Raw genomic sequence first — 72,089 nt, 5'->3', positions numbered from 1 at the left:
TTACTAGTCATCCAATCAAATTAATTAAAATCAATTAGACTTGACTATAGGGCCCACGAGCTCAATAAGAGAAATTCCGCTTCAAGTTGTGCCAATTGCGTTTCTTGGTCATTTTTCTATCTAGTAAGATCTTGCCCTTTGAGGGGATAGACTCAGTCTATTCAAGAAAGGAGGTATTTAAGAGTGCCCTTGCTTATGCATTGTGCGCCTCCTCCGATCTGGAGATCCGAATGATTCAAACTTGACTTCATAGAACCGAGTTGGAAGGCTAGTTGCGCTATTTCTACTCAGTTAGGAGCTGTCTAGCTTTAGGCAACCTATCTAGGTCCAGTCTTTTCTTTTTGTGATTGTTTGATCGACTGTGTGATTTGCATGCTTGGTAGACGTTCACAAAACAACGTGTTAGAACCATTTGATCCTGAGATCGAACGTACCATCAGTAGGATACGCAAGACACCATCAGTAGTTATGATGGGTGATCGAGAGCGAACTCTCAATGAGCTCTTCGCTCCAGCTTCCGCATCTCCTCCTACATGCATTGTTTTACCATTGAACAATGCACCTCAGTTTGAAATTAGGGCTGCCACCATTAATATGCTCCCTAAGTTCCACGGTTTAGAGCGTGAACAACCTTACACCCATCTTAATCGATTCTTGACTATATGTCAAACTTTTAGAAATCAGAATCTAGATGAGGAGAGTATCAAGCTTATTCTGTTCCCGTTATCCTTGGAAGACCACGCAGCTGCGTGGTTGAACTCCCTAACACCCAATTCCATATCTACCTGGGATGTTCTATCCAAGAAATTTATGGCCAAATTCTATCCCGTGGCCAAAACTGAGAAAATGAAGGACTCTATTAGAAATTTTAGAGCCCGTCCTGATGATGAATTTTCCCAAACTTGGGAAAGATTCAATGATTTATTGGTCAAGTGCCCACACCATGGCATTGACAAAGCACAGTTGGTGCAAAGTTTTTATAGAGGATTAACAATGAATCAACGTACCTTAGTCGAGTCAATGCATAAGGGTCAGTTCATGAACCACACTCCCAACCAAGCGTACGATTTCCTCGTAGAGTTAGCCGAGAGTACTCAAAATTGGAGTACTAACCAAGAAGAATTTGATAGAGATGATCCGATTAGAAAGACAGCATGTATGAGATGAAGGCAGACCCTGATCTCAAAAATGTTATGTCTAGTCTAGTTAGTAGGATGAATAATCTCATGAAGAATTTAGATGCCTTTACCATCTCAGCATCCAAACCTCACTTAGACCCTCGTGCAACTTCACAAGTAACTGTCGAACCAAGTTCTTTGTGCGTCATATGCGACGGCAACGACCATTTGGTCGAGTGTTGTCTCACATTGTCTCAAATCAAAGTTGAACAAGCAAATGCGATTAATGGCTATAGTGCTTTTAGGAAGCCAACTCCAAACTCTTTTAGCCAAACGTATCACCCAGATAATAGGTTTCATCCTAACTTCTCATACAGACAGAACGAACCTATTCAATCTAGTGGTCCGTCAGGTTACAATAGAAGTTTTCCTTGGCAATCTGGTTCTTCCACAAACCAAGCTATTGTTCCTCAAGTCCCTTATCAACCCCAACAATCTACAGATTGCAGAGCCATCATACCAGATCCCATGACCAATTACTAGCAGCCTGCCCAACAACAGTCGTCCTTAGAATCTATGATTGCCGAGTTGATGTGACAGCAACAGCAGTTCATCCAAACTCAACAGCAAACCCATCAAAATCAAACTCAGATTAACCAGGTCACTGCGCAATCCATAGCTAAGATGGAAGTTCAGTTGGGGCAGTTAGCTCTCTCCTTGAGTGGGAGAGAGAAAGGTCAATTTCCTAGTCAGACTATCCCTAACCCTAGAGGTCAACCTTTGATTCCAAACGGATCGAAAGGTTAATACGAAGTAGGAAGCCATTCTGGAGCTCCACAAGACTCAGTCACAGCTATCCACACCTTGCGTTCGGGAAAAAAAGTGGACAACAAGGTCCAACCTATTGACATGGGAGAAAAAGTCCTAGAGAAGGACAAAGTTCAAAAAGAAGTCATAGAGTCTCCAATAGAGAAAGAGAAAGATTTGGAAAATCCTCCTATCATTTTGCCAATTTCAAAAGCTCCATTTCCCCATCGCCTTAGAGATTCTAAAAAAGGTAAGCAATTTGAGGGTGTCTTAGAAGTCTTCCAAAATGTGCATATCAATATCCCATTCCTAGATGCCATTAAGCAGATACCTTCTTATGCGAAATTCCTAAAGGATTTGACCACAGCTAAAAGGAAAACACCATTTCCTCGGGAAGCTATCATGGCAGCCCAAGCTTCGTCGCTCATCCAACAAACGATTGCACCAAAATTTAAGGATCCTGGATGTCCGACAATTTCCATTCATATTGGAAATCAAGTGGTCGAAAAATGTCTCTTAGACTTAGGGGCTAGTGTGAACCTTTTACCATATTCGGTTTATAAACAATTAGGTTTGGGGTTTTGAAACCCACCGATATCACGTTGAGTCTAGCCGATAGGTCCATAAAAATTCCAAAGGGTATAGTTGAGGACGTGATAGTTAAAGTCAAAGATTTCTATTTCCCTGTTGACTTTGTTGTCTTAGACACGGAGCCAGTCATCAATTCGAACAGTCATATTCCTATCATCTTAGGACGTCCATTCTTAGCCACGTCTGACGCAGTCATTCGTTGTAGAAACGGAATTATGACTTTAGCATTTGGGGATATGAAAGTGAAACTGAACGTCTTCCACAATTTCCAAGGAATTGATGTAGATGATGGTATGGAGGAAGTGAACATGATAGATACGCTAGTCAATCAAACGTATCAAGAGTTAGGGTACTCTGATCCCCTAACAAAATGTTTGGCTCACTTTGGCCTTGACTTGGACGTCGAAGAGTCTATAAGCGAAGTCAATGCTTTGCTTGAATCTGTTCCACTCTTAGATTCTGTGCGGTGGCACGCAAAAACTGAAAGTCTTCCTGTGCGCACATCCAATCTTGTTCCTTCTTATATCGAGCCTCCAAAATTAGAACTCAAGTCGCTTCCAGAAACCTTGAGATATGCATTTCTTGGTAAGAATCAAACCTTGCCCGTGATCATTTCCTCTCACCTTAATGAAGTTCAAGAGGGAAAGTTGTTAGGAGTATTAAAAGAACATCAAGAAGCTATTGGTTGGAGCATAACTGACATCAAGGGAATTAGTCCATCTGTGGTAATGCACCATATTCGTTTAGAGGATTTCGCTAAGCCTTCCTTAGAACCTCAGAGATGGCTAAATCCTATCATGAAAGACGTAGTTCGGATGGAAGTGATGAAATTGCTAGATGCGGGTATTATCTATCCTATCTCTGACAGTCGTTGGGTGAGTCCTATACAAGTAGTTCCTAAGAAGTCTGGTATCACTGTGGTAGTGAACCAAGACAATGAATTAATCCCCACTCGAGTCCAAAATGGATGGAGAGTGTGTATTGACTATAGGAAACTCAACTCGATGACTCCTAAGGATCATTTTCCCTTACCTTTCATTGATCAAATGTTAGAGCGTCTGGCAGGACATTCTTATTATTACTTCTTAGATGGTTATTCCGGGTACAACCAGATACCTGTTGCTCCAATCGATCAAGAGAAAACAACTTTCACCTGCCATTTCGGAACTTTCGCGTATCGTCGCATGCCTTTTGGATTGTGCAATGCACCCGCTACTTTTCAACGGTGCATGATGAGTATATTTTCCGACATGCTAGAAAAATATCTTGAAGTATTCATGGATGATTTTTCAGTTTTTGGATCAAGTTTTGAGGAATGTCTCCATCACTTGACTTTGGTCCTTGTACGTTGCAAAGAGGTCAATCTAGTCCTCAATTGGGAAAAATGCCATTTCATGGTAACATCGGGGATTGTGCTAGGGCACATTGTTTCTGCTAAGGGGATTGAGGTAGATAAGGCAAAGGTAGGTCTAATTGAAAAATTACCACCTCCTAGAACGGTCAAAGAAATTAGGTCATTCCTAGGCCATGCAGGTTTCTATCGTAGATTCATTAAAGATTTCGGAAAAATCTCGAAACCTTTATGTGAGCTATTGGGAAAGGATGTTCCTTTCAACTTTTCAGAGTCATGTCTCTCTGCGTTCATCAAGCTCAAGTCTAAGTTAATCTCAGCACCCATTATTCAACCTCCAAACTGGAGCATTCCATTCGAAGTTATGTGCGACGCTTCAGATTATGCAATAGGTGCTGTTTTGGGTCAGCGAATTGAAAAACAACCTCATGTTATCCAATATGCTAGTAAAACCCTAAACGATGCTCAGCTTAATTACTCTACAACAGAGAAGGAAATGCTAGCAGAGGTCTATGCCATTGAAAAATTCCTACCTACCTCATAGGATCTAAAGTCGTGATCTACACAGACCACACAGCATTGAAGTACCTTCTATCAAAGAAAGATGCTAAAGCAAGGTTAATCCGTTGGATTCTACTTCTACAAGAGTTTGATCTCGAGATCCGAGACAAAAAAGGGGCAGAAAATGTCGTAGCTGATCACTTGTCTAGGATAGTTAACAAGCCATCCGAGGAATCCTTACCCATCTCTGAATCCTTTTCCGATGAGCAACTTATGCAAATCTCTCAAGCCAATGCTCCATGGTATGCGGACATTGTCAACTACCTAGTTACAGGTCAATTCCCAGTCGAAATGACTAGTCAAGAGAAACTCCGTCTTCTGTCAAAAATAAAATGGTATTTCTGGGATGAGCCATACTTATTTAAGTATTGTCCTGATCAAATCATTAGACGTTGTATTCCAACCTGTGAGCAAGTCAGTATCCTAGAGTTTTGCCATAATCATGCCTGCGGAGGGCACTTCAGTGGTAAGAAGACCGCCATGAAAATCCTACAATGCGGTTTTTTCTGGCCTAGTATTTTTCGTGATGCCCACGAGTTTAGCAAATCTTGTGATAGATGTCAAAGATTAGGAAAAATCTCTAAGAGAAATGAAATGCCTCAAAATCCTATACTGATCATCGAAATTTTTGACGTGTGGGGTATAGACTTCATGGGACCCTTTCCTATCTCCCAGGGTTACCAATACATCCTAGTTGCCGTTGACTATGTGTCAAAATGGGTCGAAGCTGTGGCATGTAGAACTAACGATCACAAGGTTGTGATAAAATTCATCAAGGAGACGATTTTTTCAAGATTTGGTACTCCGCGAGCTATCATAAGTGATGGTGGCTCGCATTTTTGCAACAAGATCTTTGTGCGTTGATGAAGAAATACCTCATAACGCATAAGGTTGCCACACCTTACCACCCACAAACAAGTGGACAAGTGGAGATTTCTAACAGGGAAATAAAGACTATCTTAGAAAAAACAGTCAATCCTTCAAGGAAAGATTGGTCTTTGAGATTGAGTGATTCACTCTGGGCCTATAGGACTGTATTTAAGACACCCATAGGGATGTCTCCCTACCGGTTAGTTTTTGACAAGGCCTGCCATCTCCCTGTAGAACTAGAACATCGTGCATATTAGGCGATCAAACGCCTCAACTTTGATTTTGATAAAGTCGGTGAGAAGCGAAAGTTACAACTAGACGAGTTAGAAGAGATTAGAAATGACTCGTATGATTGTGCCAAAAGGTACAAAGAGCGTACCAAATTCTTTAACGATAGGCACATTCTTAGGAAGAATTTCATTCCTAATCAAAAAGTTTTGTTGTATGATAATAAACTCCACCTTTTTCCAGGAAAACTTAAGTCTCGATGGACTGGCCCATATATTATCCAAACAGTTTACCCCCATGGTGCTGTTGAAGTCCTTAATCCTAAGGACGGATCCACTTTCAAAGTGAATGGCCAACGTCTCAAACCGTTTCTTGAGTATGTTCCGCAGGAGGAAGTTCTTTTTCTTGATGATCCCGTCTATCAAAATTAACTATGTTTTCGTCTAGCTAAAGACGTTAAACTTAGCGCTTTTGGGAGACAATCCATGCACTTCAAGGGACATTGTGTTAAATATCAACATGACTATAGGGTCTGTCTCAGGTGCTATCTAACCCACTTCATTTCATTTTGTCAATTTCAATTTTACTTTTGCATGTATATGTTGAAATATTGAGGACAATATAATGTTTAAGTTTGGGGGTTTATGGGTCGGATTGCCACTTATTATTTTCTTCTTTCAAAAAAAAAAAATTGAAAAATATTTAGTTGGCGACTTTGTTGTATTTTACTCAAAATCTTAGCTTGTATCTTTAAGCACTTAGTTAAAAATATTTAATCAGTCTTTCATTGGAAGCTATGATCTGGAGTCCCCATTTGTGTTTCTCTTAGGTAAAAATTAGAGCAAAGTTATCTTTTCATTTATAGTCACTTCTAATAAGGTTACCAAGAGTCTAGATTGTATTAAAAGAGCTTATTACCTTCTTTCTACCTAGAGTTTAAAGAAAAACTAGGTTTGATGAACTTTGACTTCCTTGTTCAATTGGTTGGCTGATTAGAAGAAAAACAGAACTGGGTTGTATACACCTTGTATAGCAACCATTGAATTAGACTGGGTACCTTGAAAAGGGCTGCCTACTTTTTTAGAAAAATAATGAAGAAGTAATAGAAAAAAAAAGACCTTTCAAAAAAAAAAAAAAAAAATAAAAATAAAAGATCTAAAAGTTTATGTAAAGTTTTAGTAGGGTGAAAGCCATCAAGTGTAAAAATGTGAGTATACTGGAATATCACAGATAAAGACCCTTAGAGGTATTAAAGTGAATATCCACACTTCTCACTACCCCAGACAGGATGCTAAGTTTAGAATTAAACCCTAAGTTACTCCAACAATTCTTGAGTAGTTATAAGGTTGAAACTCATTTGAGGAAATCGAATCTCTTAAATTTCTGAGTTAGAATCACTATCGCTCAAAGGTCAATTTAAGTCTAAGTTTTGTCATAGAGAAATAAGGGTTGGGACTCTATACCAAGCAGTACTTCCAATTGATAAAAAAAAAAAAAAACTTGTGCTTTTTAATATAAGTTTTGATTTTGACTATTTTTACTTCAAAGTTGTTTTCAAATTTTTTGGGTATATTTTCTACAAACCCTCACGAGTCAAACTCGTCCACTAGGGGTAACCTAGAGGTTCAAGGGCTTGCTGCATTCGCTAAATGCAGTCGAGGTGCCTGCGAAAGTGGCAGTTTTATTTTCTAGGGACTAGAAAAAGGTAAGTTTGGGGGTGTGATGAGTGTTTCCAAACACTCAATTATACACACAATTTTTAGATATTTATCTTGATTTTTGTACCTATTTATCCATATTAAGATAATAATCATGATAAGCCTCAAATCATCACGTTGCATGTTAATTAGGCTTAATTATATATAAATAAATTCATTTACTAGATAAATCTAATTACGTGTGTTTCTTGTGCAGAAAATCAACAAATTAGAATCAAAATCTCAAGACAAAAGCATTTGGGCCCACTTTGGAATGCCCTAATCCTTAACTCATATTCTCCTCTTTTGTCTTTTTGTGCAAAGAAAAGTGGAGGCTACTTTTAGACTCCTCTACACACATTTTCTCTATAAATAGAGCCTTCATTTCTAGAGAAAGGGCCCCATCTTGGTTCTCTTATCCAAGACTCCTTTAATCTAAGGCTCTTAGTCTATTCTCTTATTTTTTGTATTTTCTTTTTCTAGTTATTTTCTTTTGGTTAAATAGTCTTGTAAGAAGTAGAAGAATAAGAAATTGTAATTTTCTCCATGAAATGAAGAAAAGTTCTTTCATCTCTTATCTTTCCTCCTTTGCAATGACATTAGGCTAAGTTCCCCTCCATTGGAGAGTGGAAAATCATAGAGCAAGTTCTTGTGTTATTTCTAATTTTATGCCTTTCTTTTATTTAAAATGCTTATGAATTCTCTTTAAGTTTCTTGCACCTTTTATTCTTAATATAGATACTTTATGCTTAGATTAGATCAAGATAAAGTATGCTTAAATTAGATAATTGGTAGTATGAAGTTTTCAAAGAATTCTACTTTATTTTTGTTCCCTTATTTCATTTTATTTGCAAAACTTTCCGATCTAAGGAGTTAACACCAAGTCCTTATGATTGAGTTATAAAAAGGCTAGAGACTAGGAATTGCATATTAACATGTTTTAGGTAGATCCACCTCCAATGGTGTTTTAATTCATAAGTTTACTTGCTTTTAATTTTATTTACTTTAGTTTATTTTCTAGCAATTTTACATCTTCTTATAAGTTCAAAAATAAAAAGAAAAATAGTTTTAATTCCTTTTAGTTAATTTGGATTTTATCTTCTTAGCTTAGCTCTATTCCTCTTTCTCTTGGGTTTGATCCCCTACTTGCCTCACAAGTAAGGTAAAAGTAAGATTATTATTAACTCCGGTGAGAAGAACAACGATAGTCTCATCAAGTAGCCACAACAACGTCGTTTTATTTTTCCTTCTTTCCTAGTATAGCCAACAGTCACAGCGGCTAGCACTACAATACTCACAAGTCTTTCGAGTCATATCTAAGGGAACAATCTTCAATTGTCATTCTATCATGGAGGTAAGCTTGGTTTATTTTTATTTATTTATGTAGTTTTATTTCTTCTTTCTTCTCATTTTCTCGTTGTGTATTTTGTCTATTGTCCGACATTCATTAACGTGTTCATAATTCACATGTTTTTAACTTTTAGATTAAAGAATTTTTTTAAACTTACGTGCAGATTTTTGGTTAACTGATTTGCCTCATGTTCATAAATTTTTGGATTCAAAAATCTTACATGTATATGAATTGGTGATTCACCAATTTGCCATGTGTTTCTAATTCTTTGATTTTTAAAATTTTACATACTTGTGAATTTTTAATTCACTGATTTTTCGTGTGTTCATGATGTTTTGATTCAAGAATTCATATGCATGAATTCTCGATTCACTAATTATGTGTTCATGAGGTTCCCAATTAAAAATTTGACATGTATGAATCTCCAATTTGTGGATTTGTTAACATGTTCATAATTTTTCTAATTTGATCATTTTACTTGATTTTGTTTTTTTGCTAATTTCAAGGTTCATATATATTCATAATTTCATATGTATAATTTTGTGCGATATTGAATTGTGCCGATCTATTGAATTGCCATGTGCTCATGATTTTCTAATTTGAAATATTTCATATCCATAATTGCTCTTTTGGAAAGTTTATTTTTGAAATTTTCTATTTTGGAAAATTGTAATTTTCTAGTTTGAAATTTTTATTTTTATAAGTTTCTAATTTGGTAATTCGTCATATATTCTTAAATTTTTAATTTTGAAATTTTCAAAATTTTAAGTTAGAAACTTCACATATCACCAATTTAGAAATTTTACATTCATAATTAGGGATTTTTCATAAATTTTCCCTTATTATGCGAAATTCGAGGAATAATTTAAATAATTGGAGAATTTTTGTCGTAAGATTCGTTTAGCAAATCTGATATAATTTGATAATGATTGGATCCTAGTTTGATTTTATTATTTTCCTGTTGACCATAGGATAGTTTTGGATCATAGTAGAGATCGATAATATCATCTCGATTGGGCTGGTTTAGTGTCAAACACCTTACAAAACCCGTAATCTTACCCCTTACCCATTTTTTGTATCCGTAGACCAATCTATATCCATTTGGAGTTATTTTTTGTTCTTAGACTTAAACTAAGTGACGACTCCCATTTCTCAAAAAATCTCCAATTTACCAATTGGACTTTTCTTCACTCTATAGTGAAAAAGGGTCGAGGCCATTTCAAATTGGTCACTGATCACTAATAGTTTATTATAGTTAAACGTCTTGCTACGTCGAAAAAAGACTCATTGCTTACAATCATGTCAAACAGCCAACCTGAGCCAAATTAGTGGTCCCGCAAGTATGGTAATGCATCGATCAATTATAAAATCAGAAACTAATACTTTATTATTATAACATTATGTCCCGATCAGAAGCGATCCAGTCATAGAATCCCAACTCTTTAATTATATTACTTTACCATTGTGTATTATGTATCTATTACTCTATTTTGAATTATAAAATGGAAAACATATTTACTATTTTAATGTTATCAATTAGAATTGGATAAAAAGAAAATATTATTTTATAAGTATTGCTGCTCGTTGTAATGTGAATTTTGACTGTTTAGATGCTCATCCCTAACTATATGAATTATTTAATCGTAGTTCATCTTGTAAAACTATGCATGTATTGAAATGATTGAAAATATTTACTCATTTATGATAGGAGAGGTTATTAGTGGAAATTGTTTGTTCACCTGCTGGGTAACCATTCTTACTCACCCTTTTCTTTTTGTTTTTTTTAGCTTCAAAGCCTGTAATTGGTAAGGCGAGCATAGAGCTGACGAGCAAAGATCACCTACTAGGTAACCATTATTACTCACCCTTTCTTTCTTGATTTTTTAGCTTTAGAACCTATAATTAGTAAGGCAGGCATAGAGTTAGTAAGCAATGATCATCTAGTGGGTCAGATAGAAGATCGAGTTCGTTATCAGGTGAGCACTAGGGCTATAACTACTAGAGAAGTTAGTTCATCCAAGTTGTATATAGATTTTAGGTTGAGTGTTAGAATCATGCTAGAAAGATGGTATTTTTGTTATCCTATATTTACAAGATTTGTTGTATTGATTTATCAAGTTTTTGAGTGCCTTGGAATGCTAACATAAACGAAAGAAACCATGCCGAAGTCTCGAAGTGCCACCTAGTGCCTCGAGATCTGGCATGGGGATTTGTGTTATCGTTTCGGGAGGACACTACAAAAGGGATCCTAGAATTTAATCTCTATAAATAGATAGAGAGAGGTACTAAAAGGTATGAGATTATTTTCCTCTAAACTCTATATTATTTGTTGTACTATGGTTCTGACTTGGGCATTGGAGAGAAGTTGTTGCAAGCACACCCAAAGGTATGAGGAGTGAAAATCACGAGACATCATCATAGATTCCAAGATAGTACAAATTTTTTCATCTAAAATTTGGCGTCATCCGTGAAAAACGTGATAAGGAAAAATTACCAATCTGTACAAACCATGGTAAGGTAGAATCAAGGATTTTTTATTCAAAGTTATTGAGGAACAAATTATAGCTTTTTGATCAAATCATGTGATGGCTCAATCTGGTTGTGTAAATCTATATTCAATACATCTATTGGGAGTAATGGTTATAGAACTTTGCCCGACAGAACATACAAGAATTTCTATATCGGTTAATTATTGGGATAGACAATACAAGGGTTTGAATGTCGATTTACCATGGGGTTCTAATACAACCAACCTTTGGGGGTTTTGACAGAAACACAGGTGTGAAACTGTAATTCATATATTGTGAGACATTGGATCAGAAGGAGATTAATGGTAGCATATGTGCTCAAGTTACGTAGTTATCGAAGTTAAAAGAAACAATGACGTTATCAAAGAATACGTGTATAAGCCTCCTTCTTGACAACCACTCAGTGTGCACTGGTGGTGAAATAGGGTTAGAAGGAATTGTGGAGGATTGAAATAGTTGAAGTTAGTCAAAGATAAAAGATGAGTGGGTACATCACATGTACAACAATTTGGATGTACATTAAACCTCTTTAATGATAAAGGCAACATGATGTAAAGGCATTGGTATATTGGCACGGGCTACTTAAAATACTATATTTATTAAGAGTTTGGGGGGCCCACGTGATGGATTTCAAAATTGTGACACCTTGCATTCGGTGTATGAACACTAAATTTAAAGTTCTTACCTATTGGAGGTGTAGGGCCAAGCACTTGCTTAGATGAAAGTATGAGGGTTGTTTGCACTTTGATTGGATGATAAAATGCTTCACATAGAGATAAATTGGTAAGTGATTTACTAAAGTTATGGGCTTGGTGCACGTTTCAGAGGCCAGTATCATAGATCAGATGAATGGTTAAGGGGAATAGAGATCTTGAATGTGTGGACCAAAGCTATGGTTAGGGATGTACATTTAGGTAAACCTGAATCAGACTTAACCAAATTTTTGGGTTCGGTCCGAGTAGGGTTTAAACCGAGAGCAACCCGAAATGTCAGTCTGGGTTCTAATTCAAAATGTTGAAATAGAACCCATATCAAAATGATTCTTTTGGGTAAATTTCGGGTTTGGGTTCGATCTGGGTAAACTCATTTTTTGATATATTTGTTTAAGTTTTTAAAAAGTAGGTTTAAGTAGAATTGAACCAAAGACCTCTTATACAAATGGAGAAAAATTACAATTCCCAAGAAGCTTATTGTGTTAAACTTTTTAATTATTAACGTATTATAATAACTCAGATTTATAAACATATATAAATATAAATAATAAGTTTTTATAAACATATATTATAATAATTCAGTTTTATAAACATACATTATAATAATTCACATTTATAAATAAACATACATTTATATAAATATGTGGTGTCTTGGGAACACTAACACAAATCCCCATGTCAAATCTCGAAGTATTAGGAGACATCTCGAGACTTCGTCATGATTTCCTCTATTTATGTTAGCATTCCAAGGCACACGATAACTTGATAAACCAGAGAAAAGAGAAAAGAAATCTCCCACCCTTCTTAGAAGTCAAAAAAATAAGAGAAAATACAATGAACGAAGAAGAAGAGAGCACCAAGGTAGGGTATGATATTATATTTCTATTTGGTAGTTAATTTCCACTTAGTTCATTTCTTCTATAACCCCCCTTTTTTTTATTTTATACACATTTAAATTTTAAGTAATGCAACCTTTAATATCCTTAGTTTAATAGCTTGGATGGCAGAGAGTAAACACTCTATCTGACGTAATCTTCCCCTATAAATCCATAATAAGCTCCTAGTGAGCATTTACATTTCAATCACTTGTTATTTTAGTTCCATGTATATTTCAAGTACTTTATGTTTCCTATCTTATTTTTCTTTTATTTTCATGGTTGATCAAGAAGAGAGTAATTTCTCAACATGAGGTAATATTCCTATTAATAAAGTATGTAATAAGTTTTTTTTTGGACCACCTGTGCATACACTATGTGCACACACCACAGTCTTTTCTTTCTAAAAAGATTAAGAGTCAAAGGTGGGGATCTTCCTAGATCTAACCTAGCTCTCTAAGCAAACAAAAATAATCCCAAAGTGGACATTATTTTCATGCATAAGATCTTAGATCTACTAAGGTTATGTTCAACCCATGAATATTACCTATAGACTAAACTAACAAAAAATGACTCCCAAGTGAGCACTTAAGTAAAAAAGGGTGTTTGAGGGCTCAAAAGAATAAAATCCAATTGAATTTCCATGTAAGTCCCAAGCCCGCAAAAAAATCCAACAAGCACCCATTTCTTTATTTAGCTTACTCATTACATTTATCTCTATATTTTACAAATGAAACTGTAATCGATTTTTCCTAACTTCTTATATCTCCACTAATTTCAAAAATGCCAAAAGATATTGTTCTTCTTTACTTGTGACCATATCTTTGGTAATTATTTTTCGATGGGTGGGACAAGGTGCCTAACACTTTTTTTGTCCCTCAACCGAATCTCATTTCTTAGTCTATAGGTATATCTACCCATATCCATTGAATGTAAGTCATTACAAGCCAAAAAGCTGAATTTTAAAACTCTTTTTATGGTGTCCATTCATATATAAACTCTTTGAATGTCGGCGACTCCAAACCCATTGTCCATGAGGTCAATCATCTTTTGAATCTTACGTATCTATAATCGATATTTAAACTTAGGGCCCATCTAGTACTGTAGACATGAAAATTTTGAGTCCGAAGATCTTTCCTACTTGAATATGGAGTCACCACCATTCTCTTTTTAGAAATGGTGTAAATGGTCACCTGTAAAATAGTTTTCAAAAAATTATTTTTGAGTGATTCTCGTACAGATATGGGTCATTGGTCCACCTAAGGTCTAGGTAAGAGGGTTCATGTTAGGTAATAGAAAAGGTGTTAAGTACCCTACTCCCTCCACTATTGGTGGTAACCTCAGATTAGGTCAATTTAGAATATAACTATAAAAAAAACCAATTTGTTTCCTTGAGTAGGAAGGACTTTGATTTTGATTTAAACCGTTAAGGACTTTCTAATTGAGGAAGGGGCCCTTTTACAGTCCATACCTTGAAAAATCTTTAAAAAATATAAATATTTTGGTCATGGACTCATTTTCATAAGAAAAGAACCCATGATCTTAGTATTAAAATATTTTTGTGGTGTGTGCATAAGTGTGGGAATTTTTTAAGAAATATTTTTGAAAAAGTTTTCAAACTCTATCCTTTCGACCGAGTCAGAGCCCAATCTATTAGAGGTAAATGAGGGTTTGCATCACATCTTAAGCCTAATCTAAAAGAAAAATAAAAAGAAAGAGATGAGAGAAGTAGGAGGGGGAATTATGGAGAAGAAAGCTGGGGGAATTACTTTTTATTTATTTTAGTCCTTCCTTCCTTGTTCTTTTTCCTATTTATTTTCTTCTTAATTTTCAAGTGATAAGTTTTTTTGAGTTTAGTCTTAATATGTGATATAAATATGATTGGTAATAGTAAAGGGGTATAGATATAGAGGTGACGCCCTCGATTCGTTTAGTGCGCGGATCCACTTTTGACCTTTGAGGTTTGGGAGTCGCCACCTAGTTATTACGGTCCAGGAACCGATCATTGACTCTAAAAACAAAGACAACTAATCTACGAAAGAAAATACGAGTCCGGGGATCACGTTACGGGGTTGGAAGGTGTTAGGCACCAACCCCGCCGGACAAGTGCCGGTCTCTACTTCTTCCTAAAAATCGGTTACATTGTAAAATAGACTAAAAATAACAAATAATTATAATAAAAAAATATAAAAGAAAGTTACCTTGCCGATTACAACGATTCGCTCAGCACCAACGAGGAGTATCTACGTATGTATTTCCTTGCTATTCGCCCGCTACCGGATTTAATTTCTGATCTCCAAGTTGAGGTATCTTTTTCTTAGATTTGTGAGTTTTATGATTTTTCTTATGGATTTGAAGGTGTTTTGGAAGGGTTTTTGGGTGTTTTTTTGAGCTCAAGTTGAGGTATGGATGTTATGTAAGGAGTTAGGGCTTCAAAATTAAAATTTTGAGAAGGTTGGGGAGGCTTCTTAACCTACTTTTCCTAGGGTTTATGATTTGATACGAAAATAGGGTGTGAGGACCCTTATTTGTATATTTTTTTAAGGGTTGATTTAGATAGAATTAATGTTTAATTAGAAGTATTTTAGTTAGAGTTGCATTTTAGTTAGAATTGTTTTAGGTAGAGTTGTATTTTAATTAGAATTATTTTAGGTAGAATTATTTTGGTTAGAATTCTATTAAATAGAGTTATTATTTAATTAGAACTCTATTAGGATTTTGACTTTTGGTCTTCTTTGGTTGACTTTAAGATTTTGACTTTAGTCTTAATTGATTGACTTTAATATCTTGACTTTAGTCTTACTTAATCGACTTTAACTTTGACTTTAGTCTCACTTGATTGATTTTAATACCTTGACTTTAGTCTTGCTTGATTGACTTTAATTTTTTGGAGAACTCCCCTCTTTTATATCTTTAATTCTTTGGACCCCCAAATGGAGTGGTCCTTGAATAAATATCTTGGCAACCCTCAACAATTTTGCTGAGAACCTAATTGATCGATTTTTTTGGTTCAAAATTTTAAATTAATTTTACTAATATTTCATTTTAATTATTTTATATTTATTTATGAATTCCAAAATTTTTAATTATGAAAATTGTGAAATTATCGTTTTGCCCTCGGAGAGGATTTTTCGCGTTTCAAGTCGGTTTTTGATGTTCTAGGATGTTTTAAAATCGATTTTTCGTAAAGAATTCAATGAAAATATTGGTTTGTATCATTTATAAAAAAAATTGTGTGAAATGGTCATGAACTTTATGAGGGGCATTTTCATAATTTTATCAAATTTTGTAAAAATTGGTAAAATAATTTATTTGGTTTCGATTTGTTGTTTTATGTGTTTGAAAGGATTTTTCTAAGCGTATTGTAGTTTCTAAGGATATTTTAAGGTTAGGGGTATTTTGATAATTTAGTCATCTTTTAGTGATTTTTATCGTGAAGCTTCTTTTTGTCTGCAAGATGATGATTTCTATGTTTCTAGGGTCGTATATTCATAGCGTAGCGTGGTTTCTATAGTTCTATCATTTCTATATACCTCATCCGAATTTCTGAAATATATCTGGTAACAAAATAAAGCATTGGAATAAACATCCATCATTGGGAATTGTTGCGATCAGGTTGACGCGTTGATTAATCAGGCGAGTGCAAAAATGAGATGTCTACAGATGCCCCTCTTTGATCGAGGATTGAAGCAAACTAGATAGCAAATCTATTTTGGTAGATAGGACGATATCCATATGCCAAAGCTAGTGACAATTCATTTTACAGCCTGATTTAGCAATTCGTTAGGGTGTTCGGATCCTTGAGCGTAAACTCTCACCGAACTAAAAGGTTGTAAAGTCCTTGAATTTTAAAGAATTCTCTTTGACTAAAAAGTGCGAGTGTGAGTGTGTGTATGTGTGAAGCTGAGTAAAAATGTGTCAGGGCTTAGAGATCTTCTCTCATTGACAATAATGATTCAAAATTGAAATGTGCTTATGCAACGAAAGCAATCATGGCAAGGTTGAACAATGAGGTAATTGAAGTCATAACAATGTAGGAACTTCGTTAAATCCTATTTGAAATTCTTTTTTAGAGTTCGAAAAAATTTTAGTCTCGTTTATTGGACTCGAACTTATTGTAACCACACTTCTCGGGCTAAAGAACTTAAAACAATCTTGTTAATTCAATATGATTCAAACAAAGCTGGAGTATCGTTTCTCGGACTCTGACTAAAGTTTACAGGAACTTAAACAATCCTATTAAAATTGGAGTCTCGTTTCTCGGACTCAAACTAAGGTTTATAGGCACTTCAAAAAACCTATTCATTCTATGATTTAAAAAGTTGGAGTCTCGCTTCTCGGACTCGAATCTAGGTTTGTAGGCACTTCCAAAAATCTACTCCTTTTATGATTCAAAAAGTTGGAGTCTCGTTTCTCGGACTCGTACTTAGGTTTGTAGGTACTTCAAAAAGCCTACTCATTCTATGATTCAAAAAGTTGGAGTCTCGTTTCTCGGACTCAAACTTAGGCTCGGACTCAAACTTAGGTTTATAGGCACTTCAAAAAGCCTACACATTCTATGATTCAACAAGTTGGAGTCTCGTTTCTCGGACTCAAACTTAGGTTTGTAGGCACTTCAAAAAGCCCACTCATTCTATGATTTAAAAAGTTGGAGTCTCGTTTCTCGGACTCGAACTTAGGTTTGTAGGCACTTCAAAAAGCCTACTCATTCTATGATTCAAAAAGTTAGAGTCTCGTTTCTCGGACTCGAACTTAGGTTTGTAGGTACTTCAAAAAGTCTATTCATTCTATGATTCAAAAAGTTGGAGTCTCATTTCTCGGACTCGAACTTAGGTTTATAAGCACTTCAAAAAACCTATTCATTCTATGATTCAAAAAGTTGGAGTCTCGTTTCTCGGATTCGAACTTACTAAGCCACGTTTCTCGGACTTATATTTATAGGAACTTAAACAATCCTATTAATCGAGCTCAAAGTTTGAAGGATCGGGCCTTTATTGGCTTATCATGCATCTGGATTCATAATTTTCATTGGACTTCATCAGACTTTTAAATAAGATTTTTCTTTTTATCATGTGATTAAGAACAAAACTTTGAAATTAAATGACTTTCAAAAAATGCCCCTAGTTTTAAGGTTGATTTTAATTGGAACTTGACTACGAGACTGATGGAATGAATTACACTTGAAAAATATGGACTTTGATGTATAACAGATAGAAGATCTGACATTCCCTTAAATTTAAGATTTTTAAGGTTATCATATGTGCAATAAGAGATTGATCATTTTCTTTCGAATTTCTTTTGAAAAATGCTTGAGTTGGACTTTAAAAATTTTGATAAATATTAGAATAGAAGATCTTTATCTTTAAAGTAGTTGATGGTTCTACATCTTCCATTAGCGAACACTTAAACAAGTAAACATACTTTTGAAGATCCTATAATGTTCAAGATGACTTCTGATTTTTTCAACTTCAACATTGTCTTCGTCTCGACTTCAATATTGTCGTCGTCAGATGTGAGTTTTTGACTGAAAAATGAATATTGTGGCTTAAATGGTTTTGCATTTTCTAATTTCTGTACAAGCTTCCTTCTGAATTTTTTTTCTTGATGGGGCCTTTCCTCCTATTTGATGATGCCCTAATTTTTTCCTAGATCGCCTCTTTAGGTTTTCAATCTAGTGGGCTTTATTTTTCTTTTTCTGATGATGCCTTAAGTTTTGCTTCGGTCGTCTTTTCAGATTTTCAACTTAGCAGGCTTTCTTTTTTATGAGTATGCCCTAAATTTTGCCTAAGTTGTCTTTTCGAGTTTTTGACTTAGCGGGCTTCTATTTTTTTCTTGATGATCTTGAATAACCAACTCGATAACTTTTTGGTTCCTTGCACCTTAACTGAGTCAATTATCATTTAGGAGGACTTAATAGGTGGGCTTAGGACATGGTTTAGAAAAAAAAAGATATAAGGCTCAACTTTCCAAAATGTCCCTAGTTTGATATTCTCTCTTTTCTGTCAATTATTTTAATTTTTTCTAAATGCTCCTAGTTTGGCATTCTTTTCTTTTTATCAATTCTTTTGATTCTTTTTTCTAATGCCCTTGGTTTGACATTCTTTACTTTTGAATTTTTCAATAGGGGATTTTTTTTTTAGATGACACTTTTCTTTAAGAGAATACACTTATTCTTTGCGTGACCGGGCCTGAAGTAACTTCTCAGGTTGCCTACATACCCAAAATATTTCTTTTTCTTTTGGGATCAGATCAAAACGTAGTTCATACTAAGATTCCCTCCCAAGGTTGGTTAGTGTGATTTAGAAAGAAGAGGCTATTTATTTTTATTTTTTTAAAAGGCTGCGAGGGGCTAAAGAAAGTTTTTTTTTGTTGGTAAAACAGGGAAATGATTCGACCAAAGGAGGCCTCCTTTGATGAATGTTGCTCGACTTGGTCAAAGTTTCAGGAATTTGATATTTGGATTGCTCTGTCAAGTAAGGTCTTCTTTTGAAAATAAATATTCTTCAGTCTTCTTTTGTGAAATCGAGTATGATTGAGTTTCTGACTATTCAACTCTTCTAAAACTTCGAGAAAATCTTTTATTCTCTTATCAATGAAATTCTCCTCTTTTGAGTGAGAAACATGGTAGACCCACTTGTAAGTCTTAATGTTTTTATCAATGTTTTCAGCTATATCATTTTTAACCAATAATCTTTGACTTTGAAATCACTCTTGACTTTATGTCTTGATTTATATTTTTATACGAGCCATTCATATATCCTTATGAGATCATGCAAGAAACATTGTTGAATTTCTCAAGTAAGTTTACTATTATCTCATGTTCTCTTGAGGATAATGTATCACCAATTTGTACTTCTTGAGTGTACTCTTTAATTCCAATATTTATTAAGTTTGATTAGTAAGCTCTAAGTCAATCCTTATGTTAGATATTATGCTCAAATCATTATTACACGCATGATAATCAGAAGTTTCTATATTTTATTGGAATTGAAAAACATAAATTGACAAACTCGACTACTAGATTTAAAGACTGACAAAAACTGGATTGAAACTCAAAGAAAATTCAGGGACAATTATTTACAAAGAGAGAAGGTCCTTCTAGGTGGATGGACTACTTGGACTTAACATTGGTACTTTGACTAGACGACTCTTTTAACGGACCCAAAATGACACAGATGAGGGTTAAAACATTTGGGATTAATTATCACCTGATTGGAAGTGAACCAAGATTAACCATTGACTCTAAAGGTTTGACTCTTAACCATATGATTAAAGTTTCGATATAAAATATCCCAAGTTCGATGGAAAATATCGAATCCAAATGCACTATAAGTCTATGGTGACTAAGAAAGTGAGAAATGTTAGACGCGGGTCTACCCCTGATTGGGATTGAACCTTTGATCAGACAAATTAATTTGATTCTAAGATTGAATCTTTCTATACAAAGTGGTCTGGATCTTTAAAAGTGAAACTAATTAGTCCAACTGATTTGGTATTGATCAATTTGATCCATTTGTCAATTGGGCCAACTGGTTTGAGTGGTTCAAATTAATCGGTACATTTCACCGATTGGGTCGGACCGATATTGTGGGTTTTGTTTGATTATTCTGGATCGGTCCGCCCACTTACCTGTTGGTTGGATTCAATAAAGCAACCCGGAAACACCCATAGTCAGTTCGGGTCGTGACCTATAGGAAGACTTCTAGACTCTAGGTTTACTATGTTCAATGCAATTTATCTTGCCACCCTTGCCCAAATATACCTATATACCTCTCGATACGTGGTAACTTGGTTTGATATACCGTATAGGTGATAATCTAAAATCTCAACTCACATCTCTGAAGTAAAAAATAGCCAGTTTGATCTCCAGTTGAGAGGTGGCGCACGATGCTGAGCAAGGGCCCACTTAAATACCTCTCGTCTAGAATAGACATAGTCTATCCCCCTCGTACAGTAGAATACAGTGGGGCAAGATCTCGTTTAGGCACCGGTTTTGACCAAGAAGTGCAATTGATATACTTAGATTATCTTTTACATACCTATGGGTATGGGTCAAGAGTTATAGCTTTCATAAATGATTTGGCATCCCACGAGGGGATCGACCACGTACTAGTACTACGTTGGCAATCGGGACATGTGACTGTGTGGCTCACAATAGGTCTAAGGCTCAGGTCATTCCAGCCTGGGTGCATCAATATACCTCTCAGAATCACCTGATCAGACGGTATTGATGCCCTAGTTTGATATACCCTAAGGTACATGACTGGAGTTGTGATTTTTATGAATGACATCGCATCTCCGAAGAGACTGGGCCACGCACTAGTGCCACGTTGACTATATATGACGTGTAAGTGTGCAATGCAATAAGTGCTAGTGGTGTGTGCAAAGTAGGGTGGGGTGTGCCCGGGGTATTTTTTCAAATAAATGGGCCCGTGGGCCTGATCAAACCATATAAGTAAAAACAGATATTGATCATGAAATACAAAAAATGTCCATATCATTCAATTCAAGATCAAAGCATGCACATCTCATGTGTATACCAATTTAGATCATGGCATTTCAGATAATCAATCAACAAAGATCATGGTAAAATAAAATGAAAGTGATCAATAAGATAACACACAAACATTAAGATAGGCAATTTTTTTTTTTAATTAGTTATTTATTTTTAAATATAAACAAAAGAATTTTTTTTATGGTCCAATCGAGGATCGTTTTGGGTGACCCAAAATAAATTTAGATTTTAACTAATATTGAATCGAGGATGGCACGATAGTTGTTGAGATAGAGCACGATGACCTTTTTTTTATTATAAATGTTACTCAACAAAATTTTTCAATGAGAAGTTAGGTTACTTTGATTACCACTTCAAGATTTCAAATTCTACAAAAAATTATTGGGCCCTCGTGATTAATAATCCAATGTCATGACCTTTTAGATTTGATGGAAAGGACTTGGACCAAAAGAGAAAAAATCAATTCTAAAAAGTGAGAAATTTATGTCCAAGGTTTTGAAAATTCAAATCTAAAAATCAAAGTTCGAAAGGAAAATTAATTTAAAAAAATTTCTTGAAAATTTTCCTTTAAAAATTTTCAGAATTTCATCCGCCACAAGCACGTGGGGTTTGATCATCTTTTTGAGTGCCACGTGGTGAGATCAATGACTATTAGCAAGAAAGGAATCATACTAAATAAGAATAGCCTTTTCTTATAGATATCAAAAAATTAGTGTTGTCGAAAGTATGGAATGGAGATCCATGCTAAAGTTCAAAACATGATCTAACAGCACATGGTTACAACGCACAAAATTTTGAGATTTTAGAAATATAAAAGTCAATTTTCATTCTTGAATTTCAATTTTAAATTTGGGGATCATAACCATCCTTTTTTGACACCTGTGATCAAAATCAAAAGAGTTTTTTGTTTCTGAATTTTTCTTTTAAAATGGAGATTTTCCATTAAATACAAAAAACTGTGATGTGGGATTTTTAATTTGATAATCCAAGTGGATCTAATGGCACTTAGTAAGATTTTAATCTTGCTATGCGAGTCATGATAGCATGGCTCATAAAAAGGCCAATGAAAATATAGAAGTTTTGCATAATCAAAAAGTTCTCACGTGATTCATAAACTTAGGCAAAAAAAACCAGCATCTATGTTCAACTAGTTCCAACTATTGACATTAAAGAAGGTAAGTGGAATAGCATCTAATAGTATCAGCATAAACTAACAAGCCAGTAAAGAAAAATCACAATGAGAAATAATAATGTTCCACATGCCACAATCCCCTTTTCAAGTAAAAACGTATCCATCAGACTAGCTCAACAATTTATTAGGGCCCGGCAATCCAATTAAAATCTACCAAAAACACCAAGATATCTCTCATATCAGGAGACCAAAAAAAATTAGCCGCGTGGCCTTTGCCCAAATATCATCTATGTTTATTCTGAAACAGAAAAGACTCATAAAGGACTTCTATTTTTTCTGATTGATGATAACTGCCCCTTGAGTTAAACATATCAAAATTAACCAACATGAGACGCAAAATATCATGGTTGCTGCAAATATAGTCATTTAATGATGTTTCAAAGTTTATAAGGAAAACCTGAATATGTTTACTGTGTAACAAATTTCAAAACAAGATTGTGATACATAGATAGGTTTGCCAATAAGTAAATCCATTTCTCTCTCTCTCTTTTTTTCACCATTCTTGATGTTGCTTAACAGCACACATGCACCTTTTTTTTGTTTATATATGTTGCTATCATTGTTGTTAATCTCAAGAAACCCAACAAATAAACGAGGGAGAGAAAGAGAGAGAGGGAAAGGAAGGAGAGAGAGAGAGAGAGAGACGTCTGTCTCTCTCTACTGATTTTCGTTTTTTTTTGTTGGAGAAGGAGATAAAAACAGCAGAAACGGATTTCTGCTAATGGCACACCACACGTAAAAAAAAATAAAATTTTGCAATTTTTTTTCTGATTTTTTTTTCTTGGAATTCTCTCCTCATCACGAACAACATTAAAAAAGGCACGTTTTTTTTTTCTTAGCGCATCACGCACAAATATTATTTTCACAACTTATCACCCATGCATATTAACGTGCTAAAAAAATTTCATCCAAGATTTTTTTTTTTTTTAAAATCATAACTCTCATCCCAACCACCATCATTCCATCCTTAATTTATGTCAATTTGAATCTTTCATTATTTAGGGTCATCCCAAAATGACTCTAGATTGAATCATAAAAAATGATACTCCAAAATGACCTATTCAAAATCAATCCAAATAATGCCAAGAAAAAATAATACGATCAAAAAAATATAAAATAAACCAAATAATGAGAATGGTTCAACAACCATTTTTTTCACACTATTATCCTCTTGACATCCTGCATTATTTAGGGTCATTCTGAATGATCATAGATTGAATCATGAAAATGTGTCAAAATAAAGTATTCGGAATCCAAACAAATGATTCATAATTAAGTAAAAAAGAATGATAAAAAAATCAAAATAAATAAATAAATAAATAAAAATCAAATAAAAAAAAGGTCCTACTGGCAATGCATCCCATACTTGGGGTTTTTCAAGTCTAATCCTCAATGGTCCCCAGTGAAGTCGCCACTGAAAGTGCCCTCGATCCGCGGGGTGCGCGGATCCGCTTTTAACCTTTGAGGTTTGGGAGTCACCACCTAGTTATTACGGTCCAGGAACTGATCATTGACTATAAAAATAAAGACAACTAATCTACGAAAGAAAATACAGGTCCGGGGATCACGTTACGGGATTGGAAGGTGTTAGGCACCAACCCTGCCTGACAAGTGCCGATCTCTACTTCTTCCTAAAAATCGGTTACATTGCAAAATAGACTAAAAATAACAAATAATTATAATAAAAAAATATAAAAGAAAGTTACCTTGCCGATTACAACGATTCCCTCAGCACCAGCGAAGAGTATCTATGTATGTATTTCCTTACTATTCGCCCGTCACCGTATTTGATTTCTGATCCCCAAGTTGAGATATCTTCTTCTTAGATCTGTGAGTTTTCTGATTTTTCTTATAGATTAGAAGGTGTTTTGAAAGAGTTTTTAGGTGTTTTTTGAGCTAAAGTTGAGGTATGGATGTTAGGTAAGGAGTTAGGGCTTCAAAATTAAGGTTTTGGGAAGGTTGGGGAGACTTTTTGACCTACTTTTCTTAAGATTTATGATTTGATACGAAAATAGGGTGTGAGGACCCCTATTTATAGATTTTTTTAAGGGTTGATTTAGATAGAATTAGTATTTAATTAGAATTCTTTTAGTTAGAGTTGTATTTTAATTAAAATTATTTTAGGAAGAGTTGTATTTTAATTAGAATTATTTTAGGTAGAGTTATATTTTGGTTAGAATTCTATTAAATAGAGTTATTATTTAATTAGAACTCTATTAGGATTTTGACTTTTGATCTTATTTGGTTGACTTTAAGATTTTGACTTTACTTTTAATTGATTGACTTTAATATCTTGACTTTAGTCTTACTTAATCGACTTTAATTTTGACTTTAGTCTTACTTGATTGACTTTAATACCTTGACTTTAGTCTTGCTTGATTGACTTTAATTTTTTGGAGAACCCTCCTCTCTTATATCTTTAATTCTTTGGACCCCCAAATGGAGGGATCCTTGAATAAATATCTTGGCAACCCTCAACAATTTTGCCTAAGAACTTAATTGATCGATTTTTTTGGTTCAAAATTTTAAATTAATTTTACTAATGTTTCACTTTAATTATTTTATATTTTATTTATGAATTTCAAAATTTTTAATTATGAAAATTGTGAAATTATCGTTTTGCCCTCGGAGATGACTTGTCGCGTTTCAAGTCGATTTTTGATGTTCTAAGATGTTTTAAAATTGATTTTTCGTAAGAAATTCAAAGGAAATATTGATTTGTATCATTTATGAAATTTTTTTGTGTGAAATGGTCATGAACTTTATGAGGGATATTTTCGTAATTTTATCAAATTTGTTGAAAATTGACGAAATAATTTATTTGATTTTGATTTGTTGTTTTATGTGTTCAAAAAGATTTTTCTACGCGTAATGTAGGCTCTAGAGATATTTTAAGATTATGGGTATTTTGGTAATTTGGTCATCTTTTAGTGATTTTTATCGTGAAGCTTCTTTTTATCTGGAAGATGATGATTTCTATGTTTCTAGGATCATATATTCCTAGCGTAACGTGGTTTCTACAGTTCTATCATTTCGAGATACCTTATCCAGATTTCTGAAATATATCTGGTAACAAAATAAAGAATTTGAATAAACATCCATCATTGGGAATTATTGCGATCAGGTTGACAAGTTGAATAATCAGGCGAGTGCAAAAATGGGGTGTCTACAAGAGATTATGAGAGAGGAAATTGAGAGTTGAAAGTTGAGAATGAGTTGAAAGTGAGTTGAGAGTTGAGAGAGAATGAAACTTGATAGAAAATTCAAGTCTTGGGGATTGACGCTTGATAGGAATTTCAAGATTTGGGGAAGGTTCAAGGATAAGGTGGATTGTATTGAGAATGAAAGGGATTTTATAGGATTTTGGAGGTGAGTTTTAGGGAAAGAATAGGGTGAAGTGGCGAAAAAGGGGTAGAATGGTGTGAGGTTTATAAATAGAATGTGTGTAATTTAGAGTTGGGAGAAGGGTATTTGTGGAAGAAGATGTAAGTAGGTTGCTTGTGATCCAAATGGGTTGGATATTTCAACTCATTTGAGTTGAATGTTAAGTGAGTATAATGAAGTGGATTTTGATGATTGTTGATATTTTTTAGAGGATGGAGAAGAGAGTGACATGGGTCCCAAAGGTGTAGGGGTATGTGTTAGGTGAGTTGATTAGGGAGAAGGATTATGGGGGTGACTTGTGATGAGGGATTTTGAAAGAATGATGGGGAGATTGGTTATGACATGGAGTATGGGTTAAGATGTGAGTAGGTTGTTTTTTTTAAAAGAAATATGATAGGGTTGGTAGATGAATTAGGGAAATGGGTTGAGATGATGAAATATGTCCCATTTTGATGATCATTGGTAATTGGTTATGATCATTGGACATAACGATTTTGGGTTGAGTTTTAGGTCCAACGGGCTTAGAAGTCAGGTTGGATTTGATTAGGGTAGGATTGGGTTGGGTTGAGAAGTGAGGTGGTGAGGGTGTAGATTTATGGTGGGAGGTGGTCCATTTTAGCCTATGGGCCAAGAAAAGAGGACCTAAGCCATTATTTAAAATAAAATAAGTATTTTTTTGAAGATTTGGGCCCTTAAGTTGTTTATAAAAGTACGTATTTTTGAGCCTTTTTTGAGTTGGGCAAGTTCAAATTGGGGTGTCTACAACTGCCCATTTTTGTAGGTGTTGCATGCAAAAAAAATACAAAGAATAGATTACACCCTTATTTGTACGAGCCCAAATTTTTTTATTGAAAACACGATTTTAAAATACCAAATAAATCGATGATTTTTTGAAAAGTGACTACCAAAGCACAGGGTCTGACATGGTTGACCTTGGAAGTTCTCAATTTTGTGGAACGTAACTCGTTTGAAATCTCATATTTGATAAAAGTTTGATGAATTTTGAAATTTTCGTCCTTTTAGTTGTGTTTTGACAAATTGGCATTGAATGTAACTCAGAAAGGATTTTTTAAAATTCTTGATTTTATTATTTGTAATTATTTTTAAAACAAGATTCAATAAATTAAAAAAAATTGAAGAGTCTTTCAAACTCATCGTAACATTCTCTAATTGTAATAGTTGAAAAAATAAAAGAAAACATGATCTTCCCAAACTTTGAGTCTGATTGGGATGGAATCTTTTGTAAATAAGATGATTTCCTAAGCTAGGAGTCTGACAAATATTGAACCGATTGTAAAAAAATAAAGATGAGATTTGTAATGTAAGTGTGTTTCGACAATAATGATTTGACATCTTTTATTTTAAACAACAAACCTGTGAAAATTAAAAGTGATAAAAAAAATTTCTCGATTATTTTATTTTTTATTTTTACAAATTGAGAATATCATGTAGTTTATACTCATTAGACAAGAAACAACATGTAGTTTAAGTTCTTACTAAAGAGCAAAATGTAGTTTAGGCTTGTACTGAGGAGTATCATACTATTTAGACTTTTATTGAGTAACATGCAATTTACACTCTTACTAAGGAGTAAAACATAATTTAGGCACTTGTTAAGGAGTAAAATGCAGTTTAGACTCTTATTGAGGAACAACAAATAGCTTTAAGGTCTTAATGAGTAGCAACAAGCAATTTTATACTTTTACTAAGGAGTGACGAGTAGTTTTAGACTCTTATTAAGGAACAAAATGCAGTTTGGACTCTTGTAAAGGAGCAACGAGTAATTTTAAGATTTTATTGAAGAATAATTTTTAGACACTTAATGATGAGTGACAAGTAATTTTAGGCTCTTACTGAGGAGAAACATGTAGTTTAGGCCCATACTGGGTCAGTATCATATAGTTTAGGTTCTTGTTGGGGAGTAACATGCAGTTTAGGCTCTTGTTAAGGAGTAAAATGTAGTTTAGGTTCTTACCGAGGAGTGACAAGCAATTTTAAGCTCTTATTGAGGAGCAAAATGTAGGTTGAGCTCTTGCAAAGGAGTAATATATAGTTTAGACTCTTACTAAGGAGAGACAAGCATTGTTAGGCTCTTACTAAGGAATAATAAGTAGTTTTAGGCTCTTGTTAAAAATCAATGAGCAGTTTTAGGTTCTTACTAAGGAGTAATAAGCAGTTTTAAGCTCTTACTAAAGAGCAACAAGTAGTTTTAGATTCTTACTAAGGAGCAATACATAGTTTTGTTAAGGAGTAACAAGTAGTTTTAGGCTTTTACTAAGAAACGACAAGTAGTTTTAGGTTCTTACTGAGGAATAAGATGTAGTTTAGGTTATTACTGAGGAGTAAGATGTAGTTTAGACTCTTGCAAAAAACTTTGTATTTTTTATTTTATTTTTTTCAATCATCTTTTTAGTATAAACAAAATAAATAGATCAAGATTCGACATTGTTGAATACTGACCAGGGTGTGCCTTTCAAATAAAGAGTAGATTTCCTCAATTCTATTTAAAATCTATTAGAGTCATTCCTACCATCGAATATCGACGAATGGATATAAAATGATTGGATGATGTTTGATGATGAGATAAATGATTGTGTGATAATTGGTGGTTAGTGGTTAACTTCAAGATCTGTCCAAAATATTGATAGATTGATGATTATTGAGACTTAAAACCTTTTTGAAGTAAAGAGTGGTAGTAGATAAAGATGATATTTTTTTTTTTGCCATTCATGCTTCTGGTGCTAATTATGATTTTCACCAAGACTGACTCCATAATTTTTACACATTGATGCCCTTTCAGATTTTCTTCATATCTATGGTATTTGATATTGTGATGATCTGATTTTTTTTACTCACAATGTGTTTGTAAGCTGTGTCCTTTCAAATTATGATACACTCCTTGTAAACTTCTCACGGATAGTTATTCATTCATCGCCAATGAACAATCGTGGTGGAAATATTCTTTTCAAATAATTTCTCGATCAAAAAAGACTTAATTTTAAGATGTAATGTAGATAGACTTGAGGTTAGCAAAGAAATGATATAAGCTCAAAAATGGAATTTGATATGATGGATAAATTGAACTATGGGTTTTCCTTTGTTCTCTTTTTTTTGTGAATGAGAGATTACATCTCATTTTGCGTGAGTTAGAAATAACTCTTTTACACACATTTGTGAGCACCAAGTGGGATGGTAGATTTAGAAAACAATTTCCCAAGCACAGGATCTGACAAGGTTTAGCCTCATTGAATTCATTGATTTCATGGTATAAAGCTCATTTGAAATCTTGGATTTGATGAAATTGGATAATTGATGGAAATGACTATCCAAGCATGGGGTCTGACAGGGTTTGCCTTAGTACTTCCTCAATTTCGTGGCGTGGAACTCATTAGAAATCTTAGATTTGATAAATTTTGGGATGATTGATGCATCTTCTTTTTTTCTTATTTTTTTCTTTTTTTGAAATAATATTCTCTATTTTTCTTTCATTTTTTCAAAATTGCCTCAGTATGAGGTGGCATGCCCCCGATTATAGGTTATTAAAGGATAATAAAGGCTCAAGTGGGTTGACTAGCGATAGATATGTCAAGGTAGTAAAAGGAATGTTGATTTTTCAAGAACATATTTGGATGTCACTTAATGTTTGTCGACTCAAGAGATTGAACTTTTGTAGATTTGAATCCTTGATGATGATTAGTCCTTCGGAATTGGGCTAGAATCTTCTCTTATGATCTCCTTGTACAAAGGCCAAACCATTTTGTCAGTCTTTCATTGATATTTTTTTTTTGCATTTTTTCAATGTTCTTCTTCATTTGTTGATCATTTTCAATATACTTTCCGAGAATCCATATGATTGTTCATCTAGGCATTTCCAAAATCGACACATATCTTTTTTAGTCTCTTCTTTGATAAGTCTTTTGATGAAAATCTTCAAGAAAGAACAAATTAGTACATAGTTGACATGAGCTTCTTTCCAAGTTACGAGTTCCATTTGAGAATTGGATATTGAAGTAGAAATGGTTGCTTGAAATTGGACTTGATATTTTTAAAATGAAGGTTTTTGTTGGATGAATGAGATTTTGATCGAGTTAGACAGAAAAATATGTGAAGTGCCTTAATTTAAACACAATTTTTATTATTATTTTATCAATTACAATTTATACTCATACAGGTCAGGAGTAATCAAAAAGAGTTGAAAAGGGTATGTCGATAATCTTTAAGTTTCTTAAGTCATTTTCAAAATCCTCTTATCAAATCAATTTTAACTTTTCAAAATTTAACAGAACACCCATGTCATTCATTAATTTTAAATTCAGCTTATACTCCTAATTGAAAGATGTTTTTAAAATATTTTGATTATATATATATATATTATTTTTTTGAGATGGATAATAATAATTTTTTTTTAAATGAACCTTCTAAATTAATACCCTTCTTGAAGACAAAGACCCAACAAATATTCCTAGGAAGGGAATGCATATTTTTTTTCTTTTAAAATTTAGTTGCTTTTATTTTATTTTAGATCTTTTGTTTAAGGGCCCATTTTCATAAGAAAAGGGCCCAAAGACCTTAGTCTTGAATTATTTTTGTAGTGCGTGCATAAGTGTAGGGATTTTTTAAGAAATATTTTCGAAAAGGATTTTCAACCTCTACCTTTTTTTATTGAGCCATAGCCAAATTTATCGGAGGTAGAGGAGAGGCTTGCATCACATCTTAAGCTTAATGTAAAAGAAAAATAAAAACAAAAACAAAAATATATGGAAGAAGTAGGAGGGAAAATTATAGAAGGGAGAAAAAAGAGGGAATTACTTTCTTTTTTATTTTTATTTTAGTCATTCCTACCTTGTTCGTCTTCTTTTTTGCTTTCTTCTTAATATTCAAGTGGTGATCTTCTTTGAGTTTAGTTGATGAGTGAGATATGTATGATTGGTATTAGTAGAGGGGTATAGGTGTAGAGGTTATGAAAGAGAGAGAGAGAGAGTGTGTGTGTGTGTGTGTGTGTGTCTGTGAAGCTTGATAGAGAATTCAAATCTTGGGGGTTGAAGCTTGATAAAAATTTCAAGACTTGATGAAGGTTCAAGCATGGGTGGAGATTGTATTGAGAATGAAGGGATTTTATAGGATTAAAAGTGACTTTTAGAGATAGAATTGGGTGAAGTGGTGAAAAGGGGTAGAATGGTGTGAGGTTTATGAATATGATATGTGTAATTTAAAGTTGAGAGAAGAGTATTTGTAGAAGGGGATATAAATAGGTTGCTTGTGATCCAAATGGGTTGAGTGTTAGGTGAGTTGAATGGAATGAGTTTTGATTAAAAGGATGGGAGTGTAAGAGGGTGGTTGTTGATTTTTTTGGGAAGGTGGAGGAGATGGTGACATGTGTCCCAAATGTGTAGGTGTGTTAAGTGAGTTGATTCGGGAGAAAAAGGGGTATGGGGTGACTGTGATAAGAGATTTGGAGAAAGTGTTAGGGGTAGGTTATGACATGGGTATGAGTTGTAATGACCTGAAAATTTTAATACGTATCTCGAGTAATGATGTATAGCTTTTGATGTTGATTTTAAAATTTTGATTTACTAATATTCAGAAAATCCATCATCACCAATAGATTTAGAAGGGTTGAGAAACATACGTTAGCCTATAAACACGTTTTAATCGAAAGTCAATTGAAAAAATTACAAAATCCTCGAATTTCGAGTCAACTTTTATCTAATATGTAAAAAGTTAATTTATAGACATAATTTGAAGAATCCGATCATACCGTTAGGTTCGTATGAAAAAATTACCTAAAATAAAGTATAAGAATGTCTGAATTGACATTAGAAAATAAATAATTCTTGAAATGACACTTACCTCCCCACTTAAGTATAAATAACAATACTTAGAAAAATTTTGTTTTTTTTTGCTTCTTTCTCAAACAACAAAAGTCAACCCCAAATTCTTTTCAACTTGCAACTCAGATTTATGTCAAATGAGAAAGATCCGAGTTTAAAGGTAAAAAGGAAAGACATTCACCTCGTCGAGGCTATGCGTGGACATAAATAATCTTGTAGTTCGTAGAATGAGAACTTCCGTGATCTACCAGAGGTGATCAACAACTCTGATCAACCATAAAAAATGACTAAAAGTAGGATGCCTTCTCATCTACCCTCTAGTGTATGAAATTTTTTCCATAGAAATAATATAGATCAATGATATTATTCTCGTTTTTCCATTTATTGATAAATCGATGAAATTCATGTATGTTTGATTTGATTTAAGCATAGTTCTAAGGTTGTTATTGATTAAATTATGTTTTCTCAAATTCACATGATGTTTTAGATAGACAGAGTTAAAGTAATCATGAATTTTTTGTCAAAATTTCGAACAACAAGGACATTTCAACTCACCCAGTAAAACAATAAATTCTCGATTTTTGCCTTGGTGTCGGTTCCACCGATCCAATGCAATACTCTCATCGGGTGTCACCTTTTTTTTGCAAAATTCATTAGAAATTATTTTTGAAATTTTCTTATGCTTTATCAACGTGATTACATACAAAATCACCTTCACATTTAAGTAAATGTCATCTTTAATTTTTTACTTTAAGTTTTTTAATGAAAATAAGGTTTTACTCTACATTTGAAAACTTTAAAAATGGTTTTAAGATCCAAATCTCATCGTATCAAAAATACGACTTTTGATTTAAAGAATAAAACGTAAATTTCAACGTTTTTGCCTAATTTTTAAAACTCGATATCTTTATCATTCCTTTGAATTAAGCCATAAAAATTACATCATTTTTTTTTATGTTATCGAGGGCTTTCATTTACAAAAACTCGTTTTCAATTGAAGCAATTTTGAAAAATCACTTGTTCCAACACTTTAGCCTAATTTTCAAAGTTTTTTCAATTTTCACATCTAATGGCTTTATATCATTTTTCTGAGTCTTTCTACTCAGTCAAAATCATCAAATGGAATTAGTTGATGCTCTATGGGTCTCGGATAACTTAAAAGTTAAAAATACTTTTATAAATGTGTAGGAAGTTATATGATGAATTAATCGATTGATTGATAGATCGATAAAGAGAACATATGTTCCCGACTGATTGATGAGATAGTGCCTCCAGTCTTATGCAATAATCATGCCACATAAGACATGATAGATAGATGAATGTATATATTATGTTCCCACGATCATGTAAGATATGATAAATTGATGGATAAAGAGATAGATAGATATCACTGGAAAGCATTACTGAACCTTGCTTGTATTTTGATTAAAAAAACAAAACTATAATATATTACAAATCAAAACTATTTATTTACTAGAAAAGGTTCATAAAAAAACAAATAAAAAATTATGTATTACAGTGTATGCGGAAGTGGTGAGTTAATCTAAGATAATGTTAAATGTCATATGCTCTTCAGTAGTATGGGATACCTTAAAACATATTACAGCTTATGCGATCTAGAAATTTCCTACTTCTTTCTTGGAGAACTTTGTGCGTAAAAATAGCCTTTGTATAGTATAGAGGTAGTCGAGGTTCACATGCATAGCTTCTTAATAAGCTTCGATGCGAGGAGTCTCCTAGGCTACTTAGTTGATTGATGGTAATCTAGATTGAACAAATATTAGAATAAAACTTGGGTAAGTAGGATTCGTTCCACAGGGACAATCATGATTCAAGTTTCATTTCGAATTTGAAACCAAAACAGAATTTGAAAATAAATTTTTAAAACAAAATTGAAAATTACTGCTAAGAAATAAAATTGAAGTTAGAATAGAAATTTAAAACAATGTAAAATAGTTTAAAGAGCTCAAATCAAACTTTGCAAGTCATCCTATTGCTAAATAATTCTCATTGTAACTCAATCCACGTAACAAATCATTATTCGTAGATTAGAAGATAAATCGATTAACACTAGAAGGTAATTAGAAAATATTACTTGTGAATCCTAAACTTAGATGAGATTATCTAACTTATATCTAAATTCATCACAAGACATGATTAAGCTTGAACTCATCTAATCAATAATCATCAAAGTTAGAATTGGAAATACAAAGTGGATGATCTCACCTTAAGAGGCTTCACAAAAACACAATTAAACATAAATAATGAAATTAAAACAATAATAATAAGATGAACTCGCTCCGATGTCATTGACCTCTCTAAGGAGAGTCTAGTCGATTATCACAAAGAACAAGTTGCAGCAATAGTAAAGCAAGTAAAATGTAAAAGAGAAGAAGATGAAAAACTATGTTGCAATTTGATTCCTTTTTGATAATCTTACAATAAAACTATAAATAGAACAAAAGAAGAAAGATGAAAGAAACACTCTTGATGCTCTCACTACAATCAAGAACGCTTTCTCTAAAAGAAAAACTAGAAAATTATAGAAAATTAACAAGAAAAATAAGGATAAGAGAGACAAAAGGGACAAGAGAGACCCTTTCTCTAGAGATTGAGGCTCTATTTATAGAGAAAAAAAGTATATAGAAAAATCTAAAATGAGCCTCAACTTTTATTTGCATAAGAAGAGAACATTAGTTAAGGATTAAGACATTTCAAAGTGGGCCCAAATACTTTTGCCTTGAGATTCAGATTCTAAAATGCTGATTTTAACTCGAATCTTGAGGCATGATTCCTCGAGAAGGCCGAGGCACGATAGGGTGATGCTGTGGTACCGTGGCATGGTAGATTTTGCTACTCAGTGTTGGCTGGTTGCTCTATTTTACTCGCATGTTGTAACAAAAATTGTTGGCTTCCAAATATGCCCTTTTTACCTGCAAATAGTAAGGAATCCCTATTAGCTTCATTAATTTGATAATTTAATATAATTCACTATTATTTAAAAGGAACTAACACTTATATGTTGATAATCTTTGTGGAATTATGGTCTTAAAATTGGTTTATTAGGACCTTATCACACCCCAAAACCTAGATTTTGCTAGTCCCATGTAAAAATTAATATTTACACAACTCTTCTTTCATAGGGTTTTCGACTGCATTTAGCATATGTAGTAAGCCCTTAAACCCCTAAGTTACCCCTAGTGGACGAGTTTGACTCGTGAGAGTTTGCAGAGAATATACCCACAAAATTCAAAATATTTTTAAGATATCAACTTAAAATTATTGAATATAATGCTACCACACCAATTTTTAAAATCCAGTCAATGGTCTATTTAAGCAAAAGTTCTTTTTTATTCCTCACCTTCAAAAATATTTTGAGTGTGTGCACAAATTTTTTTGATTGTAAAATAATTTTTTTGGAATAAGATTTCCCTTCTTAATTGCTAATATGGTCGAGTCTACCAAATTTCTAACTCGACATTGAGCCTCCTATCTGAGATTGTGAGAAGTGTGGATGTTCACTTTAATACCTCTAAGGGATTTTATCTGTGATATTTCAGTGTACTCAAGTTTTTACCATTGATGGCTTCCACCCTACTATACTATTTGATCTCATTGGACTCTTTTTCATTTTTACAATTCTAGCCATCTTTGACATCTTATTCGTATTTTTCTACTTTTATTTTTCAACTTTTTCACACTTCACCATTTTTTGGTGTTATTTTTCAAGAAACAAGTAGTCCTTTTCAAGGTACGCAGTCTAATCCTACGGTTGCTGTCTAAATCATGTTATCCACAATTCTACTTTTTTTTCTTCTAACCAGCTAACCAAAGGATAAGGAGGTTAAAGTTCAGTAATTTTAAGGTTTTCCTATCATTCTAGACAGTGAAGAAGATAACTCTTATTCCAAAATGACTTTTTCATTACAATCTCAAGTGACGTGAATTTTGTTTTCAAAATGTCCTATTTTGTTGAGGAATAAGAACTTATAAAACAAATTGGATATGAGCCTGATTTTAAAAATTCGTATGAAGACAATACATATAACGATTTTGACGAAGATATTCTAAAAATGTACAGATAACAAAAATTAAATGAGCTAACCCATACCCCAAAACCTAAATAAAACATTTTCCTCAATAAAAAAAGAGTAGGAAAGAGAAGGATTAGATCACACCTTAATCGGATTAGGCATTAATGTGCAAATTGATCTGAAAATATTGAAAGTTATAATAGTTATAATTTCTGAAATAGTTTTTTTTTTAAGAAAATATTTATTTCCTAACTATACTACTTATAAAAACACAAGGCTAAGTTTTTTAAGAATATTTATAAGAATCAAGGGTTTCCTCCGGAGGTAGCGCTAAGTTTAATGTCTTCAGCTAGACATGGACTTTGAATCTAATCCTGATACACAAGGATTGCTCAGAAATGAGTCTTTCTCTTAAAAATTTGAGAATTGCTGGAATAATTTTAGTTTTTGGCGATTTACTTGGAAAACGTTGCCATTGGCTAGATGGAGAACTTCAATGTTTTCATGAGGATGAATATTGTGGACCACAAAGGGTCTTGTCCAACGAGACTTCAATTTCCCTAGGAAAAGATGAAGGTGAGAGTTGTAAAGTAACACTCACTACCATACTTGGAATGACTTTCTCTGGATGTGCTTATCATGCCAGACTTTTATCCTATCTTTGTACAGTTTAATATTATTGTACGCATCATTCCGTAATTCTTCCAACTCTGTGAGTTGAAGTTTCCTAAGCTCTCCTACTTTAGATAGATAAAAATTCAAATGCTTGATTGCCCAATAAGCTCAATGCTCAAGTTCGACTAGAAGATGACAGACTTTACCGAAAATTAACCGATAAGGTGACATTCGATAGGAGTTGAAAGCTGTTCTATAGGCCCATAAGGCATTAGATAATCGTAAAGATCAATTTTTTCAAGTTGGATTAACAATTTTTCAAGAATGATTTTGATTTCACGATTAAAAATTTTGACCTACCCACTAGTTTGTGGGTGATACAGGGTGGCTACCTTATGAGTGATAGAATACTTGCGTATAAGGCTTTCAAAAACTCGATTACAGAAATATTTTCCTCCATCACTGATAATGGCACGAGGAGTTTCGAAATCAACAAACACAGTATTTTTGAGAAATTGAACAACAACCTTATAATCATTGGTTCGACAAGCTGTGGCTTCAACCCATTTCGACACGTAGTCGACTACCACTAGGATGTATTGGAATCCGTGTGAAATAGGAAAGGGACCCATGAAGTTAATGCCCCAAACGTCGAAGATTTAGATAATCAGAATAGGTTGCTAAGGCATTTCATTTCTTCAACTAACTTTTCTTAGACATTGACATCTATCACAATATTTAGCAAAGAAATGGGTGTCACAAAAATTTGTGGGCCAATAAAAACTACATTATAATATTTTACCTACTGTTTTCTTTCTTCCAAAATGCCCACCATAGGTGTGGTTGTGACAAAACTCGAGAATACTATTTTGCTCTCTCTCATAAACACACCGACAAATTATCTAGTCTAGATAGTATTTAAATAAATACAGATCATCCCAAAAGAACAATTTGGCTTGGGAAAGGAAGCACATGCGATTCTATTTATTCCATGAAGTGGTGGTTTGACTATCACCAGGTAGTTGACAATGTCAGCATACCAAGGTGTGTCAAGACTAAAAATTGCCATGATTTGCTCGTCAGGAAAATTTTTACAAATTGGGAGAGAGTGAGAAATAGTTTCAACCACGAGCCTAGATAAGTGGTCTACAACCACATTCTTGCATCCCTTCTTGTCTCGAATTTCGAGATCAAATTCTTAAAGGAGAAGGATCTATCGTATCAACCTTATTTTTGCATCCTTCTTGGCGAGAAGGAATTTTAGCGCTACGTGATTGGTGAAGATGACTACTTTGGATCTGATAAGGTAGGAGCGAAATTTGTCTAAGGTCAAAATTACTACTAGTAGTTCCTTCTCGATGGTGGAGTAATTGAGTTGAGTATCATTTAATGTCTTGTTGGCGTACTAAATGACATGAGGGAGTTTTTCAACTCACTGTCCCAAAACAACACCTATTGCGTAATTTGATGCATTACACATCACCTCAAATGAAAGGTCCTAATTGGGTGGTTGGATAATAGGTGTTGAGGTCAACTCAGTTTTCAATTTGTCAAATACTGATAAGTAAGTAGTGGAGAACTCGAAAGTAGTATCCTTGGGTAGCAAATCACACAGGGTTTTGAAAATTTTCCAAAGTCCTTGATAAATCTTCTATAAAACCCTACATATCCTAGGAACGAACGGACTTCCTTCACAGTTCTAGGAAGAGGTAGATTTGCGATAAGATCAACTATGGTTCTATCTACCTCAATTCCCTTATGGGAAATAATGTATCCTAGAACTATCTCAGATGTGACCATGAAGTGACATTTCTCCCAATTTAGAACAAAGTGTTTCTCTCAACATTTAGTTAAGACTAATTTCAAGTAGTCTAATCAGTCGTTAAAACTTGATCCGAACATAGAAAAATCATCCATGAAGACTTCAAGAAAGTCTTCGACCATATCAGAGAAAATACTCAACATGCACCTTTGAAAGGTGGCAAGAGCATTACATAACCCAAAGGGCATGTATCGATAAGCGAAGGTCCCAAATGGATAGGTAAACGTAGTATTTTCCTGGTCTTCAAGAGCAATTGGGATCTGATTATATCCTGAATATCCATCAAGAAAATAATAATAAGCATGACCGGCTAAACGTTCTAGCATCTAATCGATAAATGGGAGAGGGAAGTGATCTTTACGTGTCATCGCATTTAGTTTTCGGTAGTCTACACAAACTCTCCATCCAGTCTGGATACAAGTAGGTATGAGTTCATTATCCTGATTTGTTACAACTGTGACACCCGATTTCTTGAGGACAACTTGAACTGGACTGACCTATTTGCTGTCAGAGATGGGGTATATAATACCTACATCCAATAATTTGAAGACCTCTCCTCTGACCATCTCTTGCAAAATTGGATTTAGTCTCCCTTGTGGTTCTTTCAAATGTTTGGAATTTTCCTCGAGGTAGATTTGATGCATAACCACAAAAGGACTGATGCATTTTATATCAGCTATGGTCCAACAAATAACTTTTCGATATTCATGTAGAACGTCAAGTAACTGATTTTCTTGTGATTTTTCTAGATTGGGGAAAATGTTGATGGGGAAGGTCTCAGCTTTTCCCAAAAATGTATATTTCATCGTGTCAGGCAATTGCTTCAATTCAAACTTCGGAGTTGTAGACACCCCATTTTTGCATCCGCCTGATTAATCAACTCGTCAACCCGATCGCAACGATTCCCCAATGATGGATGTTTATTCCATTGCTTTATTTTGTTATCAGATATGTTTCAGAAATTCGAATGAGGTATCTCGAACTGACAAAATCTTAAAAACCACGCTACACTAGGAAAATATAATCCCAAAAGCTTAGAAATAATCATCTTGTAGACAAAAAGAAGCTTTACGATGAAAGTCACTAAAAAATGACTAAATTACTAAAATACCCTTAACATCAAAACAACCATAGAGCCTACGTTACGCTTAGGAAAACTCATTCAAACACATAAAACAACAAATTGAAATCAAATTAATCATTTCACCAATTTTCACAGAATTTGACAGAATTATGAAAATACCCCTCATAAAGTTCACAACCATTTCACACAAATTTTTTTATAAACGACACAAACCAATATTTCCATTAAATTCCTTACGAAAAATCGATTCTAAAACATCTTAAAACATTAAAAACTGACTTAAAACGTGAAAAGTCCTCTCTAGGGACAAAATGGTAATTTCATAATTTTTATAATTAAAAATTTTAAAATTAATAAATAAAATATTAAATAATTAAAGTGAAACATTAATAAAATTAATTTAAAAATTTGAACTAAAAAAATCGATCAATCAAACTCTCGGACAAAATTGTTGAAGGTTCGCAAGATATTTCTTTAAGGACCCCTCCATTTGGGGGTTCAAAGAATTAAAGATATAATAGAGGGGGGTTCACCAAAAAATTAAAATCAACCAAGCAAGACTAAATTCAAGGTATTAAAATTCAATCGAGTAAGACTAAATTCAAAATTAAAGTCAATTAAGCAAGACTGAAATCAAAATCTTAAAGTCAATCAAACAAGACTACAGTCAAGATATTAAAGTCAATCAATTAAGACTAAAGTTAAAAGTCAAAACCCTAATAAAGTTCTAATTAAATAATAACTCTACCTAAAAGAATTCTAACTAAAATATAACTCTACCTAAAACAGTTCTAATTAAAATACAATTCTACCTAATAGAGTTCTAACTAAAATACAACTCTAACTAAAAGAATTATAATCAAACATTAATTCTATCTAAATCAACCTTTAAAAAAATCTATAAATAGAGCTCTCCACACCCTATTTTCGTATAAAATCATAAACCCTAAGAGAAGTAGGTTAAAAAGCCTCCCTAGTCTCCCATAAACCCTAGTTTTTGAGTCCCAACTCCTTACCTAACACCCATACTTCAATTTTAGCTTAAAAAACACGTAGAAGCCCTTAAAAAACACCTCAAAATCCATAACAAATTTGAAGAATTCATATCCAAGAAAGAGATACCTCGTCTCGAAAATCATAAATCAGATCCGAAGACAGAACGAAGCAAGGAGTATGGTATAAGGAGCAATTTTTGTCAGATCTGAGGGAATAAGATCTTTGCGTATCGAAGGTAAAATTTCTGTTAATTTTCTATCTAGATTTTGTTGTTAGCAATATAGCCTTATTTGGGATAAGTAGAGACCGACATTGGCCGGGCGGGGTTGGTTCCTAACACCTTCCAACCTTGTAATGTGATCCCTGGACTCAGTTTTTCTTCAGTAGATTAATTTCTTTATCTGTTTAGAGTCAGTATCCGGTTCCTAGATCGTAATAACTAGGTGGCGACTCCCAAACCTCATAGGTCAAAAGTGGATCTGCGTACCTTACGGATCCAGGGCGCTTTAAGGAATTTCTTCAACTGATGGAGATGATGAGAGAGTAGAGAAACTCTTGATTTTTGGTTGCCAATCCATCGTAGGGATGGATTCAAGAAGGGAGTTCACCTCCAAATGGATTTTTCGATATTGAACTCAAGGACGAATTGGCCAAAATATTCTTCTAGTGGATCCTTGTTTTTCGCTTCCTCAAATGTACTACTGACCAGGGTGTCAATCATGTTGGCTTCTTCCAAATCATCAATGTTAGAGAATTGGAATTTGTTGTGGAAGACATTCATTTTGACTTTCATGTCCCCAAATGCTAGGGTCATGATACCATTGCGACACTTGATGACTGCATCAGACGTTGCTAAAATGGATCTTCCTAGGATGACTGGAACATGAGTGTTTGGGTTCATGACATGTTTAGTGTCAAGAACCACGAAGTCGGCAGGAAAGTAGAAGTCCTTAACTTTGATGATCATATCCTCCACTATTCCCATTGGAATCTTCACTGATCTATCTGCTAGACTCAAAGTGATATCAGTAGGTTTAAGTCCCCCCAAACTTAGTTGCTGGTAGATAGAGAATGGAAGAAGATTCATACTAGGACCAAGATCTAATAGACATTTCTCAATCATCGTGTCTCCGATATGCACAAAAATTGTAGGACAACCAGGTTACTTGATTTTGGGAACGATTGTCTACTGAATCAGACACAAAGACTTGGCTGTTATCTCAGCCTCTCTCGACACATGAGTTATATGTTTCATGGTAGTAAAATCTTTGAGAAATTTGGCATAAGAGGAAATTTGACAAATTGTATCAAGGAAGGAACTATTGATCTGAACGTTTTTGAAAATTTTTAAAATTCCATCCAATTGTTTTCCTTTTTTATTGTCTATGAGTCTATGCGAAAATAGGGCTTTGAGAATGGTTATACAACTTTCAACTGGCGGAGGTGTTTCTTTGGACTGGTCCTCTTTTTTTGTGGAAGGTACATTGGAGGTTGTTCCTTTGAGTAAAACTTCCTTAGGCATGTTTACTTTATTTTCTACCAATTTACCAGATCGTAAAATGTAGATGGCTTGAAAAGAATTAAAGAATTAGAGGGACCTACCTGACTAGTTATTTCATATTGCCCTCTTGGGACAATTCCTCCTAGATTAGGCACTGTTTGATTGGGAAATTGCCCTTTATTTCTCTCCCCTATAGATGAAGCTAATTGAGCCAATTGAACCTCTGTAGTTTGTTAATTGGTTGCGCATTAACTTGATTGATCTGAGATTGATTTTGGTTGGTCTAGATTTATTGTTGTATAAGTTGTTGTTGCTTTAATATCTCAGCCATCATTGATTCTAATGCCAAGTTTGTTTGAGCAATAAGGGGAGAGTAGTTGATCATGGGGTCGACAGTGATCACCCATTGATCAGAATTTTGAGGTGAAGAATAGGATGTTTACGGAACCAAAGATATGTTCGCATTGGAATGAACTTGGCGGTTGTAATTTTTCTAAAAATTGGAAGACCTCCCGGTTGAATAGATTCACTTTGTCGATGTGAAAAATTAGGGTGAAACCTATTGTCGGGATGGTACATTTGATTATAAGAGTTAGGAGTGGGCTTCCTATACATGATGTATGTTCCGACAGCATTGGCTTGCTCAGCTTGTGATATTGGCAAGGGGGACAATTTTCTCTGAAATGGTTGGAGCTCTCACAGAGTTGACATGATGAAAATGTATCTGTTGTGACTTGCAAAATTGGGATGGCTTCTTGAAAATTGGTTTTGACACTGAAAGTGTCAAACTTTTTATTAAGACTTTGCAGGCTGGTAACAAGGCTAGTCATGACATTCTTGAGATCAAGTTCGGATTCGAGCATTCTCAGCCAATTTGACTAGGAACTCGTATGCTTGATTGGGAGTTTAATTCATGAACTTCCCTTAATGCATAGACTCTAGAAGGATACGTTGGGCTATTGAGAGACCACGATAAAAAAAAGTTGACTAATTGGGTTTTATCTATCCCATGATGCAGACATTTGATAAGAAGGTCATTAAACCTTTCCCAAGTTTGGGAAAATTCTTTATCAAGCTTTCCCTTGAAGTTCCTAATGGCATTTTTGAATTGTTTTGCTTTTTCCATCGAAAAGAATTTGACCATAAATTTTCTTGATAACTCATCCCACGTGGTGATAGAGTTAAAGGCCAAGGAATTTAACCATGCCGCAACATGATTTTCAAGAGAAAGAGGGAACAACCTAAGCTTGACATTCTTTTCATTTAGGTATCCATTAAAGAATGTATAACACAAGGTCAAGAATTTATTGAGATGATTGTAAGGTTGTTTATTCTCGAAACCGTGAAATTTGGAAAGTATATTGATGGTGGCTGCCCTTATTTCAAACTGTGCCACATTCATAGCGGGTAAAGCTATACAAGAAGGAGGATTGACAGTAATAGAGGCGAACAAATCATTGAGAGTCCACTGATCCTCATGAAGGTGATGAGGTGGAATTGGATGTAAATCCATTTCTAAGAGTGGCGGGGTGGTTAGGTGTTGTTGATTTCTCTTCTAATCCTAGGTAATGGATGAGATCTTGTGAGATCTGGATCAAATACTTCAATCGGATTTTTCTGAGATCTCCTACCTAACATACACTAAAGAATTGCACCCAAAAGAAGGAGGAATTCATACGTGATCACTGGGTTCCTATGACTAGATAACTCCTAACCGGTTCAAAAGAATAATCTAAGCCTTATAACCCAAATCTCTGAAATTAGAATTAGTTAGTTTAATCCCCAATTGAGAGGTGGAACACAATACTAAGCAAAGATACTCTTAAATCACCTTTCGTCTAGAATAGATGTTATCTATCTCCCGAATACATGTGGTACTACGGGGCAGGATTGTACTTAGGTACTGTTTTCGATCAAGAAGTGCAGTTGGTGCAACGTGGATTAACTTTACTTAATAAGCTCGATGGGACCTAAAGTCAAGTCTAACCAATTTTAATTAATTATGTGGCTGTGAATTCAATTTTCTGAAAGGACAAGATATCGATGATGAAATCCAATTCTTATCTTATGGTGCCATCCTCATAAGGGTGCCCTTATTACTATATGCAAATCGAGGTGTACAAACTAATCATTCAAAGTCAACACATAAACTCACTAACAAAAGATACGTGAGTAATGCAAAAATTACCATTCGTTCTAGACGGGGGATGAACAATCTAAGTCAACTTGGGCCACCGACACTAATTTCGGTATACGAACCCAAGGGGCTGAGATAGTTTCGTCCCACTATTGTCCTTTCTTAGAACTATTACAATGCAAGCCTTTTTGGATAATTAAAAAAAAAATTACAAGGAACCCTACACAAGAGTTTCTAAAAAAAAAATAAACTTAGCTAAAAATTAAAGGAAATTGAAAGAAAAGAAAAAAAATGTATCCCTACAAGGGTAGAACATAAATGTTAGCATAAATAATAGTAAACGGACTCAAAAACTATTTCTGACCTATCAAAATCTTACTAATTTCGTCACATTTGAAAGAAAATTTCATTCTACCCCAAATCGATATACTATAATAGTTAATCAGAGATCAAAGTAGAAAGTTACAGTCAGTTTAAGTTATACAGTCTAGGGTAAAAAATACGGGAATGACAGAACATAAATGTTAGCAAAAATGACAGTAAACAGACTCAAAAATTGATTCTGACTTATCAAAATCTTGTTGACTTTTTCATATTTGTAAAAGAATTTCATTGTATCCCAAATCGATATACTATAATAGTTAATCGGAGATCGGAACAGAAATTTACAGCCAATTTAAGTTCTGTTGTCTTTTTGGCAAAAAAGTCGATTCTGTTTCTAATTCCTCTCGGGTTCTTTCAATTTGAAAATGAATTAACCACTATCTCCGGCAGCAGTGCCAATTTGATCGATGCTATGTATAGATTGAACAAATATTAGAATAAAACTTGGGTAAGTAGGATTAATTCCACAGGGAAAATCGTGATTCAAGTTTCCTTTCAAATTTGAAACAAAATAGAATTTGAAAATAGTTTTTTAAAAAAAAATTGAAAATTGCAACTCAGAAATAAAATGGAAGCTAGAATATAAATTTAAAACAATGTAAAAAAATTTAGAGAGCTCAAATCAACATTTTCAAGTCATCCTATTGTTGAATAATTCTCATTGTAACTCAATCCACGTAACAAATCATTGTTCATGAATTGAAAGATAAATTGATTTACATTAGAAGATAACTAGAAAATATTAATTATGAATCCTAAATTTAGATGAGATTATCCAACTTATATCTCAAATTCATCACAAAGTATGATTAACCTTGAACTCATCTAAGCAATAATCATCAAAATTAGAATTGGAAATACAAAGTGGATGATCTTACCTTATGAGGCTTCACAAGAACACAATTAAAGTAGAAATAATAAAATTAAAATAATAATAATAAGATGAACTCGCTTCGACGTCATTGACTTCTCTAAGGAGAGTCTAGCCGATCATCACAAGGAGCAAGTTGCAGCAATAGTAAAGCTAGTAAAATGTTGAAGAACAGAAGATGAAGAACTATGTTGCACTTTGATTCCTCTTTGATAATCTCACAATAAAATTACAAATAGAACTAAAGAAGAAAGATGAAAGAAACACTCTTGATGCTCTCACTACAATAAAGAACTCTCTCTCTAAAAGAAAAACTAGAAAATTACAGAGAATTAGCAAGAAAAAGAGGAATAAGAAAGACAAGAGGGACAATAGAAACCTTTTCTGTAGAGATTGATGCTCTATTTATAGATAAAAAAAAGTGTGTAAAATAGTCCAAAAGTAGTCTCCACTTTTCTTTGCATAAGAGGACAAAAGAGGAGAACATGAGTTAAGGATTAGGACATTCCAAAGTGGGCCCAAATACTTTTACCTTGAGATATAGACTCCAAAATGCTGATTTTTACTCGAATCTTGAGGCATGATTCCTCAAGAAAATCGAGGCACGGTAGGGTGATGCTACGATGCGGTGACATGATAGATTTTACTACTTAGCATTGGCTGGTTGCTCCCTTTTTACTCGCATGCTATAACAAAAAATTGTTGGCTTCCAAAAATGCCCTTTTTACCTACAAATAGTAAGGAATCCTTCTTAGCTTCATTAATTCAGTAGTTTAATATAATTCAATATTATTTAAAAGAAACAAACACTTATACGTTGATATTCATTGTGAAATTATGGTCCCAAAATTGGTTTATTGGGACCTTATCATTAGTGATCACTGTTAGTCTATAGTCGTCAAACAATCGACCTCACCGTTAGTTAAACTTAGTATTGGGTTCTTAGTTAATGGCCAATTTGAGCCGGACAAATAGTCATTCAAATGTGGTATGTTAGACCAGTTGTAAAATTAGATTATAATGATAGGATTCCACGTCGGATTGGAAATTTGGAATATCTAATTGCCATTTCCAAGATGGTTATATCCATACGTTCCTTTGCTCTCTAATTGACTACACCGCCGTATTCGTATTATATATATTTCTTTATTTTGTAATATTAATAGATGTTTTCCATTTAAAAGTTATATGTATTATTTTAAATGATAGAAATGATAAATTGAAGTTTATTACAACTATCTATTTATTATGCTTAGAAATTTATCGTATGTTATATTATCAAAACCTGCATTATTTAATTATTTAAATGTCTACTCGTGAATGTATGACTCGCTATTAGAATGACACTGATCCTACTGAGTAACATTTCCTGTTACTCACCCTACGCTTCACTTTTTCAAATTATTCAACTTTTGATAAGCCATTCTTTGAAGAGTCATTTGAGGAGGTCCCTATGGAAGATCAAATCGACGCCTTACCGTCGTCGCCTATTTGAGGATTATTAGAAGATTTAGCAGTTATAGAAAAGAAACATGTTAGTTGAGAATTTTGTAATCTAATATATTATGGGATTGAGGATTCCAATTACGTCTATGTTTGATGATAGTTTTTGCAGACTCTAAATATGTTTAGATGTTAGTTATTTTGTTGTTCTGTTGCGTATATTCTCTTGTCATATGGATTATTATCTTTGATTGATCATTAGGTTGTGTGTGTATTTTTCTCATATCTCGAGATTCTAACTAATGAATCACCGAGATTCGTGTTGGTATTTTGGGTTGTGACATGGGTAGCTTGATTTTTTAAAGAAATGTGATGGGGTTGATAGATGAATTAAGGAGGTAGGTTGAGGTGATGACATTTGTCCAATTTTGATGATCATTGGTGATTGGTTGTAATCATTGGGCTTGGGTTGAGACTTGAGTGTAGTGCAATGGTTTTGGGTTGGGTTTTAGAGCCAATGGACTTAGAAGTTGGGTTGGATTTGATTAGGGAATGATTGGATTGGGTTGAGAAGTGAGGTATTGAGTATGTAGGTTTATGGTAGGAGGTGGTCCAATTTAACTCATGGAACAAACAAAGAGGCCTTGGGCCATTATTTGAAATAAAATAAGCATTTCTGGAAATTTTGGGCTTTTAAGTCCGATGGTGGGTTTTTTTTATAAAGATACGCATTTTTTAGCCATTTTCAAGTTCGGCCCATTCAAATTGGGGTGTCTACAGGTACTAAAGGACATGTGTCCTTATCTTAATAATGTGACAAAAATGGTCTCCACACCGCTTAATTGGATCGAAGAATATGTACAATAGGCGCCCATACCATTTCAATCCTAGTCAAGCTATTAGAGTATGTTATCATTGATAAGGCACATTGCCAACAAAGAAAAGAAAATTGATTTTCCTCTATTTGGCCTATTTGCATCATCAACAATATTACCCAATTTCTTCATTTTCTACAGGTATGGCGCCCCTTAATCCCCAACTTGCCATTAAAAAAGAGAACATGGTTTAGATCCTTGTATAATGGAATCAGATGCATCCCAAATCCGGAAAAAAAAAATTAGGATTTGAGATGAACATATCCCTCATGTTTTGGGAAGATGACAATGCGTGGACGCTCTTACTTTATTCTATTAGTGTTCTTGTTGTGCTATTCTATCTTTCCTTCCTGTCTTCTTCAAGAATAGTGACAGAAGTATTCTGGCATTTGAAGTATTCTCTCATCACCCTGAAGTTCATTCCCTCATTAAATCAAATAAACACTACGTCATAATGTGCAAAAAACGACTGCCCCTACAGTCGCAAAACGAGTCGTTTTAAAAGGAGTGGTTTTTTAAAAACGACTGTCCATGACAGTCGGAAAAAAACGACTGTCATAGAGATATAGCGACACCCTAATAAGCTTGATTGAAATGATCAGATTAACTAATAATTATACCGCAGCCACCCTAATAAGCTTTCCTTGATCCTCTACACCTTCAGGCGTGCCCTCAAGGCCAAGAATACGAGTGCAAGCGCTCACAAAATGCCTTGCATAATCATATGTGTGGAAACTGAAAAAAAGAACGAAGTAATCAAAATCAGTGAGGATTCACAAGTCACAAGGTTAATGCAAGAAAGTTCTAGTCTATGAAACAAAATGAAATAAGAACAACGCAGCACATTAAAACTTAATGCCCTAAATGACTGCTTTTAGTAATTAAGACATCTCAAAGAGAATTTAAAAAAGCATTACAAATGATTGCATATCTGGGAAAAAGTCCTAGTGACCTCCAACATAAAAGGTACATATGGATCATACAATGGAATAGTTTGTACTTTGGACCACCCCAAGGCCCTATTATCATTCTCCACATCATCATACAAGGCATATTTTCCTTGATTGTGTCGCATACCACTACAGTAGCCCATTTCACAAAGGTACACCTACGTGCCAAGTAGTTAGTCCAGACTTCCTTTACACTTCCTACTACTTTGAGGTAACCCAGACTCTCTGTATTAAAGTCATTTGCCTTGAAATGTATCCATCTTGATTAATACAACTTCAAGCATATAGAAGTATTATTTTTCTTGAGTACTACAAACAAGATCTTTACCTTCTGGGACACAATGATCTTTACCTTCCTCCCTAGGCTCCTAAAGCACAAAATCTCCATGAACACTCCATGGTCATTGCTTTTTACTAGTGCCAACAAAAAAACACAAATCTCCCTCTTGCCTTCAAAGTTTAGCACCTCTTGGATACTTGTGTGATGCTCCCCACAAAACTCAACCAATCCATAGGCCCAAAAATATTTACAACATCACTTTAGTGTAAAAACATGTCCCACCTAGGTGATTGCTAAACATTCGTCGTTATTCTAGTGATCAACCTATATTTAGAACTTATTTTTCTTTTAATTTGAGTATGGAAGGCAATGTGTCAAGTTTCTGGTTAAGGGCTAGGATTGCTATGACATTTTACACTAGAGACCATACGTGGGAAAGGGAGGGGAGGGCCATGGGGTACAGATGAAGCCCATTGTCGACACATTCAGTCCCTTCAAAGTCAAAGAGTACCATTCTAGTGGTATTAGCCATGTCAATCAATGTGAATTAATGCATGTATGATTCAAAAATTGTATTGTGAGAGGAATCATGTCTTACCCATCTAAATCAGATTCAACAATTTTTTGTTGTACAGTAAAGGTGTCTCATCCTGATTAAGAACCTGTACCAGCACACACAATTAGCTTTAGCTACATTATGTTGTTATTCTTAGTTGAAACAGAGGCACCATTTTGATGGTGATGCCCTACCTTCAAATAATATCTTAAATAAAAGATTGGATGCAGTGAGAGTGGGGGGTTATGTTATGTATTATTTATAATGAAGAGGCCCACAAGTAGTCACATTTATAAAGCAGTCCCACATGACCACTCCAATAACCCAAGAAAGGCTACATTTATAAAGTAGTCCCCACTTTATGCATGATTGTTCTAGGGTTAGATGGAAGTGGGGAGTGTGGAAAGAAGGCCATAAAGATACTTGGTTTTGTTAATAGTACCCAATCCAGCAATCGTTCATTTCTCAAGGCCGAAGAACACATGATACCTGTTATTAGTAGCTGTTCTGTTATTTAGTTGCATTGAACCTATTAGTTACAAGTTTTAAGTAATTTTGAGTGTGTTTTAAGTATTGTAAGATCAGACGACTACCTAGAATCACTTGCTTGAAGTACAGAACTCCCCGGTGGAAGTGAAGGATTCACACCATGGAGATTTCTAAGATCAAAAATCACTGTGTGGATTGTTATCTACATAATCCATCCAGTCCTCTGCATTCTTTTGGACATTTGAAAGATAATGTGAAGTTGTGAAATGTACGAATAAGACTTTTGTTATGATGATATATGTACCAAGTATGTATATTTGTTTCTCCACTGAAGTTGAGAACTTCATTACAGATTCTCCCCTTGATGCTGGGCATAGTTACAATAGTTTGGATCTGTAATTATTTGGTGAGGCCCACAAGTAGTTACATTTATAAAGCAGTCACATTTATAACAACTTCCATTATTATCGTATCGGCAAATATCCTAAAAATTGTTGTGGTATTTTTACATGAGAGAATAGGAGAAAACAAATGCTTACTTGCATTAGAAGACCACCACCCCGCAAAGTATGTATTTCTGCTTCGATCTTAGATTGGTTAATCCTCAATCTATTGCTTCTTGGTCCTCCCCTTACCATGTCAATCTAAGGACACCATTCCACAGAGTAAGTGAAGCACTAAAAAGTTTCATGAACCGAAAATCTTTAGCACTCTTGAAAATGATAAAAACGAATTATAACACTTTGTATCTACTCCCCTCTCCAGCTCTTCTAAAAAGCATTGCTGCAGAGGCATACAAATTTGTTTGAACCTTAGTAAATAAATCATGATTCAGTTGTAAATTTAATAGAGAATATGATTGCCAGCTTGATCCTAACAGATAATTATCACTATCATTATCATCAAATCCTTTCAGGTTCAAGTAATATTATAAAAAACTACTTTTCTACAAAGAAAAACAATTGAAAATCATAAATTCAACCTTTTATCATCTGGTGTGAACAAGAAAACCTTGTGAGGTGTTGTTTTTCAAAATTACAAAGTAGCAACCAAAAAAAGGCACAATAAGGAAATTAGGAGACAAGAGTTACATTTTCTTCATCCCTTGGTGCGAGCTCCTCCCGAGGAAACTCCAAAGCTTCTTCTACTTTTCCATTACAAATCAATTCTATCAACCTTTGCTGCTGCAGATGGAAAAAAAGTTGGGGATTTGTATCCAATATCTGCATACAGATCCATCAACCTTTAAATCAAACCAAAAAATAAAACCAAAACTATACTATCGAACCTGATTAAAGTTTCGATATCAGATCGAAAACTTAGAACCAAAGTCGATGAAGATTAGAGAGAGAGAGAGACCGAGAGTTCGATCTGAAGAAATAACAAATAAAAAAATCAAAATCATTGAGTGAGATCGAGAGCTCAAACCCTAGAAAAATTCAAGAGAGGGAAAAAAACAAACCAACCTGATGAACAGTGCTATGGATCCAACTTGAACAGATCGAGTCGAGAGAGAGCGCGAGTTTATTTATTTAAGGAGAGATGAACACAAAGGAATTCGAGAATCAAACCAGATCGGGGAGAGAGGGAGAGAGAAATTCGTTTTTCTCTCTGGGGAAGAAAGGGGTAGTTTTAGAGTGGCTACTGGCACACCAATTTTTACTTATTACCGTCAGTGATTCCATAAAAACGACGAGGAAACGACAGCCAAACACTGTCGCCATTATCGACAACCTGTAACAGTCGTTTTTAACGCAATGATAATGTCGCTAAAAACGTAATATGACGTAGTGAAAGATCCGATTTTATGAGATGGTGATCTTTGTGGTGAGGATATCATCTTGACCAAAAATCATTAATTCACTCATTGCCATGTGGGTACTATGTGCGTGTGTTTCGTGTCGAAAGAGGTGTTTAATCAATACTTAAATCGATTTAATTAGGTATCTTAGCTCATCATTATATTGTTACTTAAGTCAAGCAACTTAAAGAAATTTAATAATCATTTAATTTATCACCTCCACCTACCATAAAATAAAGTCTTATAAAATGGAATCATGGAATAAATAAGTAAACATGACTTCTCAATTTTTTATCTTTTAATTTTTGAAAAAATATATTTCTTATTTTTTTTAGCAAGTATATTGGTTATTGTGGAATCTTTTGAGTCGTGCTGGAGTGACCTCAGGGGACACATAGGGGATGCCTTGACATGGTGGTGTGCCCATGTCCGTAGATGTGTTTTACTCATATCTCGGAGAAAATGCATCTATAAGCATGCGTACCACCATGTCAAGGTGTCCCACTGAGGTCATTCTAGCATTAATCATCTTTTATGTATCTCCTATATATGGATTTTAATTGTATACACCAATTTTGTTTCAATGTATTTCACGCATATTTGTTTAATACACCTCTATGATCTAGTATGCAGCAAATCCAGTCATAGACTTGACTAACTGACCCATTTCGCACCTTCACCTCTAGCCCATAAAAATATAGGAAAATGCTCCAATAACATTAAAATTTCTCACATTGCTGATGTGGATGTATGTATGTAATAATAGATGCTTTTCAATGAGTGAAAAACATCTATGGCTATGTGCCATGTGTGCACCTTCACATAGCAAAGTGAGAATCGATGTCAATTTTTATGTTACTCTAGCACGACTCAAAAATATATTTGTTTGGTGGTTTATAAATGTCTGGGCGAGTCACTTCTTGTCTCCATAGGTTTACCTACTGGACTGAGATGACTCCCAGTCGTCTAGGTGTTAGATGTGTCTCAAAACCATTTGTAAAGATAATATATAAATAAAAAGTGACTAACGACCCCATGTTTAGGTTGTGACTCTTGATTAACAAATGCTTGATGAGCTAAGATGCCAAATAAATTTCTTGATTCACCACCCAAAATGATACACCTATGAGGGCTTCTTAGGTTGACAGACCATTTTTAACCGAATGATAAAAAAACAAATGAATAAAACCTCAGTGATTTAGACACGAGCTTGGATCATATGCACTGGAGGAGGAATTTTTTTTTTGAATCGTGTTGGAGTGACCTCAAGATTGACTTCCATTATCATTTTGCTGATTTGGACGTGCATAGAGAGTCGTAGATGCTTTTCACTCTTATTTCATTGAAAAGTATTTATGGTTCAGTGCACGCCTCAACACTGGCAAAGTGTGAATTGAGGTCACTTTGGCCTTATTCAATATCTTTCTCCTTTTTCGGAAAGACGGTTTGTTAAGATAAGAAACGTATATAGGTGTGTCAGTTTGGGTGTTGACTTGAGAAACTTATTTGGTCATCTCAGCTCATTTATTTAATGTTTATTGAATCATGCTTGAGTAACCTCCGTCTCGACTTTCATATCGTACCTCTTGACGTGAAAGTGTATGAGAACCTTAGATATTTTTTCACACATATCTCACTGAAAAGCATATAAGGTTCCCATACACTTTCACGTCAAGAAGTGCTATATGAGGTTCCAGCCTGAGGTCACTTCAGCACTATTCTTGTTTATTAAGTCACACCTACATGATTGGGAAGGTCATCTCAGTTTAAGATGTAACACAGGAATAGATGAGTTGACTCGTCCAGACCCTTTGAAAATATCAGTTGAATTTATGAGAACTCAGGGAATTTTATGTTCTTCAATATTTAAATCTCAACAAAAAAAGTTAAGATTTTTCAAGAGGTTGAAGAAATTGGATTTTGGGAAGAAACAAAAAAAAAAAAAAATCAAAAAAAAAATTTACAATCCCAAAATTTAGTGGGATTTTTTAAAGAATTTTCATAAATTTATCAGAATTAACTGAACCTTACCTTCATAGAATACTGAATTCTAGCTTTCTTACTATGCTTATAAAAGAAATAATAACTATATTAAAAATAAATTTGTATTTATAAAAGAACTATTTAAATCAATTACAATGGGACGACTCTATGAGTCAACTCAGTCTTAATGGGTGACAAGGCGTGTTGAAGAATTGGCTTTGAAAACCATGGTTTGCCTACCTATGAAATAAGGAGAGCTACTATTTCCACACCAACTTCTACTAATGCCACACCATTTTCTATATAAATCACCAAAGAATTGCTACAGTTGGTATGGCATAAGTAAAAATTTGTGTGGTAGTAATAACTCTCAATAAGAAGTCTTATATCGTGAACTCATAGAATAAAAGAGGTAACTATTGTGGGGGATTTTTTGGATCTCCCACTCCTCGAGACATGTGTTATAATAAATATAAATAATGATCAACTTCAATATTCTTCTCCAGTGAAGCTTATAAGTTCCGATCGCCTTTTTCCAGTGAAGCTTCTAAGCTCTGATCGTCTTCTCCGACAATGCTTTTAAGTTTTTGATCGTAATTCTCAATCTCCTTAACCTGAAAGGAAACTAGAGTGCTATCGTCCAAGGAACCTCCAATGATCAAGTTAGTGCTTGATATAAATTACACCCCAATAAAAATAAAATAAGAGTAATAGAGTTTTGTGTGACTTATTTCTTGTGCCTTAAGTGGGAGAAGTCTCCCTATTTTTATATTGAACTCATTAAATGAGATAGTAAGTTCAGTTTTAACCACTCACCCATATTTTCTAAGATATATGATAATAAAAATCCATAATGGTTTGATGACAATGAAGACTCACTCCTCGTGATTCTTGTAAACTACAGGAGAAGTGACATTAAATATGTAATTAATCCAACTTGGTGACTGTTTAGTTTCTCAATTTTATTCTATCAAGTTATGTGTCGACGACTCTATCAAGCACCATGTATGGTTTACCTTAGTGGTAGAGCATATTGTAATGACCTTCTCTATTTGGGTAGTTTTATGGTGACTAGTTATACTCCTTTGTTATGTTGCTATTTAGATAACTTAATATAATTTCCTTGGTGTATCAATCTCTTTAAAGTAATTCTCAAAATTAGGGGGATGAGTAGTAATAGAAATAGTATCTGTAAGGCTTTAAATGAGTTCGATTTTATCTGAAATTCGAGTGAACCGAATATGATTTTTAGTAGATTTGGATTTTTCAAACACATTCAAATTAAAATATGGGTTGGATATGGGTTGACATCCCTACAATCGAGTCGAATATGGGTCGGATATGTACCCATCTCTGTATCTGAATGATATATTATTTTGTAAATTGTATGTTATATTTTTATATTATTTTAATCTATCATTCATCAACAAATGAGTATTAAGTGTACTAGTCAAAGCTTCTATTCAAAAGGGGAGAGGTCTTGAGTTCAATCACATTTAAGCCACATTTTTTAATAAATTACTTTGTAATGGTTTGAAATTATCTAACTCGATCGACCCCAATCATTTAATTCGATTGGATTGCATTCAAATATGGGTTTAATGAAAGTAAAAAAAATTCAAAAAATATGGGTTGAGCTAGTAAGACCCAAATCGGATCCGGATCTAGATTCAGAACCAAATTAAAAATCTGGATGTAAATATGGGTAGACACATATCCAACCCAATCCCGACTCGTTTTAAGCCCTAAGTATCTCCTACTAAGGAAGAGCAGGAGAAGAAGAAATAGTAGTACCATAAGCTGTTGAGCACGAGTATGAAAAGAAGAAAAAGTAGCAGCAGCAGCAGTAGCAATTGCTGCTGACAAAACTTGGTCAAATCATGTTAATGTCTGAAAGAAGGGTCAGATGATGTAATAAGGGGTCGGCTCCTTAGAGACGACAAACCTCATTTGGATGAAATAGTAAATGGTCGATTCCTTAAAGAGGCCGAACCTCCTTCTGATGAAAATAGTAAAGATTGAACCTCCTTTTGATGAATAAAAATAACAAAGAATCAACTCCTAGAGGAGACCAAACCTTCTTTAGATGAAATAGCAAGGGGTTGGCTCCTAGAGGAGGCCAAACCTCCCTAGGATGCAAATAACAGTAGGTCAGCTCTTTGAGATGGTTAAACCTTCTTTGGATGAAACTTACAAAAGGTCGGATCCTTGAGGAGACTGAACTACCTTATTGTAAAATGAGTTAAGGGGTCAACTCTCATGGAGGCCGAACCACCGTATGGTACGATTGAAGGAGTCGACTCCTTTGGAAGCCGAATCACCTTATGATGGAATAATGGGTTGGATCCCCTTGTGGCCCGACTGATTTAGGTTGGATCGGGTTGATATGGATTCAAATGCTTAGATTTGGCAATTTTACTAATCCCAAGGAGTGATGTTTTTGTTCCTACAAACATGATTCTTCCTAGTGTAAAGCCCTATGGCTTTATCTTCAGTCACATACATTTAACTTACAAAGTTGACATCTTCACCTCAAGTCTTCTCCTAGTCTTTTGTTAATTGAGAGCTGCTATTCATACTCCAATTTTTATTTAATTTCTTAAATTATTTAACACATGGCACTTAAAGATTAAAACACACTATTCAGACATTACAAAGGTCACAATGTGAAAAAAGCCTAAATGGGACAGCCCTTAGCTATCAAATTTCATAAAATTCGACGGACAAAGGGTCGAATTGGCGTCGAATTTTTCATTGTCAAATTAATGAAGGACGGGAGGAATTTGACAACTCTAAGCTGTCAAATCAGGGAACATTAAGAATTTTGATGCTCGTAGACCGTCGAAATTCAGTTTCTAAAATCCGTGGGCCTTGGTCCATCAATTTTTTCTGTAGAATTTTCCAATTTTCATGTAGTGGGTTTGGCTCAAGTTATTATCTCAACATTATAACACTCATTCATTCAAGCAATTTCAGTACTTGTTTACAATTAGGTTTAGGTTCATATAAGATCCAAAACTTAAAAATAGAAATCTAACAAAAATAAATTGAGAGATCTTCTAATGGCACCCCAACTTTTACTTATTATCAACCATTCATTTTTTTTTCTTTGGGGTGTAATAGTTAAGTAAAAGTGGGGGTGCCTGTAGCAGCACTCTTTTAGTTTTTTTTACGTACATATGAAATGTTTCACCAACTATAAATTGAGCTCTCTCATCCTACTCTTAACATTTGAATGAGAAAACTTAATTAATTCCGTATGGAGAAGAGGTTATTTGAGGCAGCTCAGACAGGAAATCTTGGTGAATTGCACCAACTCCTAAAAGAAAATCCCCTTATCTTTCATGCAATTGCACTTACATCTGAAGAGACTCCTCTACATGTAGCTTCCATGGCTGGGCGCCTTAATTTTGTGAAGGAAATAGTAAGATTGAAGCCCGAATTCGCCGCAGAATTGAATCAAGATGGGTTTAGCCCTATGCAAATAGCTTCTGCGAATGGGTATTTAGAGATTGTGAAGGAGCTTTTGATGATCAACAGAGATCATTGTCGTCGTAAGAGTATAGACAGAAGAACTGCCCTTCACTATGCAGCTATCAAAGGTAGAGCTGATGTTATAAGTGAATTGCTGTCAACTTGTCCTGAGTCTGTCGAAGATGTGGCGATTCGTGGTGAAACTGCTTTTCACCTTGCGGTGAAGAATAAACAGTTCGAAGCCTTTGAGGTTTTGGTTTTAAAGCTCAGACAGTTGAAAAAGGAGGATGTATTAAATTGGAAGGATGATCAAGGCAACACTGTTTTGCACATCGCAACCCGCACGAAACAAAGAGAGGTGAGTAAAAAAAAAAAAAAAAAACTAGAGTGGTAAGTACCTACCCCATGTTTGTGTTTCAAAGCTTGACGAGTGGGCTTAAGACTGGGTGGAGTTGATTCAAATTGATTGAATATGAAGATGAGTCAATCCTAAAACTCACTTGAACCAATTAACTAAGTCAAATTGGAAGCACAGAGTTGGGGTCATTTTGCATTGGCAAATGATTTACATGCTCCAAATAAGATCTTGAGTGCAAAATCGCCACAAATGGATTGTGTATGACAATTAGAAAAAATGACCTGATGAAAACTATTTCTTCTTCTTCATGTTTTTCCATTTCTGATTATGAAGAAATCAGGTAGTTGCATTGTATTTTAGAATCTGATTGTGATCGAGAATCGGATTCTAGAATCCATACCAAATGTCCCCTAAGAAATATTTTCCTGAAACGATTATAATCGAGTTGTAAATGAATTCAAATGGAATACTTTTTATGTTTTATAAAATTGAGTAAGTGTAACGCAAGGAGAACAATTTGCGAACAGGTGGTGGAGTTGTTGCTTAGCAAGAATACTAGCAGTGTTGGGGTGGTGGAAGTAAATTCCATGAATGAAAGTGGAATCACAGCTCTTGATATATTACTTATTTGTCAAAGTGAAGAATATGATAGAGAAATCAAATATTTTCTCAAAAGCGTTGGAGCCAAGAAAGCACGAGACGTTCTTTCCTCAATACCAGCACAACCAACCAATACTCAAAGTCAATCTCCTCCAAATAACCTTCCTTCACCAGAATCATCTCAATCTCCATTTGATCGCTTGGTGGAATACTTCAAGTTTCAAAGGGGTAGAGATTCCCCAAGCGATGCACAAACTGCACTATTGGTGATAGCGGTACTAATTGCAGCGACAACTTACCAAGCGGGACTCAGCCCACCCGGAGTTGTTTGGCAGGATGACAATAGTACTGCCATTAACTCCAAAATAACGTCCCATTCTGCAGGGAAGGCAATTTTGAGTTCTAAAAACAAAATATCATATGTTATATTCCTATGTTTCAACTCAGTTGGATTTTATACTTCTCTTTTCACAATAATGGTCCTCACACGTGGATTTCCATTGAAGTTGGAGCTTGAAATCTGCATTTTGGCCATGTATTTCACTTATCCTACTGCTATGCTCGCTATTACGCCCAATAATGGATTAACCATCCTAATCAATGTGTTTTCAGCAATTTTCCCAATGGGAATGCCACTTATAGCCCGGTGGATGCGCCTATTTTTGGAGAATAGGAGATGTTTCTTCTCTATAAGAAGTAGAAGTAATCTTGGGTTCTGTTGATCAACTGGTCAAGAATCACTCTACTATGTTTCTTTGGATGTCATGTGTACAAAATGAACACTTTTTCTAGTTTTTCCTCTCCAATGTATAGTTGGAAGTCTGGGAGTAATGCAGAGCTAAACAAATGAGCCCATTTGTAGTTGAGGAGCACCAACGACCTCAAAATCTTCAAGGATGATTGAAGCCACCGTTCTTAAGCTTTCAACTTTATAATTATTTGTTATCTTTTCCTTTTGTTTTCTTTTGAGATGGAGGAAAAAGGTCGTGTGATGGCTTTAATTTGTAATTTTTATTGTTCATTTTCTTAATTCATATTTTATTAGCTAAGCAATGTTGTAAGTAAAGAACTTCAAATAAATGAAGGAATTTAGAAGAATAATTTATTTTCCTCTTTTTCTCATGAGGAGAATGATTACATTGGTGTTGTATTTATAGACATACTTCGTTCTTGATCTTTCCTTATTTTAGGGAGTACACGGTAACACGAGATGAGAATGGAGAGAGAATCACTAGAGATAAGAAGAGAATAGATCTAGGAGAAAATTAAGTCATACGTCAGACTCTTTCAAAATCTCCAGCTTGACTTCAACTTCACACGGAGTTGATATGGTGGGGAGAGGACCCTAGCTCTGTGGTACTTTTTCCTGTAGTTCTCTGTAGTGGGGTTTTAAATAGAAGAGATTGACATGTTGAAAAGATAAACTAAATCTTCAAACGTGTAATGATCATGTCGTAGATCAGATTCTTAAAAACAAAATTGATTAAAAACATAAGTTTTTGAGTCTCATCAAAAGCTTTGAAAATGACAAATCAATTTTTTAACGAACAGATTTTTGTGTATTTATGACGTGATCAAAATCCACAGCACAGAATTGCATGTAAAAAATACTACAAAGGATCGGGAGCCGATAAGGTGGAACATGTAGTGGGTTTGGAACCCAACTTGCATTGATCTGAACCGTCCGGAGATGGTTGAGAAAAGAGCTGCAAGACCACGGATATTAAAAGACAACCAAGTAAGTTCGACTGTTGTAAAACCCATGGCTCGATACTCTGCTTTTGCGTTGGAGCGAGCAATTGTAGGTTGTTTATGCACTCCAGGAGAGACAATTTGAATCTAGAAAAATGCAATAGCCCTTAGTTGAATGTAGAGAGGTAGGGCATCCAGCCCAATCAACATCAGCATATAAATAAAGTTTGCTTTTGGAGAGAATGCAAAGACCATGATCAAGTGTTCATCGAACATAATGCAAGATATGTTTGACCAATCTAAAATGACCAACAATCAATTGGCCCAGGTATTGGCACATCGTATTGACTGAGTATGAGAGGTCAGGTTGAGTCATATATAGTAAGGTATTGCAAAGAATCTACAATGCTTCGATAATAAGGAATCAAAAGACTAAATAGGATGCACCTTAACAGTCAAAAGAGTAGATCTTGTCCATATTTGCCTGGCGAAGAAGATCTTGTGCATATTTTTATTAAGATAAGAAAAGTCCATTTATAGAATGATGAATCTCGATGCCCAAAAAATAATGTAATAAGCCAAGATATTTCATAGAGAATACTAAGGTCTTGTTCTTTTGAACTTCAAGAGCCAGCTTTTTTTTTTCTTTAAAGTCAAAAAAGTTAGATAAATAATATTCGTTTTAACTTTTTTGGTTCTTACAAATTTTAATTGAAGCCTAAAAATAGTTCCTAAAAGAAGTCACTCAAAAAAGCTTTTTCAATGACTTTTATGGGACGCCAAAACCGTAAAATGGTTCAAGTGTAGTTACCAAAATATTTTTCATATTTAATTAAATTTCCAATCAAACTTAACCTTAAAAAATGAAATGAGATTACTAAAATACCATTCATCTTTATCAAAATACACTTCATTTTTCAAAATACCTTCCATTTTTATTAAAATACCCTTCATTTTTATCAAAATACCCTTCATCTTCTAAAATACCTTTAATCTTTAATCAAATTTTCAACCAAACTTAACCTTAAAAAATAAAAGGAAATTATCAAAATACCCCTCATCTTTATCAAAATACTCTTTATCTTTAATCCAATTTCCAACCAAACTTAACTTTAAAAATAAAAAGGAATTATCAAAATATCCTTCATGTTTAATCAAAATTTCAATCAAACTTAACTTTAAAAAATAAAAGAAAATTATCAAATGTGGCACCCCGCCGAACGCTAACACAATTCCCCATGTCAGATCTCGAGGTAGTAGGTGGCACCTCGAAATTTCGGCATGGTCTCCTCTGTTTATGTTAACATTCCAAGGCGTTCAACCTGCACCTGATAGACGACATACAATCCTGCATACATATACAAAATATAATACTAGCGGAAGCTTATACGCATCTAATATTGTACGATAGATCAGAGTGCGGAAAAAAAAAAATTTATATACAGGATTATATAGAGATTTTCTCAGTATAACAAAAGTCCTAACACTCAAGACAGAATCCATAAGGCTACTTGGGGGAACTGACACCACTAAGAGGTATAACCCTAGTACTTACCAGGTGACGGACTCTGGTTGTCTATCTGACCAACCAGATGATCATCATTCGTGTTCTATACTTGCCTCGCCAAGTTCTGAATCTGAAACTAAAAAAAAATAGAGAAGGAAAATGTGAGTAACAATGGTTACCCAGTAAGGAATAACACAATTTCTGCCAATAACCTCTTCTAACATGAACGAATGAGCATACTAAATCATTTTAAAATATATAAAATTTTACAGAAGAAACTACGATTAACTGGTACATATAGCCAGGGATGAACAACTAAACATTTTAAAACTCATATTACATCGATCATCATTACTCACTATAATATTTTCTTTTTATACAAATCTAATTGGTCAAATGGAAACATTAAACATGGATTTAATTTTATATATCAAAATAAGCAACAGATACATAATACACAATGGTGGAGTATTGGAATTAGAGAGTTGGGATTCACGACTGGATCGCTCCCAGTCAGGACATGATGTTACAATTCTTCTCTGGTTTTTAATTCCTGATTTTGTGGCCGGTCGCTGCGCTTACCACACTTGGTTGACCATTTATCCGGCTCAAACTGGCCGTTTGATGTGACCGTAAGCAATAGATTTCTTTTCAATGTGTCAGAACGTTCGACTACTATAGATTGTTAGTGATCACTGACCAATCATCTTCGTCTATACCTATCAGGCGTGCATGTGATTCCCAAATATACAAACCATTCGTATACGACCACCTTTCCATTACAAGTTCACTGGTAAAGATAGAGAGGAATATCCCGGATTCCAATTGTGACTCCACTCTCATGCGCGTCCCATATCACGTATGAGTTTGGTGGTCCCTACCGTACATCCCAGGATAGTACAACACTCCGGATGATATGACGCACTATCCTTTCAGGCATTCACAAACTCTTTAACAGCTTACAAAATAGTTACATATATATTATTTTCATTTGAAAACAAAAGAGAAATTAACAATACAAGGTTGAGAATAGATATCCAGTTTCCTACCATGCAAGTGTGGCCACCCTGCCTAAAATAAATAACATAACGGAAACGTAAACAGCGCCTCGCGCTAACAGAAAGGAAATAAACATGCAACCAATAATATTATATCTGGATATCTGTTCACCAACCTACACACAACACAACAACGTAAAATGCAGACATCACCCCTCGGGTGTGACTCTGACATTTTACCGTTTCATACCCTTTTTATTTTTTTTTTCGATTTTTACAATTTTCAATCTCTTCAATAAAACATCCATTTTTTATATTCATCAACTCAATATGAGTTCATTGAATATTAAATCACATTTTCCAACTAAAGAATTTATTTTTATCAATAATATTGAAAAAGAATACAAATTTTATATCAAAACAGGGTCTGAGCAGTGCACAAGACCCAATTGATGGAAATAACCCGTTAAAATATCCTAACCACGTATAATTTGTTCAAAAATACAATTAAACATATCAAACATGCATTTTCTGGCGTGAATTTTGAAATAAACAAAGAATTCTATATTTTGGAAATACATCAAAATTTTCGATAAAATCCTAAATGCAATTTTCACAATCTACAATTACTAATAGAAATTGAGAGTTCTTTACAATCTCTAGGCGAAAGGATGAAAGCGTGTGGGAGGAAATCGAGGTGATCGGCACGGAAATCGAGACGGACCGAACTTCGAAGCGGCTGATTTTCGAAATCGGCCCTGTGGTTTCGAAGATCTCGATGTGCTTGTCTCTTCTCCCTTCTGCGGCGAAGGACGGTTTGACCCCGAAATGGATGAAATCCGAGGTCGAAGTTACGAAATCTCCGTATATACGTACGGCTGATTTTCGACGATATCGGGTGAAAAAGGAGATGAAATGAATGGATCTTGGGTGGGTTTGGTAGATGTCGAAACTGCGGATCTTTTTCTCTTCTGCGGCGATCGTCGAAAGTGGACCGTTTGCGACGAATCGACGTTGGAAGAACGAGAGAAAAATAAATTTAAAAAAAAAAAAAAACGTGGCTGATTTTGACGTGTTGGGGAAGATGAATAGTAAGAAATAAAAAAAAAGTAAAAATTTATTTATATAAGGTCTCGGGACGAAATCGGTATTTTGGTTATTGTTTTTATCGATGATAACTTGATCATCCAGACTCCAAAACTGACAAATGAATACTCTATTTCGTCTAATTTTTCATTCCGGATCTAATAGTGCCATCAATTTCTATAAATTATGTCTCCATCAAAAATTTACATTTTTGGCCTGAGGTGACCCCTAAACTTGATGTCGTTTTCATTTTTGACGATAATTCAACTTTCTGGTCTCCAAAAATGACAAATAAATAGTCTATGTTGAATAATTTTTCGTTATGAAATCAATGGTATGATCAAATTTTAAAAATTATTGCTCTAACAAAAAGTCACTGTTTTAGCCTGGTCCGACCTGGTAATTGAGGATTTTGTAACTTTTATATTTGGACTCGCATTTGAGCGTGCTTACAGGCTAAACTATGTTTTTCGATCATTTTGAATTTAATGGTGAGGTCAGATTCCATTAAAAATGATCAGAAACATCTTAAAATTTTATCCCTAAATCCCACTTTCAAGATTTTCTTAAAATTCCATTATTTATTTTTCTTCGAGATACGAATTAAAAATTCAGGGTGTTACATCAAAATACCCTTCATCTTTACTACTAAAATCAAAAGTAATTCATCATCACTACGTTATTACCAAAACATCCTTTATCTTCATGTGGATGTTGGATTGTGTATTATACAGGTATTTTCTTTATCATATGTTCACTTTTAAGAGGAGATGCTATCAAAATTTTGATAGAATTATAAAATTTATAAATTTATTTAAATTGAAAATAATTATTTTTATAATTTTTTAATATAAATTTATTATATATATAGTTTAATTATATATTTATTAAAGTATTATGCTCATTTTTGGTGCATTATCAACATTAAGGGTATTCTTGTCATTTTACCAGAATCTAGCCATAAAAAACTATCAAATAAACATCAATTTCTGGCTTATGTGCTTCTGTAACAAACAAGCTTCTACTAGATGTGACTTTTCAGGCTCTGGACTTTTACTTTTTTTAGAAGCTAACTTTTGGAATTGAAGCTGGCTTCTGTAAAGAACAAACCCTAAAAATATGCATGAGGTCATCAATGAATGAGGCATTATCTCCTATAAGTATGATATCATTCACATATGATAATAAGACCATTGTAGATCCACCATGTCTATATATACAAAGAGAGAAGACTCTACAACAATATAAAAAAAATCCATAACCAAGGAAAAATGTATTGAAACGATCAAACCAAGCTCGTGGGGCTTGTTTGAGTCCCTAAAGATCAACATTTAAGATTGCATATTGCATGAGGGTGAGACGAATCAATAAAACCCAAAGGTTGTTCCATGTAAATAGGTAATTGTAGCTTCCTATGAAGGAACACATTTTTAAGGTATAATTGATGAATGGACAAGCCTTTTACAATAGAACAATAAGAACATTATGAACACTTCTTGGTTTAATGATAGGACTAAATAGTCCTAAGAAATCAATGCCTTCTTGTTGATTATACCCTTTTGCAACTAATTGGGTCTTAAGATGCACCAAACCACCATCAATGCGTAATTTAGTCTTGAATATCCAACAACATCCCACAATATTCATCGACGGGGATCTAGGAACAAGTTATCATGTCTGATTATCAATAAGGGCTTATATTTCTTCCATCATGGCATGCATCCAACCATCCTATTTTATGGCCAACTTGATTGCCTTTGGTTCAATGAGAATGAGAGACATGAGAAGTGTATACTTCGGATTTGGTTTAAAAGTACCCACTTGTTTCTAGTGGCCATAGAGTGAGATGTAGGAGAAGTTAGATTGAAAGGGATAGTGGTAGAAGAAGGGGTGGGTGCATCATAGGAAATAGAATATGTCATAGAATGATCAAGAATATAGCTATTGGTTGGTGATGCTTGGATTGGTGGTTGGCAAGATGTAATTGAGAACATCATAATGAGATGAGTTTTGTTAGAAGTAGGATCAACAGATGGGGTTTGCATTGCTTCAACATTAAGAGGATGTCTGTCGGCTTGGGAGAAAACAGGTGCAGAAGCTTGGGGAATTGAACTAGTGGAGTGAGGTGGTTCATTAGATAAGGGAGCTAGATCCATTGTTGTAGAGATGTGTGAGTTACCAGGATCAACCCAATCATTCAAGCTAGAAAAATTGTCACTTTCCTATTCAGCATTAGAAGTCAGTTGAATAAAAGGAAAATTGTTTTCATTGAAGATAACATGGCGTTGAAGACAACGATATTCTTTGTGCTTATCACTATACCCAATAAAAATACACAAAGATCAAGGCTCAAATTTATTTGTTGCATAATTACATTAGTATGGGAAGTATCAAGAACCAAATACTACTAGTGTAGTATAGTCTTGTCTTTTATAAAACAAGATAGTGTAGGGGCAAGCCATATTCAAAGTTGGTGATTGAAGTCGATTTATGACAAAAATTATCGTAGAGAATAACTCTACCCAATACTGTTTTGGGATCCCAGCATTATACATCATAGCAAGACCCAATTCTACCACATGTCTACGCTCTATTATACTATTTTATTCAGGTGTACCCGGGCACGTTAATTGATGGATAATACCACATTTGGCCAAATGATTTATGAAATTCCATTTTGGAAAATTCACCACCACCATCAGGTTTAAAACCAACTTTATTGAGAGAAATCATCAACAAAAACAACATAGTATCGAAAACCTTGAATGAAATTAACAAAAGTAGCTTCCCACGCAAATCGCAATGAATTTTATCCAATGATTCTATAGACCAATTATTAGATGCAAAGAAGGGTAACTTAGCATTCTTACTCAACTGACAACTTGTGCACATAACACTATTATTTATTACTAACTGAAAGTAAACCATTACTTTTGAGAAATTTAAGAACTTGTTCTATTGGTTCTCCAAGTCATTGGTGCCACACATCTTCACTAGTAATCAAAAATCAATTTGAGAAGAAAACTTCTTTGTGTACCATCCAAAGCATAGAGACCACCACGTTTGTTCCCTGATGCCAATATTCGATTTGTCTTCATGTCCTTGATTTGAAAGCCATCACCAATAAATACAAAATAGCATGGATAATCAATAGTTACCTGAGATACATAGAGTAAGCTCTTTTTAATATCAGGTACTACTAGTTAGCTGAGATACAAATTGTAAGCTCTTTTCATATCAAGTACTACTAGAACATTGTGTAAGGAAAGAGAAGTAGTGCCACTAGAAATCTTTCCTTCTTCTACATGAGAAATTTGCAAGCATATTTCATTTCCAGTCATATTAGTTCCAACATAAGGAATTAGATTTCTAAGTATCTTGCATTTTCAGTGATATGAGTAGATGCTCAAGTGTCAGGGAACAAATTGATATTTTGAGTATCCAAAAGTTGCATTGTAACTAGAGCTTGAGTCATATCTTCAGCCTGAAAGCTTTTATTGAACTGATGCCAACAGTGCACCATGTGAAAACTAGAAAATTCAACAATCCAAGGCTGACAAATTTTAGAAATCGAATTTCGACGGTCTACGACTGTCAACTCTGATAATTCTATATTTATTTTATATCAAGGCTAATGCCTAATCGAGATAAATAAGCTAACCTTCTAATTGGATCGAAGAAGAGAATAAACATCCATAATAGTTCAATCCTAGTGAAGCCGTTAGAGTATGCTTTCACCGATAAGGTACACTTCAACAAAGAAAAGAAAATTCCTTTTCCTCTGTTTGGTCGTCTTGCAACATCAACATTACCTAAGCTCTTCATTTTCTGTAGGTACTGTACAATGAAAAAGGCCACGACCTTCATGGGATTATTTCTGACCTGGAGAACATGCATCTTATTTAATCCTATATCACTAATTAAGGTAATTTTATGGTTTATTATTTACACTATTGAGTTTGTTTACATTACTTATAAATGATTTGAAGGATGATGTTCATTTGTGAATGATAAACCAACTATTTTTACCACCTAACTTTGGAACAATCCATGCCCCACTACTGCAAGTTTGTTGAGATTGTTCCCAACTTTTCCCTACAATATCTTATCAATCTTTTGGAAACCAGTATTGCATATAAATTACCTTAAAGATCGAGATTGCACTTTTCTAACTTGTTTTGAACTTTGTATACTCCAGTGTAAATCATTTCCTCCCTGTCCCATTTCTACACCTAAAATCACATCAGTTGATATTCTTAATTAATTCATCTATTTATAGTGAGGGGCCAGGTGCTTCAATAATGGATTGTACTTTCCATGGCCACATCTCCATGACCACTATTCCTCTCTCAATCAGGGTCTGGAAGGCAATGTTATATATATATATATATATATATAATTGTGACAAAATCTATGACATTGGTTTTTTTGTAAATCGCTTTTGATGGGGTTAGAAGTTTTGAACTGGGTTGATTTTTTTGGTGAGGATGATCTCTATGGTGAGGAGATTATCCCCTCAGAAATCAGCTGATTCGGAAATTTCTACCCCAATTTACAAGTTTAAGAATCGTTGACCGTCAATTTTTTTGTAAACCACTTTTTATGGGGTTAGAAGTTTCGGAATGAGCTGATTTTTAGTGAGGATAATCTCTATGGTGAGGAGATCATCCTCACCAAAAATCAACTCATTCTGAAATTTCTAACCCATATAAGACAAAAACCATTGTCATAGATTTTGTCACAATTATTGTCCCTTGAACCATCCCCATATATATATGCAAGTTAGTCTATCATATGATCCACAAGAATATAATATTGGATAATCTCGTCATCCTCAACAAGCCAGTTGTTAACCATATGAAGTTGATATGAATTAGCTACTTAATTTAGTAGTTTGAACCTTGTTTTTCAATTTCAATTTAATTTTCATGAGGTTAGGAATATTAGAATGGATTGATCTTTTTCCGAGGGATGGTCTTGACAAAATAAATAATTCATTACGAGGTTGTGTGTCTGGACCATCTGTGGTCGTCCGGTGAAAATTTAGGTCATCTTGAAACTTTTAACCCTATCAATTATTGGTTCAAAGTTAATATTGAAATGAAGATTTTAACTTCTAATCCACTTTGATATGATTAGAAGTTCCTTGCTGAGATCTTCCTTGAAAAGCAAACAAAAACAAGAAAAGAATGACATGACTAAAAGAAAGACTCAACTCAATGTGGATGTGGATTTCACTTACCTGTACAAATAAATCATGTTAAAGAAATCATATAACAACTCATTCCAAACAAATTATGTATATATTATAGCTTGTTCGAGAACTTGGGCGACCTATGGAAGAGAGAGGAAGTAGTTGATTTGAGTGTCTGTGTATTTTCTGTACACCTTGCACTTGCTTTTTTTGGCTTGTTCTGTTAGTGCTGCAATCAATCATGCATTGGTGGTGCTGGTGTGATGATGGTCTCACTTTCACCCCTCATCACTAGCTCTTATCTCCTTCTAACCTCACAAATGTAAGAGTGAGATGTGATGAAATAACATGTTTAAATATATACCTTACACTTATTTGGTCCCAACATTTAAGTTATGTATCATTTACCCAAAGTGGATGATAGGGCCCATCAGCATGACAACTCTGCCATATAAAAATTTTGCCCAAGAAAATAAAACTTCGCTTGCAAATATGAATACCAATCGTACAATATTTCAAGAGTTGATCAATCAGACAGTTATGATTTAAGATTGCCAATGTATTATGAAATTTCCTATACGTGGCCTGTGATTGTGATTAAAGATGGTTTAATTCTTATCTTCCCTTTTAGGCCATGTAGCGCAAATTTTCATGACCAGTAATCGATGAATGTTTGTCTTACACATGGTGGACCTTTGTGCCATAAGTCACCCATAGGCCCACTCTGACAAACACGATGGACCTATGGAGTACCCATTTGTTGTTAATAAATTTCTGTGTTATGCTAATGAACCAATGCCATGACGCCATGCGAATTGCGGAAGCAAGTGTGATTGGTTGGTGGAGAGAAAAATTCTGAATGGCTATAGTTTCCATTTTAGGTAATTTTTCAATACACATGACGTCATGCTATTGATTCATCAGCTTAGCACAAAAATTTATTAACAGCAAATATGACCTATGTGCCAAAATTCACCCATTGGCCCATCCATGAAGCCCCCATTGTGAAAAACCTTCGTATCCAAAGGCTAGGAATCACCGATCACTAATCTGGATTATATATGACTTCTAGTTTCATCAAGGAGTACTCATATATCTATGGTCATATAAAGAAAAGGTGTGCCACGTGGCAATACATGCCGACACTTAGCAAGTGTCAAAGTTTGAAAGACTAAACCTAGTGACAAATACCTTTGATGATCTTTTGAGTGCTTTTTGCCCTAATTCTACTTATCCACATCATTGACAGTGATGGATAGTGGTAGTGGTGGTGATGGTGGCGAAGGATAAGAACATCCAACCTTCTTTAACCCACTTGGTTTAAGCTTATTGAATTACACCTAACCCCTTTTGTTTAATTAGTCCAATTATTATTAGCCCATAGCTTTGAGGATTGACTCACACACTATCACAAGTTGAAAAATTAAATATCAAAAAGAAATGTGAAAGAAAAGAATGTTTCTAAATTCTAAGTACTAAAAGTGAAGAAATGTGTTGAAATGTTAGGCAAGGCTGCTGCTTCCTCTTAATCTCTTTTACTTCCTTTATTTTATAATTGTTTAAAAGGGGTCAATAACGGTGTCTCTTTCTACACCTCTCTTACTATTGTAAAACTAAAGGTGGCCACCTCACACTTCCTACTCTCAGCTATAAATATGCGTTACTTGGTTATAACCCCATCACACACTCACGAACAACCTTCCTTCCTCTCTTGTTGATTATTAAAGAGTTTCTACAAGTCTTTGTAGGGTTTTAGTATCCAATGAAGTTGGGATTGGCACTTAAGATATCTTCATGTTGCTTATGTCTTATGGTGCTTCTGCCTGCACTGTGTAGCTCCCAAGATGCTTACATATGTTCCCGAGCAACGTTTTATGGTAGTCCTGATTGCTTAGGGACTCCAAGTATGATCACTCTCTTTATCTTACGTAGTATTCTCTTATATATATCTACCCATTATTTAAAAATCTCGTCTGGAGGCATTGTCTTGGTTAGGAGAAAAATTGAGACTCTCTCAAGTCTCAACAAAGATTATCAAAACATTGAATCTTTCATGATCAAGGTTTTGTTCCAAGTGGAGATTTGAGAAGCCTCGGTTGAGATATTCTGAGACAAATGAAACTTCATAATTTGTCGGGTGAATTACCATTTCGTGAGCTGAAAAGGAGTTATTTACAACTCCAGCTAATTGTTCATTTCAATTACCAAAAAATTTAGAACGCTAACGAATTTGGTGGTTTTAAAGTGCCTTCGCAGGTTAAAAGTGATTATTTCCACTTAGTCACTTTAAACCTGCGAAATAGTCACTGTAAAAACCTCCAAATTCGTTATCATTCATGTTTTGATAATTAAAATGAACAGTGAGCCAGAATAATAAATTCATCAAAAGTTGATCACTTTTTCATAAAATATTCCTATTTGGTTAAGTATGCAAGGTTAAGATAGTTTGAGATAGTACGAAGCTTTAAAACATGCAAAATAAATATATAAACAAATTTAACATATATATATATATATATATATATATATATATATATATATTTGCATATCTTGGTTATCATTGTGGTTAAAGCTAATAATATAAATGAATCAGCTGGAGCATGTGGATATGGTGAATTTGGAAGAAATATCAACGGTGGAAATGTGGGTGCAGCCGCTAAGTTGTACAGGAATGGCACTGGCTGTGGTGCATGCTATCAGGTGCTTTTAAGTTTTACCTACCTTGACTCCATGATATATAACTACTTTTGGTAGTAACAACAACAATAAGCTTCACCCATTTTTCAAATTCAATTATAAATTTTTAGTTCTTCAACTTACCTCCCTCATTAGTGAAACAAATTTGATTTGCTTTCCTAAATTTAAAAAATTGAGAAGAAAATGAGAACAACTAGCCTGACGGACAATAGTCAAGGGAGCAGTTATAATTATAGGTGTTTTGAATTTTCTTAATTAAAGAGGGAGGTAACTCAAAAACCTCTAAATTTATTTGGATGCAATCAAATATTTAGTGGTATTTGTCCTCTAAATGATGCTTAATTATTTGTTATGGATAAATCAGGTTAGATGCACCATGCCACAGCTCTGCTCTGACGATGGAGTGAAGCTTGTTGTTACTGACCATGGGGAAGGCGACTCTACTGACTTCATCCTTAGTGTACGTGGCTTCACAAAATTGGCTCGTCCAAACTTGGCTGCAGAATTGATGGCATACGGTGTAGTCGACATAGAATACAGAAGGTAACCGATCGATAACTTTATATTCATATTTTAAATTTATTTTTAAAATATATTTATCAAAACGTGAATGCACCCATTTTGCACTTTTGAATAAATATTTTAAAATTGGGGCTGAAATAGTAATTTTGAAATCTTGTAACTTTTTTTTGTACATTTTAATTTTAACTCTAATATATTTATCACTCCTGTGCAGGATTTCATGCCAATATCCAGGGTACAACCTCATGTTCAAGGTCCATGAACATAGTAGGTTTCCAGAATACTTGGCTATAATCATCATTTACCAAGCCGGCCAGAAGGATATCACCGCCGTCGACTTGTGGCAGGTATGGATCTGTAACCCATCAATGGATCAGTCCTGAAATCCAATCCAATAACATAAGATTCAGGTCAAGGATTCAGGATTCGATAAAGATCTAATGTGATAAGGAGCCTTACTGATACCGTGTTATTTGGAAAGGTTCTGTATTTAATGTCCCTATCACATAGGACCATCTACTGATAATA

General features: G+C 34.3%; 2 protein-coding genes and 1 long non-coding RNA gene across 3 annotated transcripts in view; 2 read left to right on the top strand and 1 right to left on the bottom strand.

The window, feature by feature from the left end:
- Positions 1–47,957: 47,957 nt before the first annotated feature.
- Positions 47,958–51,359, bottom strand: LOC147391363 (uncharacterized). The gene is made up of 5 exons (XR_015183110.1): positions 51,116–51,359; positions 50,741–50,872; positions 50,189–50,293; positions 49,203–49,266; positions 47,958–48,109 (listed from the first exon to the last, which is right to left on the bottom strand). It is a non-coding gene; the product is annotated as an uncharacterized LOC147391363 (long non-coding RNA).
- A 5,333-nt stretch (positions 51,360–56,692) lies between these two features.
- On the top strand, positions 56,693–58,907 carry LOC147391362 (uncharacterized). The gene is made up of 2 exons (XM_086459058.1): positions 56,693–57,265; positions 57,793–58,907. The coding sequence occupies exons 1-2, from the start codon at positions 56,693–56,695 to the stop codon at positions 58,585–58,587; spliced, it is 1,368 nt and encodes a 455-aa protein (XP_086315184.1). The 3' UTR covers positions 58,588–58,907.
- Positions 58,908–70,012: 11,105 nt separating this feature from the next.
- Positions 70,013–72,089, top strand: part of LOC147391361 (expansin-like B1) — a 2,800-nt gene continuing 723 nt past the window's right edge. The window contains exons 1-4 of the mRNA XM_086459304.1: positions 70,013–70,246; positions 70,936–71,042; positions 71,404–71,582; positions 71,776–71,908. Coding sequence (XP_086315430.1) covers positions 70,105–70,246; positions 70,936–71,042; positions 71,404–71,582; positions 71,776–71,908 — 561 coding nt within the window. The 5' untranslated portion in view covers positions 70,013–70,104. The remainder of the gene's footprint in view (positions 70,247–70,935; positions 71,043–71,403; positions 71,583–71,775; positions 71,909–72,089) is intronic.

Source organism: Akebia trifoliata, chromosome 11 (assembly GCF_017979445.1).
Source record: "Akebia trifoliata isolate Shusen 1 chromosome 11, ASM1797944v1, whole genome shotgun sequence".
Lineage (NCBI taxonomy): Eukaryota > Viridiplantae > Streptophyta > Magnoliopsida > Ranunculales > Lardizabalaceae > Akebia > Akebia trifoliata.
This window is presented reverse-complemented; position numbering and strand designations above follow the sequence as displayed.

What these genes read in the sequence shown, in the direction of transcription:
- LOC147391362 (XM_086459058.1), top strand. Translation starts at nt 56,693, where the DNA reads ATGGAGAAGAGGTTATTTGAGGCAGCTCAGACAGGAAATCTTGGTGAA. An exon ending in CCCGCACGAAACAAAGAGAG is followed by an intron (nt 57,266 to 57,792) that starts GTGAGTAAAAAA and finishes ATTTGCGAACAG; the next exon opens with GTGGTGGAGTTGTTGCTTAG.